We start from the raw sequence: 72,089 nt of genomic DNA, 5'->3' as shown, positions 1-72,089 counted from the left end.
AGCCTGTACCTCCGCGTACAGCGCAGAAATTCATTCGCTGGTCTATTTTCCTCTCGCAGTACCGCTACGATATCTTGTATCGGTCCACTGCTAAGCACGGAAACGCCGATGCGTTGTCCCGTTTGCCTGTTGCGGAGGATAAAGCATTCGATTCTTCCGAACTTGCTTGCATGTTCATTGATTCGGAAACCGATGAAGTGGTCGAATCGTTTCCGATTGATTTTCGTCGTGTCGCTACAGCCACAGCTGCTGACCCTGTCCTTGCTACTGTTTTACGTTTTGTTGCTATGCAATGGCCTTTGTCAAAGTCTCGGATCGAGGATCCGTTGGTTCGCCGATTTTTTGCTCACAAGGAGAGACTTTTTGTTCGACGTGGTGTTTTGTTGTTGCGTTCTGATAATGATCAGTCCAGAGTCGTGGTCCCACGTTCGTTACAGTCCTCTGTTTTACGGCTTCTTCACCAAGGACATTGGGGTATAGTGCGAACGAAACAACTTGCTCGTCAGCACTGTACTTGGTTCGGAATCGATGCTGCGATTACGAATATGTGTTCTTCGTGCCCGGCGAGTGCCGAACAACAGTCCGCACCGCCGCGGAAAGTCTTTGCGTGGCCAAAAGCCACTTCCCCTTGGCAACGCTTGCACATTGATTTTGCTGGTCCATTCTGGAATGCTCGATGGTTGGTTCTGGTCGATGCCTTCAGTAATTTTCCTTTTGTTGTCCGGATGTCTTCCACGACGTCCTCCGCCACCATCCAAGCGTTGTCTGCTATCTTTTGCATTGAAGGTCTTCCGCAGACTATTGTTTCCGACAATGGCCCACAATTCATGTCCGCAGAATTTCAGTCATTCTGCCGGGCCAATGGTATTCAACATCTGACATCCGCGCCGTTTTCGCCTCAGTCCAACGGTGCCGCTGAACGTTTGGTCCGGACTTTCAAGTCCCAGATGTTGAAATTGAAAGAGTCGCATTCTCGGGAGGACGCATTGTTGCTCTTTTTGTCTTCGTATCGCTCTCAGCCCCGAGATGGTCGCTCGCCGGCTGAGTTGCTCCACGGTCGTCCTCATCGCACCTTGATGTCTTTGCTGCATCCGCCGCATCAGGTTCCTGTGCAGCGGCAGACTCCTGCTTTTGCTCCAGGCGACGTTGTATTTTATCGCAACTATCGCGGTTCACGGCGTTGGCTTGCAGGGCGCATTCTTCGCTGCCTCGGCCGCGCGATGTATTTGGTTTTGGGGGCCTCTGGTGAGGTGCGTCGGCATCTCAATCAGCTGCGCCTCTGTCGTCGCTCGGGTTCTGCCGCTCCCCGTCTGCTTTCAGCGACGGTGCCGTCCGGTCAGCGCCCTGGGGACCCATCTACTGGCTCGCCTCATCCCCAGGTGTTACCGACGATGCCTTCCATTTTGCCCGATGGCGACGCGCCGCCGCCGCCGCAGCAGCAGCAGCAGCCGCCGCCGCCGCCGACCGCATTCGACGCTTCGTTGCAGCCGTCAGGCGCCTCCCAGGGTCACGCGCCGCCGATCGCTTCCCGTGACCAGCTGTCCTCCGCCATGGAACTCCAGCCCGCTCCGGACCACATGACGTCATCGCGCGTCGGCTACCCCGACGCCATGGACATAGACCCTTCGGTCCCTCATGTCTTCTCACGGGCGCATACACCGCATGTTGACGTGCACCCTGGACTAGTTTTGCAGGCGTTTCCTAGCTCCCCTCGGACCGGATGGCCGGGTGCGGGTGGCACAGCCTCGCCTGTTGTTAGGCTTCCCACCTCATCGCATACGTCAACATGTGGTCCTCCCCACGGCGGGCGGAAGCCTTATTACACGACCGTTCGCCGATTTGCGGGGGAGGAATGTGGTGTCACCGCCAGACACCACACTTGCTAGGTGGTAGTTTAAATCGGCCGCGGTCCAGGTAGTACATGTCGGACCCGCGTGTCGCCACTGTGATCGCAGACCTAGCGCCACCACCAAGGCAGGTCTCGTGATACGAGAGTGGACTCGACCCCAGTTGTACGAGAGCACTAGCTACCGCCCAGTTGTACGCGAACCTAGCTATCGCCCAGTTGTACGCGAACCTAGCTATCGCCCAGTTGTACGAAGCCTTTCTCTCTCATTAGCCTAGAGACAGAATAGCCATCAGAAGTTAATGGCTACGAACTAGCAAGGAGCCATTTGTATCAGTGCCTATAGCTTACGAGTATTCAAGAGAGATGTATTCCAAGGATAATTAAAAAGTTAAGTAAAAAGCATCTACATACTTTTCTACTCATTCATTCATAAGTTGTCATGTTCCAGACTTCACGCCCGTCTGCGTAATGCCGAGCGTGCACTATCGGCTACCGCGTTAGTCTAGCTTTCTTTTCAGCTAAACTTCACTGTGTCGGTCCAGCTACCGACACTACAATTTATATCTTCAGAATGAAATTTTCACTCTGCAGCGGAGTGTGCGTTGATATAAAACTTTCTGGCAGATTAAAACTTTCTGCCGAGCCGAGACTCGAATTCGGGACCTTTGCCTTTTGCGGCAATTGCTCTACCAACTGAGCTACCGAAGCACGACTCAAGCCAAATCCTCACAGGTTTAATTCCGCCAGTACCTGGTCTCCTACCTTCCAAACTTCGCAGAAACTCTCCTGCATACCTTGTAGAACTAGCACTCCGGGAAGAAAGGATATCGCAGAGACATGGCTTAGCTACTGCATAGGGGATGTTTCCAGAAGTAAATTTTCACTCTACAGCGGAGTGTGCGCTGACATGAAACTTCCTGGCAGATTAGAACTGTGTGCCGGACCGAGTCTCGATCACGGGACCTTTGCGTTTCGCGGGCTAGTGGTAGAGCACTTGCCCGCGAAAGGCAAAGGTCCCGAGTTCGAGTCTCGGCCCGGAACACAGTTTCAATCTGCCAGGAAGTTTCAGTTTATATCTTGTTTGGGAAAATAAATGTTGTTAGTACACTTAACTTTGCCAACATTTTCAATCAACTAAATAGTCCAAACAAGTTACCTTTCATTCTCATTCAAATGGGCTTTTCAGAACCACATTCACCAATTACAAAAGAAAGTGATATTATTTTTATTTATTTCATGTCAGACAGCTGGTGTAGCACACGACATCTCGGTTATAAAGACGGTAGACTCTACCACGATATGTGCAGCGTCAGAGTAAGGACCAGCAACTCAGTTTATTTGTCGTTTATTAAGGGTTTCGTCACAGTTGTATACAATTTTTAATGGTGATTACTTTCGAACGATTGCGTTCTTTTTCATACCATTACCTGCATCTGTAATGTTTGACTGTTATGTAATTCCCACGAAACATTCGAAAGACTCGTCCATGCATTAGGTCAACACAACAAACGTGATTTGACTGTACCGTAATTAAAAATGCCACATTCAAAATCCAGGTCAGCACCCGATGAGCTGGATATAGTTAATTTTCAGATATTAAAATTTAGAACGAGACAGTATAAAACAAAGTAAACTTTTGTAATTAACAACAATCAACTGAAGTCCTGTCATGGCGGCACATATAAGACAAAATCTTTAACGTTAAGCTCTGTGGACACCTTGGTGCCATTCGACAGAACCGTTTTGGTGATCAGTGCAGCAAGACAGGTCAATGTGGAGGCACGAAGGAGTGGCAGGAACGAGGTGTCGCGAATGAGTAGTATACGTATCAACTATCCAGCACACTTAGATCCTGAACTGTCAGTTGGAGGTGGTACAGTGCCAAGAGCATACATGATGTTGGCCAGGTGCAGGAACAGAGCATTAACGGCACAATCCAACAGGGCAGACAGCATGACATTACAGTAATAGCAAACATCAAAAAAATTCAAGATAGCCGAAACTTATAACATGTTCAGAAGTATCCAAAGGGCTTGAATTTTTAAAAAAAATGGGTCAAATGGCTCTATGCACCGAGGGACTTAACATCTGACGTCATCAGTCCCCTACACTTAGAACTATTTAAATCTAACTAACCTAAGAACAGCACACACATCCATGCCCGAGGTAGGATTCGAACCTGCGACCGTAGCAGCAGCGCGGTTCCGGTCTGAAGCGCCTAGAACCGTTCTGCCACCGTAGCCGACTTGAATTTCAAGTCATGTTCTAAAGTATACGAAAAATCTTAATTCTGCACCATGTTCATAGTTATTTCACGGATCTGAGTGTCATATAAATTAGTACCATGTTCAAAAGTTATCTGAAAAATCTGAATTTTGCACCATAATCAAAGGTACAAAGATTAACTGAGTTTTGTGCCTCGTCCAAAAGCATTTCTTACAGTATTCACACCACTGTACTAACGGTATAAAAAAATAAAAAATAAAAAAAATCTGTCAAATACTGCACCGAATATCTCACATGTCTGGAGTTAAAAAAATACATAAGCTTCGTCAGAATTGCATAAAGTGGCGTCATATTCAGAAAGCTATTTCCAATAGTACAGGATTTCCATATCAAAAATTATGTAAGTTCCACCGGAATTATGTACTTTGATGCTATTGTTCACATATCTACACGTTTCTATATCCATCAAATCTGATGACTAAAATTATTACAAAATACACTCTAAGACAATAAAAGTTACGCACCGCGAAGAAATTGTCTCAATGGGACGGAAACTGGAGGATGTAATGTACATGTACAGACAAACGTATGATAACCATTTCAGAAAAGTTGGATGATTTCTTTAAAAGAAAAAGCGTTATAGCTTCAGCAAATCAGTAATGAGTTGATCCAACTCTGGCCCTTATGAAAGCAGCTATTCGGCTTGACACTAACTGATACGATCCTCAGATGTCCTCCTATGGGATATCGTTCCAAATTATGACCAACTGGAGCGTAATATTTTCAAAATCCCGAGCTCGTTGATAGGCCCGGCCCATAATACTCCAACATTCACAGTTCCGGGCCTTGCTGGCCAAGGTAGGGTTTGATAATCTCAAAGGCAAGCAACAGAAACTCTCGCTGTGTGTGGGCAGGCATCAACTTGCTGAAATTAAGCCCAGGATGACCTGTCATGGGGAGCAACAAAATGGGACGTAGACTATCGTCGACGTACTGTTGTGCTGTAAGAGGACCGCGGATGATAGCCAAAGGAGTCCTTCTGTGTAAATAAATGGCAACCCAGACGAACACTCGTTGGTGTTGAAGCATAGAGTGGGCGGTACTGAAGCTGGTATCCCACTGCTGTCCGAATCATCTCCAGATACATCTTTGCTGGTACTGGGGCTCACTTCGCAGCAGGACTCATTACTGAAAACATTTATTTTCTAGTCAATAAGATTCCACGTTATTTGTACCTGATACCACTGCAAACGAGCTTGTTGCTGTAGAGTGGCCAACAGGGGTACTGTGAGTTCAGTCCCCTTTCTGTGAGCCACCTGTTAATGTTCCTTGAGGTCACTGAAGAACCAGTTGCACCTCGGATCGATGATAATGATGATTACAGGGATGTCAGGGCATCTTTGCAGATTGCTCGATCCTCTTGTTCGCTGCCTCTCTAGGTCGACTGCTTCCTTCTTGACACTATGTTCTTCATGGTTCACCCGTTTCTGCCAACATGTTCAGAAAGTGGTATCACTCCTATTCAAATGTCGAGCGATTTGTGATTACTCCAACTCGCTTCTTTGAGCCCCACTAGACGTCCTCTCTGAACTGCTGATAACTGTGTATATTGTTCACACACTTCTAGGAGGTATTTACTATCGTACTCAATACACGAAAAAAAAGGGCCAAGACTTTATGCCCAGAGAAAAGAGAGAACCATGCAATCTCGCGACCGTCAGGTTTTATATCGTGGCGAATATCACAGTGGATACCATCGGAAGGTCTGAATTTTAACCGAATCTGACTCGGTTAGTGTACCAACAAATTTTTATGCAAGGACTCCACCGCGAAAAACTTCGTAACCATTATGTAAATATCTTCGCATCTACAGTGTTCCAAGTCAGAATATTTACACAGTGAATGCCTTGAGAACCGACAGTAAATTACAATAGTTAATTTTAGTATTTCCTCTTTATGATTATCGTTGTATACAAAGGCTGAGGTTGCTCATTAACATCCACTTCTTTTCCTTTATCATAGTGCAGTACAGTCAGATAACGTATTTTATTAGAAAATTTACGATATTTATGTGTGTAAAATGTACTGAAGAGATTCCAAAAACGTAGGACTATTGATTATTTCAAACAAACAGTGAAATTAGATTTTGTGAGTCAGATAGCCATATTTAGACGTCTAGCGAAGCTATTAGTGAACATTTCGGGAAATTAAACTTTAAAAGTTCATTTTCCTGTGCGTTCTGGATAAACGTCGCGCATGTAACCTACAGGCTCTCTGTGCCTACAAACGAGATTTCGTGCCGCACTGGTGGACAGGAGTTCCTCGCCATTCACTGTGCGTGCAGGTAATTGGGCAGCTACTGGCGTGCTTAATAGCGAACTCCGTTCTCTGGCGGCAGATCAAACGCCGCACCAGGCTCTGTGTTTGCTACACATTACGCAGCTTGAGTTAGCTTATTTGCAGGGCCTATTCAGATGTGAACTGCGACATTATTTAGCATCGTTACCTCCGTATGATGTCTACTTTTTCATTATTCTGTAATTGACGAAGAATTTTTCGGTCGATGAAAATTATCTGAGTTTCACTTATTCTTAATGCTACGAATCGCTATAGGTTGATTACACAGTGTAACAATTGTTTATTAAACATTTGTAAATAAAGTATATTTAGGATTCCTACAGTTAGTTAGACATCACCTTAAAATGAATAGACTACCTGGCTAAAAAGGGAAGCACCCGGAAGAAGTGGTAGGTCATCAATGTAACTTTTGTGTACATACACTGAAGCTCCAAAAAAACTGGTACAGGCATGCGCATTCAAATACAGAAATATGTAAACAGGAAGAATACGCCGCTATATAAGACAAGTGTCTGGCGTAGTTGTTAGATCGGTTACTGCTGCTCAATGCCAGGTTATCAAGATCGAAGCGCATTTGAACGTGGTGTTACAGTCTGAGACACAAGCGATGGGACACAGCATCTCCGAAGTAGCGATGAAGTGGGGATTTCGCCGCACGACCATTTCACAAGTGTACCGCGAATATCAGGAATCCGGTAAAACACCAAATCTCCGACATCGGTGAGGCCGGAAAAAGATCCTGCAAGAATGGGACCAACGACGAGGGAAAGGAATCGTTCAACATGACAGAAGCTCAATCCTTCCACAAATTGCTTCAGGCATCAACGCTCGGCAATCAACAAGTGTCGTCGTATGAAATATTCAACGAAACATCATCGACATGGACGTTTGGAGCCGAAGGCCCACTTGTGTGCCCTTGATGACTGCACAACACAAAGCTTTACGTCTTTCCTGGGACATTGGACTGTAATTGACTGGAAACATGTTGCCTTGTCGCACGAGTCTCGCTTGAAATTGTATCGGGCAGATGGACGTGTACGGGTATGGAGACAACCTCATTAATCAAAAAAATGGTTCGAGTGGTTCTAAGCATTATGGGACTTAACACTTGAGGTCATCAGTCCCCTAGACATAGAACTACTTAAACCTAACTAACCTAAGGACATCCCACAAATCCATACACGGGGCAGGATTCGAACCTGCGACTGTAGCAGCAGCGCGGTTCTGGACTGAAGCCCCTAGAACCGCTCGGCCAAAGCGACCAGCCCCTCATGAATCCACGGACGCTGCATGTCAGCAAGGGACTGTTCAAGCTGCTGGAGGCACTGTAATGGTGTGGGTGTATGCAGTTGCAGTGTTATAGGACCCCTGCTACGTCTAGATACGACTCTGATAGGTGACACGTACACAAGCAATCTGTCTGATCACCTGCATCCATTCGTGTGAATTGCGCATTCCGTCATTCTTGGACAATTCCAGTAGGACAATTCAACAGCTCACGCGTCCAGAAATGCTACAGGTTGGCTCCAGGAACACTCTTCCGAGTTTAAACCCTTCCGCTGTCCACCATACTCCCCAGACATGCACATTATTGAGCATTCCTAATATGCCTGTCAACGTGCCCCTAGTACTGTTACAGATTTATGGGCAGCTCTCTTGGATTCAAGGTGTCAATTCCCTCCAGCACTACTTCAGGCATTAGTGGAGTCCATGTCACGTCGTGTTGCGGCATTTATGCGTGCTCACGGCAGCTTTACACAACATTAGGCGACTATACCAGTTTCTAAGGCTCTTCAGTGGACAAACCAACTGCGGGAATTTAAATAATTAGAACTGCAATTCTCAATGACTGGCAGGATGGCCACCAGAATACACTAGTGTTGTTTGTGCTTAGTGTTGCTACCAGACAAGGTAGGGTATAGAGAGTCAGAGTGCAATACCCAGATCCTTTGGGCATTCGAAAGTGACAGCAGCATGGTGATACTTACTGAGTGGGAACGTGACGGAAGGTACACTCGTCGTTTAGGTTCCAGTCGACAACGTGTGATCACCCAAGAGAGGGTCACCATACTGTGCACCAGACAAATCGCAGTGTCTTCAAAGCTGTGCAGCCGGCCGCTGTGGCCGAGCGATTCTAGGCGCTTCAGTCAAGAACCACGCGGCTGCTACGGTCGCAGGTTCGAATCCTGCCTCGGGCATAGATGTGTGTGATGTCCTTAGGTTAGTTAGGTTTCAGTGGTTCTAAGTCTAGGGGACTGATGATCTCAGATGATAAGTCCCATATTGCTCAGAGCCATTTTTATCAAGGCTGAGCCTGTAACATTATGTATCGTCCCTCACCATTGGCCAAAGGCCAGCAGCAGCCAGTCTAGGGCATTACCGTCCCATGTGTAGACTACCGTTAACACCACAACAGAAACGGTTGCACTTGGAGTGGTGCCATGGCCAGAAGTACGAATTACTGACGAATTGTGCCGTCTTGTGTTCAGCGATGATTTACAATTCTTCTCCATGCCAGATGACAAGCGTCGGCGATTATAGAGGCGTTCTGGTGTTGGGTTCCGTACTTCGATTTTTTCGGAGAGGCACAGCGGTGCTTCACCTGGCACCATCATGTGTGAAACCACCCAGTATGACATTAGCACACGGCCGATAGCGACTGAGGGAACTACGACAGCAAATGGTTATGTCACAGGCATCCTGCATCCTCAAGTGTTACCTCTAATTCTGCAGTATCATTGTGCCATCGTTCAACAGAACAATGCTCGTCCAGACATGGCTCATATCTCTAATGAACTATCAACGTGATTTTTAGGTACGCTCGTGTTCAGCAATATCCTCATCTCTATCGTGTGGGGACCAGGTCGAACATTAGCTCCGACCCTGTGTCAGTATACTGGATATTAAGGACCAGTTACAGCAGCTGTGGGTCAGCTTGCCTTAGGAGAGGATGTGACAGCCATATGAGACCAAGTCAGATGTGTGCCACGTAATACTGATAAGAGGGCCCACACTGCCAAGTTCTTTGTAAATTTGACTCGATTTCGTATTCACTGCAAATAACGTGACATATCAAAGCAAACCGTGAAGTTTCACTTCATTTCATCCTCCCCTTCTGAGCATTTAACCTTTTTATTCATTTTTAAGGTATACTTACTCAGCTCCAGCATGAACTTCTTATACATTCAGTATACATGCTCACTTAACAAACAAGATAGTCTAGAAATGTTTAATATAGAAAAATTAGTATATAGAGTTACTGTAACGTGGTGTGTCCATGCGCGCAACTACAACTCAGCAATCCACTCCTGCATCCCAGTAGTGGTTATTTGGTATGGTAGCCATACATGCTCAATCCACGAAGAAGTATTTCGTTTGGTTGGGTTCGAAGATAAGCGTCTCAAAACAGAACATCGAACCACTGGACGTCTATGGAAGTCATTCAAGCAGCTGGAAATCGAGTGGCAAAGGCGCTGAAACTGTTCAAAATGGTCCTTGTAGAATGTTACAGGATGTGGGTGATGTTGTAGAATGTTCCACAATGACACAGAATCTTTCAGAAGGTTCGAGAATGTCCTATGATCCACAACGTTACATAATTTTGCAGAATGATCCAGGAAGTTTCAGGGCTTTCGAGAATGTTCTCGAATATTCAATTATCCTGTTGTGATGGGGGACATTCCAACTTAGAATGGTATATAAAGGCGATTGCAAAACGCGTGTTTCCATACAGTTTTGGAAATCGTTTAGATTGGCTTACGTTGAAGTAAAAGTAGTAGAAATTAAAATTCTTTGTTTTTACTTTTATTTTTGTGGATGTCCGCAGACTCAACGTGTTTTGCGAATGAAAACGTGGTCCAAGTAGGCTCTATCGTTTTTCTTCACGCTGTAGGCCAATTTCAGCCGTGAATGATTTTCAAGCACGTGCTTCAAGATTTTCGCATCCTTTCACATTCTAATGTATCGCTGGTACATGTGGACAGCGATGTATTAGAATATGAAATGCCACGTGGGGTTTAAAACATGTGCTTGAAAATGACACGCGGTTGCTACTGGCCAGTTGCACGGATAAGAAAAAATACAACCTAATTGGAGCATTTTTTCATTCTGAAATTAATTTAACATATTGTGAATTTGCCGGCCGTGGTGGCCGAGCGGTTCTAGGCGCTCCAGTCCGGAACCGCGCTGCTGCTACGGTCGCAGGTTCGAATCCTGCCTCGGGCATGGTTGTTTGTGATGTCCTTAGGTTTAAGTAGTTCTAAGTCTAGGAGACTGATGACTTCAGAACTTGAGTCCCATAGTGCTCAGAGCCATTTGAACAATTTTTATGGTGAATTGTTTAACGTAGCGAACATTGTTTTACGTGTAATTTTAGTGCCTTAAGTGCAACCAACATTTAACAGGATCCTGAACGATGAAAGGGGAGGAGATCTTGTCAGTGCTAAACTGAAAAGAAGTAAACAGAAAGAACACTGAAGAATTGAACACACTAGCAGTGACAAATACGTTTGGCATCATAGTGGAAGAGAACGAAAAAATTCAAAGATTATGTATCACATGAATTTGAACAATGAGATGACATTAGAGAAGATCATAGAGTAAGGCCCTCAGCCAGCGGACGGAAACTAATGATGTAACAAGATTATAAAATTATCTACGTAGGGTCACAATGAGTGAACCAACCTGACTGTGTAACTGGCCTTTTTCGGCTTTCTCAGCAGATATTTCTGAATTTTCATTTTTACAATGTTGTGGAATGTTCCTTAGTGAACCCTAATGTTGTCAGAAAACAGATGAACGTGAAAACCAATTGAAGTGGCAATTTTGTAAATAACTGTGGATCTCTGAAGTGAAGAACTAGTCGAATATGAAGCAGTTGCTCTGATGAAATTCAGTAAATGTCAACTCACAAATTACTAGATTTAAATATAGAAACTAAAGAATTTTTCCGATTCTGTACAGTTTCCGTTAGAAATTATCAAACGTACATGCATTAATTTGTGATGCATTAAGAAAATACCTGTAGTTATCGAGGCAGTACATAATATCCAGTACTTCAAATAGTTTTACTATCATCTGTGCTCCGACCAGAAATTTTCAAGAATTTTTTATCAAACTGCAAATGAGCTGCACGTTTCCTCTCGGCTTATCGCTTATACACTCCTGGAAATGGAAAAAAGAACACATTGACACCGGTGTGTCAGACCCACCATACTTGCTCCGGACACGGCGAGAGGACTGTACAAGCAATGATCACACGCACGGCACAGCGGACACACCAGGAACCGCGGTGTTGGCCGTCGAATGGCGCTAGCTGCGCAGCATTTGTGCACCGCCGCCGTCAGTGTCAGCCAGTTTGCCGTGGCATACGGAGCTCCATCGCAGTCTTTAACACTGGTAGCATGCCGCGACAGCGTGGACGTGAACCGTATGTGCAGTTGACGGACTTTGAGCGAGGGCGTATAGTGGGCATGCGGGAGGCCGGGTGGACGTACCGCCGAATTGCTCAACACGTGGGGCGTGAGGTCTCCACAGTACATCGATGTTGTCGCCAGTGGTCGGCGGAAGGTGCACGTGCCCGTCGACCTGGGACCGGACCGCAGCGACGCACGGATGCACGCCAAGACCGTAGGATCCTACGCAGTGCCGTAGGGGACCGCACCGCCACTTCCCAGCAAATTAGGGACACTGTTGCTCCTGGGGTATCGGCGAGGACCATTCGCAACCGTCTCCATGAAGCTGGGCTACGGTCCCGCACACCGTTAGGCCGTCTTCCGCTCACGCCCCAACATCGTGCAGCCCGCCTCCAGTGGTGTCGCGACAGGCGTGAATGGAGGGACGAATGGAGAAGTGTCGTCTTCAGCGATGAGAGTCGCTTCTGCCTTGGTGCCAATGATGGTCGTATACGTGTTTGGCGCCGTGTAGGTGAGCCCCACAGTCAGGACTGCATACGACAGAGGTACACAGGGCCAACACCCGGCATTATGGTGTGGGGAGCGATCTCCTACACTGGCCGTACACCACTGGTGATCGTCGAGGGGACACTGAATAGTGCACGGTACATCCAAACCGTCATCGAACCCATCGTTCTACCATTCCTAGACCGGCAAGGGAACTTGCTGTTCCAACAGGACAATGCACGTCCGCATGTATCCCGTGCCACCCAACGTGCTCTAGAAGGTGTAAGTCAACTACCCTGGCCAGCAAGATCTCCGGATCTGTCCCCCATTGAGCATGTTTGGGACTGGATGAAGCGTCGTCTCACGCGGTCTGCACGTCCAGCACGAACGCTGGTCCAACTGAGGCACCAGGTGGAAATGGCATGGCAACCCGTTCCACAGGACTACATCCAGCATCTCTACGATCGTCTCCATGGGAGAATAGCAGCCTGCATTGCTGCGAAAGGTGGATATACACTGTACTAGTGCCGACATTGTGCATGCTCTGTTGCCTGTGTCTATGTGCCTGTGGTTCTGTCAGTGTGATCATGTGATGTATCTGACCCCACGAATGTGTCAATAAAGTTTCCCATTCCTGGGACAATGAATTCACGGTGTTCTTATTTCAATTTCCAGGAGTGTAAGTTACATCTGAAGCATCGAACAGCGCTCTACCAACATAGGAGATCACTTCCCTGTCTACCTTTTCCCTATGGGTGCAATATTCTGATTAAATGACTCGCCATATTCATCACTAACTGCTACATAATTTTCAGCGGAGAAGTCGAGGTGGATATGAAGGAAGTGTTTTTAAGAGATATATTACAGTCAAGATTTCAACAACATGGCACCATTTCACCAGGAGGCTACTTAAAATTTTGTGCCCTCTGTGCTATATACACACAGATCAAAAAAAGTTTTGCATCACCCCGGTTCCCAGAAGTGGATATTGTATCACAGACACTGTCCCATTCACTACTCAGAGATGTCACTAAACCCACCCAAAGATGTAAACAACCATGCATGAGCAGGTATGGGGGGGGGGGGGGGGGGGGAGGTCTGACAGACGATCAGATCCAATCATTCCATCATCAGGAAGGAGGTATACTGCCTTTCGCGGGCAAGTGCTCTACAAACTGAACTACCCAAGCACGACCCTCGCCCCGTTCTCCTACCATCCAAACTTCGCAGAAGCCCTCCTGCATACCTTGCAGAACTAGCACTCCTGGAAGAAAGGAGACCTGGAAGGTAGGAGACGAGGAGCTATGAGGACTGGCCGTGAGTCGTGCTTGGGTAGCTCAGATGGTAGTGCACTTGCCCGCGAAAGGCAAAGGTCCCGAGTTCGAGTATCGGTCCAGCACACAGTTTTAATCTGCCAGGTAGTTTTATATCAGCGCACACTCCGCTGCAGGGTGAAAATCGCATTCTGCAAAGTGTTGTTTTTCAGATATGGAGGAGATACAGAGACACAGGAACTGTCGATAACAGGCCTCGCTCGGCCGCCCAAGGGCTACTACTGCAGTGGACGACCGCTTGCTACGGATTATGGCTCGGAGGAACCCTGACAGCAACGCCACCATGTTGAATAATACTTTTAGTGCAGCCACAGGACGTCGTGTTACGATTCAAACTGTGCGCAATAGGCTGCCTGACGCCTTCACTCACGACGCCCATGGCGAGGTCCATCTTTGCAAACACGACACTACGCAGCGCGGTACAGATGGGCCAAACAACATGCCGAATGGACCGTTCAGGATTGGCATCACGTTTTCTTCACCGATGAATGTGGCATATGCCTTCAACCAGTAAATCGTTGGAGACGTCTTTCGAGGCACCCCTATCAGGCTGAATGCCATAGACGAACAGTCCTGCGAGTGCAGCCAGGTGGAGATAATCTGCTGTTTTGGGATGGCGTTATGTGAGGCCGACGTACGCTGCTGCTGATCATGGAAGGTGCCATAACAGCTGTACGATACCTGAATGCCATCCTCCGACTGATAATTCAACCATATCAACGGCATACTGGCGAGGTACTCGTCATCAAGGACGACCATTCGCGCCCCCATCGAGCCCATCTTGTGAATGACTTGTTTCAGGATAACGACATCGCTCGACTAGAGTGGCTAGCATGTTCTCCAGACATGAACCCTGACGAACACGCCGGGGTCACATTGAAAAGGGGTGTTTGTGCATGACGTGTCCCACCAACCACTCTGAGGTATCTACGCCGAATCGCCGTCGAGGAAGTCTGTACCAACAGTGCTTTGATGAACTTGTGGATAGTGTGCCACGATGAATACAGGAATGCATCAATGCAAGAGGACATGCTACTGGGTATTAGAGGTATTGGTGTGTACAGAAATCTGGACCACCACCTCTGAAGGTCTCGCTGTATGGTGGTACAACATGCCATGTTGGGATGTTATGAGCAATAAAAAAGTGTGGAAATGAGCTTAATGTTGATTTCTGTAAAAGTTCCGGAATTCTGGGAACCGAGGTGATGTAAAATTTTTTGGATGTGTGTAAATAAAAATCAGTTGCTGCATATATGAAAGACCATCACCTGAGAAGGGCTTGATCGATTTGGTTGATTTCTTGTTGTTGTTGTGTTCGTTATTGTCAGAACAAGGTTTGTATGAAAGAGAATTTTAGGAAATGCAAAAGAGAAAAATGGAACTTAACATTAATTGGTGCATGTATGAAATGTCTTCAATTAAGAACCACTCGACGCATTTGGTCGTTTTTTGTCTTTGTTTTGTTCGTAATTGTTAGGACACGGCTTACACGTAGGAACATTTTTGGAAAATTCACTGGAAAAGTTGGAGATTAAAATCAAATGTGAAACATCATCACTTGAGGTGTGTGTGTCTGTGTGTGTGTGTGTGTGTGAGAGAGAGAGAGAGAGAGAGAGAGAGAATGTTTGCAGTTGTGGGTGGTAATCGAATTTTAGTATAGAAAAGAAAAAAAATGAAACTTCCTGGCAGATTAAAACTGTGTGCCCGACCGAGAATCGAACTCGGGACCTTTGCGGGCAAGTGCTCTACCATCTGAGCTACCGAAGCACGACTCACGCTCGGTCCTCACAGGTAGGAGACGAGATACTGGCAGAAGTAAAGCTGCGAGGACCGGGCGTGAGTCGCGCTTCGGTAGCTTAGATGGTAGAGCACTTGCCCGCGAAAGGCAAAGGTTTTAATCTGCCAGGAAGTTTCATATCAGCGCACACTCCGCTGTTGAGTGAAAATCTCATCCTGGTAGAAAAAAAATGTTTTCAGTTTGACAGTTCTGCTGTCATGTTTTTTTAACAAAAACATCAGTTTGATATTACATATACAATACGTAAATACTTATGTAATATATATCAAAAATCTCGAAAATATCTTGATGACTTTACTTCAGATTTTTACACAATATTCTACTGAATGGTTCAAATGGCTCTGAGCACTATGGGACTCAACTGCTGAGGTCATTAGTCCCATAGGACTTAGAACTAGTTAAACCTAACTAACCGAAGGACATCACAAACATCCATGCCCGAGGCAGGATTCGAACCTGCGACCGTAGCGGTCTTGCGGTTCCAGACTGCAGCGCCTTTAACCGCACGGCCACTTCGGCCGGCTATTCTACTGAACATTCAGTTGGAAATGGAGAGAGGAGGAGGAGACTGACGAAGAGAGGGAGGAGGAGTTTATGCACAGAGAGATGAGGGGAGGAAGAGATGTACTGAGAGAGATTCAGGATGAGAAGATGTTCAGCGAGGGGAGATCTAGGAATTTGGGATATACGGTATGCATTCCCATACTTACTTAGCATTGCCAGATTCACTAATAAATAAAAAAAAATATTTTTCCTAATTTCAGACACAGCCTCCTGATTTCCGTGTAATATTTCATCAAACTGCTTCTCTTTGAAAATCTGTCCGAACCAGGGGCGAAAAAATATTCCCACTCTGACTTTTCATTCACTTATTGGTGGAAAGTTTTCCATCAAGAGCTTATAGGTCTCACCTTCGTGATTCATTTTCTCCGCAATTTTTTTCATGAGTTATATGAAAAGCGCTTTAAAATAGAACATAAGAATGAATTACAACCACTATCACCTGCAATACTAACTGAAATAAGGTACCCAGCTGAAACGCCTCTAACGTTGAATAATATTTTGTTATATATTTTTCATTAATTACGTATTCGGCAGTTATACATAAACAAACAGTAAATAGAAAAAGAACGTAGATGTGCTTCACTTTTTCTATGTGAAATGAATTGTCAACACAATTAAAGAGATAAGCTTTATCGGTTGCATGTTATTTACATTTTTACTGCTCCCTGGTGTTATTATTATGTCTTCTGGCTGAAGATAGGTCCACACATAGCTATTATCCCATGTGCATTTTCTTCTGTCTCTCCCCTCACTTCAGTATAGCTTCCGCTTCCTTTAATGTCATTCACCACCTTCTGTCTCCTCTTTCCTTTCATTCTCCTCACACACACACACGCACACACACACACACACACACACACACACACACACACACAAACACACACTAATGCTTGCATATATCAACAAAGAGTCTCACTGCAAAATCTTTTTTCTTTTATAACTTCCAACTACCTTCTCATCTTCCCTATTCTTTGAAACACCTCTTCATCAGTACTCTCTGTAGCCAACTAATGCTTTTCATCCTCCTTTATGTTTGCATCCCATAAGCACCCAACTTCCTTTCATTCTCTCTTCTCAGTGCTCGTTTCAGACACATAGAGAGGGTCACAATACCGAAAAAAAACGCTTGGCTGTTCTTTTTCCGAACTGTTTGTCTAGATTTGTACATAATAAGTTAATGTTTCAATTAAAAGCTTCCATAGCAGCCGCAGTTCTGACATTGATCTCCTAATGGCACTCTGGTCCCTCAATCATTACGTTTGCTAGCTATCTGAAAGCTGCCACTTGCCTTTTTCATGGCAAATTAACAAATGGTCCTTTTCATTGCGCCAACTGAAGTATCAGAAAATTGAGCAGTCACATACTAAAATATCCAACAATGATGGTAACATTTAATGCAAACCGTCTCAGATGATCGCACATTTGGTAGTTTTGCCTGTTGTTACACATAATGGATATAGTACATACGCCTCTCTGTTAACAGAGTGACGGCCGGTGTAGCCGAGCGGTACTAGGCGCTTCAGTCCAGAACCGCGCGACCGCTTCGGTCGCAGGTTCGAATCCTGCCTCGGGCATGGGTATGTGTAATGTCCTTAGGTTAGTTAGATTTAAGTAGTTCTAACTTCTAGGGGACTGATAACCTCAGAAGTTGAGTCCCATAGTGCTCAGAGCCATTTGAACCATTTGTTAACAGAATACAATCAGTTTGTCAATTGAAACCAACTACTCAATTTAGAAACAAAATACGAAGAACATCAGAAAGATTTCAGAGTTTGTACTGCGAGTTTTACATGTATAAAATAACAGTACTGACATGCCACAACAATGCGCAAAATTTATTTTGTACTGCGAGTTTTACACGTATAAAATAACAGTACTGACATGCCACAACAATGCCCAAAATTTATTCAGTAAGAAGCAGGTTCTAAGGTTCCGTACCTCAATCTGTAAAAACCGAAACTTTATAGGATCACTTTGTTGTCCGCCTTTCTGTTTACCTGTCTGTTGGTCTGTCCGTCAATCTTTCTGACTATTAAGAAACATTTCCTAAGGAATGGGTTTCAAATTTATGTCATATATTAAATCCTATGGCCCTTGAAGATGTAGAAATTGTAAGATTCTAATTCAATGCAATCAAAAGATACGGACATTTACGTCGCATATTTTGATACTGGAAAACTCATCAAAACCTATAGAGCACTTCCCGTTGAATTGGAATGGTAAAATTTGGTTAGAAGCAAGGTTTCATAGGAAACGCAAAAAACACCCGAAAACTGTTAATTCGTAATTATATGACATGAAAAACTATTTTTTTGACATTTTGTGTACATGTGTCTGTTTGTTCCTTTCTTAAGACCCCTTTTGCACTGGAACAGACTGGCGTATCAAGTTAAGTTTTATGTCACTTACTAACATCCATAGTCTCTCGACTGAAAAATTTAAGCTGCTAACTCAATGCAGTCAAAAGATTCGAACACTTATGTCACATACACACATCAAAAAAAGTTTTGCATCACCTCGGTTCCGAAAGTTCCGGAACCTGTACAGAAAATTGTAAAAGATATCAACAAAAACATCGTTTCTACCCTTTTTATTGCTCATGAAAACCACACACCGCATGTTGAACCACCATACAGCGAGCCCTACAGCGGTGGTGGTCCAGATTGCCGGCACCTCTAGTACCCAGCATTGATGCACGCCTGTATTCGTCAAGGCATACTATCCACAAGGCACTGTTGGTCCAGATTGTCCCACTCCTCAATGGCGATTCGGCGCAGATCCTCAGAGTAGTTGGTAAGCCATGTCGTCCACAAACAGTCCTCTTCAATCTGTCCCCGGCATGTTCGATATGGTTCACGTCTGGAGAACGTGCTGGCCACTCTAGTCGAGCGATGTCGTTGTCCTGAAGCAAGTCATTCACATGAAGTGCGCGATCGGACCGCGAATGGTCGTCCATGAAGCCAATATGCTGCCTATATGGTTGCACTATCGGTCGGAGGATGGCATTCACGTATCGTACAGCCGTTATGGCGCCTTCCATGACGACCAGCGGCGTACGTCGGCACCACACAATGCCACCCCAAGACAACAAGGAACCTTCACCTTGCTGCACCCGCTGGGAGGTGTGTCTAAGGCGTTCGGCCTGATCGGTGTCCTCCAAACACGTCTCCGACGATTGTCTGGTTGAAGGCATATGCGTCACTAATCGATGAAGAGAACGTGATGCCAATCCTGAGCGGTCTATTCGGCATGTTGTTGGGCCCATCTGTACGACGCTGTATGTTGCCGTGGTTGCAAAGATGAACCTAGCCATGGACATCAGGAATAAAATTGCGCGTCAAGCAACCTATTGCGCACAGTTTGAGTCGTAACACGACGTCCCGTGGCTGCATGAAAAGCGTTATTCAACATGGTGGCGTTAATGTCAGGGTTCCTCCGAGCCATAATCCGTTAGTAGCGGTCATCCACTGCAGTAGTAGCACTTGTGCGGCCTGAGTGAAGCATGTTATCGACAGTTCCTGTCTCTCTGTACCTCTTCCATGTCTGAACAACATCGCTTTGGTTCACTGCGAGAGGTCTGGACACTTCCCTTGCTGAGAGCCCTTCCTGACACAAAGTAACAATGCGGACGCAATCGAACCGCGGTATTGGCCGTCTAAGCAATGTTCAACTACAGACAACATGACCGTGTACGTCGTTCCTGGTGGAATGACGAACTGATCAGCTGTAGAACCACCTCCGTCTAGTAGGCGCTGCTCATGCATGGTTGTTTACATCTTTGGGTGGGTTTAGAGTCATCTATGAACAGTGAATGGGACTGTGGTACAATATCCAGAGTCAATGTCTATCTCCAGGAGTTCTGGGGACTTGGGTGATGTGTGTAGTTTGACATTCGCAAATACATACATAGAGGCCTAAAGGTTACTTCTCGTTGACCTAGTATCATGAAAGTAGGCAAGAAGCACGGTTTCACAGTACAAGTAAAGTGAAAAATTCACTTGTGACATGCAAAAGTTTGAAGACGTGACAAGAAGTACTAATACGTCTCACACTTTTTGCATGTCACAAGTGAACAACTGCTTACGACTTTCATTCATCTGACGTAATATAGGTACATTAAATCTTTAGCTTTATGCACTTCCGATACAAAACAAATGCTAAACACTAAATTTTTTTTTTACGTTACTCTAATTGCAATATGTCTAGTAAACGAACTTTAAAGGAGATAAATGCAAGTAACGAATAATTTTTACAGCCACTGTACCATATTTTCCTGTGCTGTACGTAGTAGGCTACTATGAGTATATTACAGCTGTAAAGAAAGGCATTTAACGAATGATTTCGCCATATTGTCTTGTGCTTTTGATTCGGTGAGTGTGTACTCCACTACTCCACTACTGGCCATTCAAAAGTCCCGCCCGCAGTTTGTCAGAAAAATGGCCGCCGTATCGTCCGGTTGGCCACTCTCTCCCTATACAGGCTCTCTAGGTCTCACGGGCCCTACGCTGACGGCTAGCACCATCTATAGGGAAATTCCGGTTTCATACTTCTACAGCTGGTATGTATAGACGTATCTAAGTTTGTACGGAAATCTCAGTGTGTGAGTCCTTTTTTTTACTTGAGTGTTACATTACAGAAAATTTCTCTTACAATGATATTGTACGTTTCTCGGCAAATAAACTACAAATCTCTAATTTTTTTTTTCCTTTATTGAATTTCAATTCCCCCCGAAGGGGGCGGGCTGGCAGCAGCTTAGGACGCCGCTCTGCAGCCTACAGGTTTTCTGACAAAGAGCAGGAGAATAAATAATAATAAAAAACAGGCGATAAAATCGGGGACTCATTGAGTAACAAGGTGAAAAGAAAATGGGGAAATGAAAACAAACAACAGAGGGATGATGAAGCGAATAAAAATACATACGGAGCAGACAGGGGAAACAATAGACAATTAAAAAAAACACGGCGACAGTCTGGATTCTGTTCGCAAAGTATATAAAACGCACACCCAGCGACAGCATGGTTTCTGTTCGCAACACAACACTGAATAGTCACTAGAACACAGCACGAAAAAGTCGGCAAAGGTGACACCACAGTCGAACAAATCTCTATTTACAAAATTAGTTATATGTACTGTACTTCTCTTATAAACAGAGGAGAACTTTTTGATCACCACTGCAAATTTGTAGTTTTAGAATTGCATGCCGACTCTTACAGCTACAACACAAGACTCGTACGGCTTTCCATGTCGAGTAAGTAAAATATATTATACTCAGACATGTGTGAGATGTATTAAATCACAACCCACAACTCATGGCCAGTTCACAAGCTGAATTTGGAGTAAGGAAACCCAGAGCAGAACTGCAAAAAACTTCTGCATTTGAAATGATTTGACGCTTTAAGGGGAGCCGGAGGTGGTCAAATTCAGAAAATTACAATTTTTTTTGCTACCGAAAATTAATTGGAACATTCCTCTTTAATGTAAACTTTGAATTATTGTTCTACTCGCCCTAGAAGTGGAGTTATTACCATTTTCCCCCATGCCTGCAGAGGAAATGGGCGGCCGCTGAATGCATCTAACACCCTCTCGTGACTTTCTGGCGAACTGTTTGGGATTTTCTCGGCCTGTTGCGCATACAGTGCCTTATGTTACGCATACAGCGAGTGTTCAAGGGTTGGCTACATTGTTTTCTGTGACAAATGAAGCGCTAAGAGGGCGGAACATCGTCTCTTTGCTGTTTACCGTTTCGAATTAGTTCAGTGTTGCGCCTGTTGTTGGTAGTATTATACTTCTTGTGTAAAGCGTTGTTCTGGTTACGATGCCACTTTTTAGTAACCGTGTATGTAGTAAGAGGAAGAACGTAGGGAAAAGAAATTTAACACTAATACCAAGTTGCGATACTACAATTACTGAAACAGTGCCTTCTTCTACTAAGCAACACATGGCCGGCCATAGCCCTGTGACATCTTCTAGCAAGAAGCTGACTGGTGGAAGTGACAGATTTCGTGAATATGTTAGTGACAGTGATGATATTAACGAAGTACTGAATATTGGATTATTATCTTCTGTGCTGAAAGAAAGTGTTCTGTGCAAAATGTGTTCAAGTGTAGGAGTGGGACTAGAGATAACAAAGCACTTTGGTTTAGCTTGTGAGATGAAGATAATCTGTGCATGTTGCAAGTATCAAGCGACATTCTACATGCCAGTCTCTTTGGTGAAAATGGACGATCTAGAGTGTTTGACGTGAATGTTCGACTTGTGTATGGTCTTCGATCCATTGGAAAAGGGTCTGCTGCTGGTAAACTGTTTTGTGGTATTATGAACTTGCCATCGCCTCCAAGCAAATTTGGGTACTACTGTGAACTGGTAGGATCCTCTGTTGAAGATGTGGCTTTGAAAACCATGAAGGAAGCAGTGGAGGAATCTGTAGAAATGAACGGTGGTTCTAGGGATTTGGTAGTTGCATTAGATGGTCCCTGGCAAAAGAGGGGTCATAAATCCCTGAATGGGGTTGTAACTGCTACTTGAGGTGATAGTGCAAAAGTGATAGATTTCGCAATATTATCAAAACATTGTAGGTGCAAAATAAAATCAAAGGAGAGCACAGTGGAACTTGTGAGGCAAATTTTAGTGGATCAAGTGGAGCAACGGAAGTGGATGGAGTGAAACCAATTTTTGAGCGTTCAGTTCCCAGATACAACGTTAGGTACAAATACTACCTTGGGGATGGTGACTCCAAAGGTTTCAAGACTACAGAGGAACTGAAACCATATGGAAATGAATTTGTAGTTGAAAAGTTGGAAGGCATTGGGCATGTGCAAAAGCGTATGGGTGCACAGCTTCGAAGGCTCAAACAAACTTTGGGTTCAAGTAAGCTCAGTGATGGAAAGACAATAGGAGGGAGAGGCAGGCTTACGATGAGGTGATTGAACGTCTACAGAGATACTATGGGTATGCTATAAGGCAAAATACTGGTAATGTTAGTGACATGCGATAAGCAGTGTGGGCATTGTTCCTTCATACTGCCTCTTCCAATGAATACCCTCAACACAGCCTGTGCCCAAAAGATTCCTGGTGCAAATATAATGCAAAAAAGGACTATGATCACAAACATGGTTTGCCAGCAGCTGTGATAAATGCAATAAAACCAATTTTTCATGACTTAGCACAGCCAAAATTGTTGCACAAATGTCTACACGGAAAGACGCAGAATCCTAATGAGAGCGTAAACAATTTGATTTGGAAAGTGATTCCTAAAAGGGTGTTTGTAAGCATAAAAACACTGCACTTTGGCATTTATGATGCAATAGCAACCTACAACCAAGGGAACAGTGTGAAGTGTGAAGTTCTGAAGGCATTAGGATTTACAGCTGGGGTGAACACTGTATGAGAACTAAGAAATATTGACAGAGAAAGGATAAGAGGAGCAGAAAGAAGAAAAAGGCATATGAAGTATGATGGAACAACAGGCCAGAAAAGAAAACAGAAGAGGAAGCTTTTGGAGGATGAAGAAGAAGACCCTGATAATCCATCCTATAATGCAGGAATGTATTGAGAAACTTTGATAGCTATTTCCCGGAAATTAGAATTTTTCGAATATAAGGAACATTTTCTCAAAATCCACTCAAGCTAGAGAGATGAAATTTTTATACAGCACTCCTAGTGGTCAAACTTACATTGTAACACAGCCATTTGGCAATATGTTCAGTAGTTTCATTTCAGTTTAATTATAAAGCAATTATTTGTAAAAAATTTGGGTCATTAATAAAAAAAATAATTGGAAGGAAACTAGAAAAGATACTCCAAAATCCCTCTGTCATAACTGCAATACTAAACCAATCTATATGTAAAAAAAATTCAAATTTTTATATTTGGTAGTTTATTCGTAAATGTTCCTCAAACTTAGTGATTTTAATATGGGCAGCATAGGCACCTCCAGCTCCCCTTAAGTGAATAAGTTGCACCATGTTATTTCTAATCACTTATACATTTATTCACAAACAATGGGTGTACTCTTCTTACGATTTGTTATTATACAGGGTGAAGCAGAACTTCACCGACAAACTGTTAGAGGCTTATTTTGGTATGAGGGACTCACGGTCTCCAGTGGCTCATTATACAGTTATTCCATTTCGTTTGGTTTCCTGCCCCAATTAACTTTGTAACTGTATTGCGCAGTGCACAATGCTGCAAATGTCGAAAGTATGTGTTGTGTCTATTTTTTCCATTCGCTCGCCCTACCTGCTATTGACAACAGTAATGACCTCTTGACCTCGCAGCCTTCAACTCTTGTATTCGGTACTGCTCGGTATTGTCTAGGGTTTTGTTCTCTCGTAATGTTGGTTGTGCGTTAACAGCGAAACACAGCATTAGTATGGATAGGTTTACTGATGAAGAACTTGCTGACACCCACCTCGTGTGTGGGTTCACTGAATGTAATAAGAGAGCAGCATAAACATGCTATGCAGAACCGTTCCCGCACCGACGGCAACCACTTCTCAGTACTTTTGCATCTGAGGGGTGTTCCATTATGCTATTTTGCGTGTTTTAGGTTTTAATTTTTGCGAAATTCAGGCTCCTTCACTGTATCGAGCCGTCGGAAACCGTGGAAACTCTGTACCAAAATACTCAGAAGGTATTCCTGGACAACCTCGGAACGTTTTTCAATGGTTCAACAAGTATTGTAAGCGGAAGTGATAAAATTCATGGGATACTGATCCATCCTAATATCGTGTCAGACCTTCTTTTGCTTGGCGTAGTCTAGCAACTGGACATGACATGGGCTTAACAAGTTATTTGAAGTCCACTGCAGAAATATTGAGCCAAACTGCCTCTACTGAGCCAAGCTGCCTCTATAACCGTCCATAGTTGCGAAAGTACTGCCGGTGCAGGGTTTTGTGTACGAGCTGATCTCTCGATTATGTCTCATCAATGTTCAATGGGTGACCAAATCATTCGCTCGCTTTGTCCAGAACGTTCTTCAAACCGATGGTGAACAGTTGTTGCAAGGTGACATGTCCAATTATCAGCAATAAGAATTCCATCGTTGTTTAGGAACATGAAGTCCATGAATGGCTGCAAATAGCCTCTAAGTGGCCGAACATAACCATTTTCAATCAATGATTGGTTCAGCCGAAATGGTTCGAATGGCTCTGAGCGCTATGGGACTTAGCATCTGAGGTCATCAGTCCCCTAGAACTTAGAACTACTTAAACCTAACTAACCTAAGGACATTCCAGACTGAAGTGCCTAGAACCGCTCGACACCGCGCCGGCCGGATGAGAGGACCCCGTCCATTATACTGTACGCGAATTATCACTTAGCATCTGCTAGCGGGTGTCCCGGAAGCATAGAGCGAGCACTATGGCTGCTAAGGGGAGAGGCTGGGTGAGGAGGGGAACAAGCTCCGCCTCCATGTACTACAAGCGCGAGTGCAGGCAACACAAACGTGTTTCTTAAGCTTCCACAAAATCAGGTACGTGTAGCACATACTGAATCGTAAGTTAAATACTGCGTGCTATCGAAATTGAGATCGCTGTTTGTACTGACATATTAACTTGCAACATTAACGCCCTATGTTATCAGTTACCGTATCAAAATAAATGCGGTATTAGAAATAGGTAAAACAACAACTGACGACACTAGGAATGGTAGTTTACCGTTTATTTTTTAAATTTACTGGATGCCACACATTTCAACAAATCTATAATAACATTCAACACAAAGATATAATAAAAAAAAGAATGAAAGGGGCCAATTTTGCTGAAGCTAACAGTTTCAATTTCGCACATAATCGGTTTCTCTGACTCGTCGCTGGTATCTGAAGTGCCGACGTCGACAATGAGGTTGTTAATGGCTATTTCCATCACGCCGTCATGCCTGCTCAAGCTGTTCTACCTTTCTGCAGTAACGTTTCCAGTTTTCCTCAGTAACAGCCCGAAAATAGGCGCTTGCAAGAGTCAACAGATTTGCAGATGACATGTCGCCTGTAATGCTGCGCTCTCGAAAGAGTCATTTTCTTTTTTCTCACGCTATCTCAGTTACATTCAAATTACAATTGTATGGCGGCAAGCGAATTACTTTGTGGCCCCATCTTGTTTCCAGTATGTCAATTGCTTACGACTTCGCTATTCTCCCGAATCCGGCAGTACAGAGCATCCTTTGTCACACTCTCTTCTCATCGATTTTTCTATTCTGCAGCCACTGTATCATAGATACTTTCCAATCGTATTTTGTGGGCGGTTTGTTGAGTTGTCTACTGTGATAAAGTTGCATTGTCCATGATTTTTACAGAGTGTGGAGGAAGATTGGAGTGGCCGTGCGGTTCTAGGCGCTACAGTCTGGAGCCGAGCGACCGCTACGGTCGTAGGTTCGAATCCTGCCTCGGCCATGGATGTGTGTGATGTCCTTAGGTTAGTTATGTTTAATTAGTTCTACGTTCTAGGCGACTAATGACCTCAGAAGTTAAGTCGCATAGTGCTCAGAGCCATTTGAACCATTTGAGGAAGATTTGGGAGTACAAGTTCTTCGAACCATGTTTCGAAATTAGCAGATCTGCCTGTGGCAATCTCCATGGATTGGTTTGGCCCGGAACATTACTCTGCATGCCTAATGATTCCATTTTTACAACCTACAATTCCAACTATTAGTCTTCTGGAGACGCTTCGCCACGCAGTAACACTCACAACACCTTTTTTTGCCAGCATTTGCTGTGCATTAAGTTACTGTCCACCCATGATTCGTCCAAATAAAATTTTTCTGTGCCAGCCTCCCTGATTTTTTCAACTCGACGAGGAACCGGGACAGCCAATGCACAGTCACCGTGTTCCAGTAATAAAGTCCTCTTGTTTTCAACCTTTCTCCACACGAAACCAATGGACCTTAACAATTTTCTTAGAGAGGTGGTACTCCATCACCAACCAATCTTCTGCTCAAGAACTGGTAGAAATTTTCACACAGAGGGCACAACGTTTTGCACACAGCAAAACTCTTCTATTGTGTCCATGATGACTCGTTTGGTGAAGTCATTAACAACTGCTTCAATTCCCCCACTTTTTCTCCTTAGTTGAAGAGAATAAAACGCTTTTCTTACGAATTGAAATTGCATTCGAATATTTTCAGAACCGGGTTAAACTGTACGATTAGTCATTACTTCAAGTATCTGTCATTCTACTGGCTCTGTCAGTGAAAGAGTACACATTTTAAATTAATTAGAACCACATGTGGAGCTATTTGAAATATTCGCTAATAGGATTATAATCGAAACAAGCCTCTTTTTGCCAGGAGTTTCTGGGATACGTCTGGGTGATTCCTGGAAAATTCTCTCACTCTCGTAATACTACGCAAGCTCTTCCCAGTGTACGTCGCAGCTCTCAGGGAAGACCTCGAAATCAGGTGTAACAGTGATTTTTGTTTCTTTACATCATTGCAGCACTTCACTACATTCACCATCATTTCACGACAAGCGCTCCATATAACCGGATTCTTTTTCCGAACTGTAGTCGACGGTAACTGCCGCGATGGACCAGCAACCCATTCATCACTCATTTTCGAAACAGGGAAAACAGTGAAAACACAGCTACTACACACTGAAGCAACAGCACAGCTAAGCGACCGACATGTCAGGCAACAAAGCAGACGACAAATGCAGTCTACGCCGCACAGTTGGCAATATGTACAAATCGCCACGCCACGCCACGAAATCTCCCGACTGTTCCCGATAATTTCCGATCCGGAACTAGGGGGACCGTATGCCAAGTTAAAGTTCCCATACAGCAGAGGCACTTCCACAGTGACTTGTTGACAGCTTGGGGTCTGCGCCACACTAGAACGCTACCGTCAGCTCCTACCAACTGAAATTGGGACTCATCTGACTAGGCCATGGTTTTCCAGTCGTCTAGAGTCCTGCCGATATGGTCACGAGCCTAGGAAAGGCGCTGCAGGCGATCCCCTGCTGTTAGCGAGGGATCTCGCGTCGTTCATCTGTTGCCATAGCCCATTAACGCCAGAGCACTGTCCTAACGGATACGTTCGCCATACGACCCGCATTCCTGGCTGCGGTTATTTCACGCAGTGTTGCTTGTCTCTCAGCACTAACAACTATAAGGAAACGGCGCTGCTCTCGGCCGTTAAGTGAAGCCGTCAGTCTCTGCGTTGTCCGTAGTAAGAGATAATGCCTGACATTTCTTTTTCTTGAGAGACTCTTGACACTGTGTATCTCTGAGTATTCAATGCTCTAACGATTTCTGAAATGGAGTGTCCCATGTGTCAAGCTCCAATTACCACTGCGCGTTCAAAGTCGATTAATTCACGTTGTGCAGCCATAATCACGTCGGAAACCTTTTCACATGATTCGAATGAGTACAAATGACAGCTCCGTTAATGCGCTGCCCTTTTATACCTTGTGTACGTGATACTACCGCCATCTGTTTAAGTGCTTATCGTTATCCCACGACTTTCGTCATCTCAGTTTATTAGTCTGTAACGAGCCGTCGAACACCGTGGGTCCCTTCACCAAAATACTCAGAATGCATCCCTGAAAAACCTCTGAAAGTTTTTCGGTTGAATTCTGGTTCGCCCTGTATAATAATGAATCAGAACTTTTCACCTATTGTTTCACATTTCTTTCCTGTTTTAAAATGTTCACGTTCGAATAGTTGGCAAAAAAGATAGTCGAATTTGGCAAACTTGTTTGCATTAACTAAAATAAATTTCATGTTAACTTTAATACACTCAACCACAATACAAGATACGACAATGATAACATTGTAGAATTTTCTTTCTTGTCTCTAATTTTTTTCGAAAAATTAGTACTGACAGCTGTAGATATCAGCAATTTTCGTAACATGAAATATTACTGCGTGGACATGTGGTCGTGGAGTAAGGAGTACAGATGTAGATGATTCGTTAACGTTAATGTTGAACGTGACCCTGTAACTTTGTTTAATCGTACCGAACGTTTGTAGACTCTTAAAAATAATACTTCCATTACATGGTCTCACTCTTAATTTTTATTCTTTCACGTCTCCGCCCCTCCCCCCCTGCCGTACTCGTACATAATTACAAACAATTAAGCATTTACTTCCAAAACTGTCTCATTCTAACATATTTCTTAAAATTTGTACAGCATAATTGCATTTAGGCATATTTGAAGTTTGTTTTTCCGCTTTCGTTAAACACTTATGTTTCCTTAATTTGCTTGAAGTTGGAAATTGCGTCTTCTCGTGTGTCGATTACTGATACACTCGGTTTCGGAAAACTTGTACACTGAGAATTTGTGTAGCGACGCCATTCATTTGGCTACAGCTGTAACACTGAAATCCCCATTGTTAACTTATATTTACTACCTACAAATATCACTAAGAGGGTCTCATTCACATATGCTGCTATAACACAAAATTACTACAGTCCCATTTTCTAAAAATGCTGCTGACGTGTTTTTTTGAAAGTATCAGCCAAGTGATTTTCGGCGCCATATGCCATAGGGTTTTCGAAACGAAATAATGTTTCTCTGACTCATTTTCGGTCACATCATAATTAACATAGCTCTTGTAAATCCCATAATCGTTTGGATCTATGTACGTAACTGCTCTACGTGTTACAGAACTATGCTAGAAATGTTTATATCCAGTAGTTCCCGATTTCAGAGGTTGGGGGTATGAAAGTCGTGACATGGAAGTAAAGCTCTCCAACGCCTGCAGAATTTACACCGAAGTTTGGTATTTACATTATTTACTAAAGAAAAAGAAATACTGTAGCACGTCTACTGTCTAATTTATATACGTTAAATAATGCCTGATAAATGTTAATGTTTATGCGCAGTGCAGTTTATATATCTGTCAATATCACTGAATATGTCCGCAGCTCGTGGTCTTGGGGTAGTGTTCTCGCTTCCCGCGCACGGGGTCCCGCGTTCGATTCCCGGCGGGGTCAGGGATTTTCCCGGCCTCGAGATGACTGGGTGTTGTTCTGTAGTCCTCATCATCATCATCATTCATCCTCATTACGGTCCTCATTACCTCCGCTAGGATCTTGCCTAGTACGGCGGTGCGGGTCTCCCGCAACGTCCTCTACAGTCCTCAGTGTATGGGACCTCATCATCATCATCATTGAATATGAATGCGTTTATGAATTGAATCTCGATGTAAAGACAATTCTTTAGCGATTCGGGGACGCGCAGCCGTTCTCTTGAAAGGATATATTTTGAAGAACTATGCTACAATTAATGCAATGAAATACAATTCATTGTATTTTCTTAAGATGTGGTTGAGCTGTGTCGGAATGCATAAATCATTTCTGAGATAATTTTGCAGGCAAATGACTTATGGAAATAAGAGAGACGTACACCCCTTCGTTTTGCCTTATCATTTATTATGTCCACTGTTACAGACACCAACACCTACCATACACTGTTACTATGCAGATCTAAGCCGTCTACTGCACATCGATCAGCGCTGACTTGCGTGCAAATGGAAAGAGCGGCCAGCGTCACGAATTCAGGGAGACAGAGTTCAGCGCATTCTGTCAACTGCCCATCGCTGGTAAGCCCCTGTCCAGTCACAGACTTCTACAGAATCGTTACTGAGTAATAGAAAAACGATACTTTGCCTGCGCCCCACGAGTAGTAATGGTGCGTAAAGTACATTCAACCGCCAATTAAACTGGTACAGGCATGCGTATATGAGATATGTAAACAGGCAGAATATGGTGATGCGATCGGCAACGCACATATAATACAACAAGTTTCTGGCGCAGTTGTTAGATCGTTTACTGCTGCTACAATGGCATGTTATCAACATTTACATATGAATGTGATGATATACGGCACGAGTGATGGGACGCATCTTCGAGGCAGCGATGAAGCGGGGATTTTCCCGTGCGACCATTTCACGAGTATACCATGAATATCAGGAATCCAGTAGTACGTTAAATTTCCGACATCGCTGCGCCCGGAAAAAGATTCTGAAGAACGGAACCAACGACGACTGAAGAGAATCTTTCAACGTGACAGAAGTGCGACCCTTCTTCAAACTGCTGCGGATTTCAATGCTGGGCCATCAACAAGTGCCAGCATGCGAACCATTCGACGAAATATCATAGATATGGCTTTCGTAGCCGAAGGTCCACTCGTGCAGCTTTGATAACTGCACGGCACAAAACTTTACGCCCCGCCTGGGTCCGTCAACAACGACATTGGACTGTTGATGACTGGAATCATGTTGGGTGGTCGGAAGAATCTCGATTCAAATTGTATCGAGAGGATGGATGTATACGGGTGTGGAGGCAACGTCATGAACCCATGGACCTCGCATGCCAATAGGGGACTGTTCATGTTGGTGGAAGCTCTATAATGGCGTAGGGCGTGTGCAGTTGGATTGATATGGGACCCCTGATACGACTCTGACAGGTGACACGTACCTAATCATACTGTCTGACCGCCTCATGGCCATTGTGCGAACCGACGGACTTGGGCAATGCCAGCAGGACAATTAGACACCCCACACGTCCACATTTGCTGCATAGTGGCTCCAGGAATACTCTTCCAAGTTCAAACATTTCGGATTGCCACCGAACTCCCCAGACATGAACATTATTGAGCATATCTGGGATGCTTTACGACTTGCTGTTCAGAAGAGATATCCGCCCCTCTCATACAGTTACGTTATGGACAGCTCTGCAGGATTCATGGTGTCAATTCCCTCCAGCACTACGACAGACATTAGTGGAGTCCATGCCATGTCGTGCTGCTGCACTTCTGCGTGTTCGCGGCGGCTCTGCACGATATTAGGCAGATGCAACAGTTTCTTTGGCTCTTCAGTGGAATTGCATGTATGAGGCACAGGAATCCACTTCATAACAAAAAGTTAAGTTATGCTTCTTTTCCTTTTAGAAATAAAGTATCATATTAACTAGAAAGTTTAATATACAAATAATTTTTGTGTCGGTTTCGGTGCTGACTACGACAGTAGCCGAAACAACATTTACTACGTATTGCCTCCCATTTTTGCGCCTAGTTGCAGGAAGTCAAAAAAATTGGTCTACGGCTTCTACGACAAGGGTGATGATTTCCACATTTTACAACGTATTGGTTCACATTATTAAATCACGAATGCCACGCTCATTTAATAATTTCGTTTTTTGAATGGTGCTTTCTTCTAGCCAGATTGTTCGTTTGAGGTTAATTTACATCTTATATCATGTATACAAAATTTGTTTTTCTATGAATAAAAAGCAAGTTGATGTCGGAGCTTTCCGCAGATATGCTCACTTTCCAATACTCATGGGGTAAGGCATCTCTAGCTCTCTTAGACGTTGTGAGTGGGAATGTAAGAACAACATATAAGACAAAAATAGGATGCGAATGACATTGTCGAATGCGCAGTTTTGGACGGGTAGCGTCACTAATGACAGATCTGATGACTAGGTGCAGTTGATAGGGTTGGTGACTGAAAGGGGTGGGTGATGTGTACATATTCCTGGTAACATTATAAGTACTACGTGATTGTTTACGTCTGTCGATACAGCAGCAGATTTTGATGGCGCCATCAATTTCCCCAGGAGAATTCGTAAAAATAGAGTGTAATAACGGCAATAGATGGGACAACCTTGCCAATAAAAGAAGAAGGTGAAACAGTACTTATGTCGTCGATATCGCTCATTCCAACGGATCCCCTTTTCAGTTTTACGGGACTGGAATTTTCAGTGAATGTTACGTCTTCCATTATGATCAATAAATCATAATTGTAGACTGTCAAGCAGCGTGGATCGCTGACATTGCCGTAGTCCTCCGTGAGCTTCTTTGTGTTGCTTGCTCTAAATCGGTTTCACTTAAGAATTTATTTTACACCTGTGGGGGAAAAGTTAAACTTTGTATGTAATCAAGTTTAGTACTACGTTAATATTACATTAAAATTGGATACTGCTCAAGGTACCCTCCGCCACACACCGTCAGGTGGCTTGCGGAGTATAGATGTAGATGTTTTATAGTTTTTATACTGTCTTTATATATTTAAAACAATGTAAATAAAGACGACTCATTTCTGCATTACACACAGATTTCATCCCTTTTCCTGTGAAATTCAGGACTGAAGTCAGTAGCCGGCCAATGTTTAGTAATCAGAGAGTATTTAATGGAAGGGAAATTTGAATGGCATTGTCGGCTGGGAGACCGCCCATGGGCCATTCACTTGCCTAATGGGGAAGACTTCCCTTCCTCGCACACAATAGCTGTACGTGTCAGCTTCTTCAGGCAGCGACGAATTCGAAGAAAAAACCAACTCTATTGGGCTGAGCTATTAATATCGGAAATGACGCAGAGACAAAGGCTATTTTGTCTAGAAAAGTGCTAGGGTAATTTCGTTAGACAGAAATGGCTTTATGTTTACTTACACTTATTTCATTTAATCAAAATAATTTAAGTTTTCTTCAAAGCTTTTTTAAAAGTTTTCGGTAAAATTACTGTAGCATCAGCACATACTTCGCTACAGAGTGATCACTCCTGTTGTATTCTCTGAAACTGTTTGAAACTTGACTGAATAATTTCAGGAAGGGAAGCAAGTTGACCCGATGATATGATGAGATTTCTTCTAATATTTATGGAAATTGCAGCTTCGTCTGTAAGGGAGGAGAAACTTCAACAATAATTGGAACAGTGACACCAAACACTGTAATGCTCCTGATGGAGTTGATTTCAATAAAATTAACATATATTTTAATTTGCGGCTCAATGAGGGGTTCAGAACCAAGAAAACAGGGCTCATGTATATGAAGACAAAAGTGTCATGACATTACACTGTAACGTTCGGCATTATAAAGTCATCTACAGAACTATTAAAAGTATAAGGCAAGAAGTGAATAAGTTTCATACATAACAGGGTGAAAATATCCTTTCTTAGAACAGTGCGTTGTATTTACCTAGTATAACCAGCAGTACATTTACCTGGTGCGTGTTGTACTTAAGTATGCCTCTCCAGTCCTGGTGACTGTGATGACCGGGTGCAGAGTGTGGTCTCCCATTTGTGTCGTTCAGGACAGTGCGAGAGATGACGTGATTCCCAGGGTCGACACACAGTCTACTCACGAACAGCACTAGGAGCACTATCAAGAATAAAGTCAAGATGAGCGTCAGCGATCTCACTCCGTGAGAATTTTAGAGTTGAACTCTGGATACTAGCCTCTGTCCATATTTCTCATACTTTTCATGTTCGGTACGAGGAATCTACAGTAGCAGCACATTGCTTTGAATCATACCGTGTACAAGTCATCAAGCTAATCTAACTATGGTGTAGGTTATTTCATTGAAAATATTTTTTTGTGTTGGTCAATTGTTATCCATTATGACCTACGCCATACCTGTCGTAAAGACGCAAGACACAAACCTAGGCAGGTGGGCTCGGTGTAGTAAAGCAACCTCTTGTGGCAATAGGCTGACCTTGTATTGTGCTATGGTTTTCACCGGGCGTCGCCATCTGCCTACTGATCAGTGTCCAGACAGTTACTGAAACCAGGAAGCACTTCGCTATGCAGCGTACATGACTTTAGCAGCCGCCACACTAGAACAGACCCGCTCTGGTGCCTATACGGACCGTCTGTCAAGGTTGCCCATCAGCCGAATCGGCAACTCATCCCGTCTTCAACTGTTCAGCCGCAAGGCTTCATGGCTCTGCCTCCGTGGTGGCAGGACTTTCTACCAGGATGGACTCATGGCCGAAGTGAGGTCCTCCCAGCGACTGAGCCATTGAGGCTTTCGCCAGCGCCAGTCGCCGCCAGTCAGTCGCAAGCCACATCTGCAGGATTCGCTCCCTGGACGTCTGCACTCGTCACTTGTCACGCCCGGGCGGTTGGTTGGTTGATTTGGGGGAGAGGAGACCAAACTGCGAGGTCATCGGTCTCATCGGATTAGGGAAGGATGGTTCCTTTCAAAGGAACCATCCCGGCATTTACCTGAAGCGATTTAGGGAAATTACGGAAAACCTAAATCAGGATGGCCGGACGCGGGATTGAACCGTCGTCCTCCCGAATGGGAGTCCCGGGCGGTACTTAGCGTACCGCACATGCAGCAAGGACAGCGTGCGGCATCAGTATCTGACATACAGTGGACAAACATATGGAAACACCAAAAACACAACACATTACCAACTGTAACACGTGCAGCAATCCTGTTGTCTTTAAAAAAAAGAATCCAGTCATCTCGATGAGTTTCCAAAAAAATATTTTATGATTTTTACTGCAAAATAGCGGGAAGCTTAAGTAACGATTGCGGTGGTAGATTGCGATCACTCACGCTTATCTCCAAAGTGGGCCACAAAGACCCTGGTGGGCTGTGGTAGCCAAGGGAGATGCGGCAACTAATACTTCTGCTCAAAAAAACCGTCCTGTACGAAGCAAGCTGCGGGAAAAGTGGCCTTGTCGTCTTGGAACACAGCGTCGCTGTTGGGGAGCATACATTGATGGGCCAAAGAAACGCCAGCCGGAGTGGCCGAACGGTTCTAGGTGCTCCAGTCTGGAATTACGCGCGACCGCTACGGTCGCAGGTTCGAATCCTGCCTCCGGCATGGATGTGTGTGATGTCCTTAGGTTAATTAGGTTTAAGTAGTTCTAAGTTCTAGAGGACTGATGACCTCAGCAGTCAAGTCACATAGTGCTCAAAGTCATTTGAACCATTTGAGCCAAAGAAACTGGTAAACGCCAAATATCGTGTAGGGCCCCTGTGGTCACACACAAGTGCCGCAAGACGACGAATAAAGTCTGAAGTAGTGCTGGAGGAAACTGATACCAAGAATCCTGCAGGACTGTCCCTAAATCCGTAGGGGTACGAGGGGATAGAGGTCTCTTCTGAACAGCACGTTGCAAATTATCCCAGATATGCTCAATAATGTTAACGTCTGGAAAGTTTGGTGACTAGCGGAAGTGTTTAAACTCTGAAGAGTGGTTCTGGAGCCCCTCTGTAGCAGTTCCGCATTTCTGGGATGTCGCAGGGTCCTGCTGGAATTGCTCAAGTCCATCGGAAAGCACAATAGACGTGAATGGATGCAGGTGATCAGACAGGATGCTTACGTATGTGTCACCTGTCACAGTCGTATCTAGACGTATCAGGGGTCCCACATCATTCCAATTGCACACACCCCACACCATTACAGAGCCTCCACCAGCTTGAACAGTCCGCTGCTGACATGCAGTGTCATGGATTCGTGAGGTTGTCTTCATATCCGTACAGGTCTATCCACTCGATACAATTTGAAAAGAGTCGCGTCCCACCAGGCAACATGTTTCCAGTCATCAACAGTCTAATGTCGGTGTCGACGGGTCCAGGCGAGGCATAAAGGTTTATGTCGTACAGTCATCAAGGGTACACGATTTGGCTTTGGGCTCCGAAAGCCCATGTCGATTATGTTTCGTTGAATGGTTAGCACGCTGATACTTGTTGATGGCCCAGCATTGAAATCTGCAGAAATCTGCGTAAGGGTTGCATTTCTGTCACTTTGAACGATTCTCGTTAGTCGTCGTTGGTCCCGTTCTTGCAGGGTCTTTTTCGGCCTTAGCCATGTTGGAGATTCGATGTTTTACGTGATTGCTGATATTCACGGTACGTTCGTGAAATCATACGGGAAAATCCCCACTTCATCGCTGATGCTGTGTTCTATCACTCGTGCTCCGACTGTAACCGCGTTCAAACTCACATAAACCTTGGTAACCTGCCACTGTAGTAGCAATAACCGATCTAACCACTGCGCCAGACACTTGTTGTCTTATATAGTCGTTTCCGAGCCATCTTCTGCCTGTTTACTTGTCTCTGTACTCGGATACTCGTGCATGTTCGGTTTCTTTGGCGCTTCAGTGTATATTGCATCTGGGACGCACTTGTTCACCGAAAATCGTAGTAATGCGACCTTTCGGAGTAACCACGGTACCCACGATATCTACGCAAATTATCACCCCGCCATGTTTCACTTTTGGGATGTAAATTCGGCCAGAGGTTGGACATAGTACGAAAAACACTCATCCGATCACAATTTTTTTTCCATTGCTCCATAACCCTCGTTTTATGGCTTCGGTGCTATGTTTTCCTGTTCCGGGCATTTGCATCACTGATGAGCCATTTTGGATGTCCCGCTTACGCAGTAGTTCCCTAATAATTTAGCTCCTTTCGTGTTGTATTGGTGCTGATGCGTTTCGCGAGTGCTACATTTATTTCTGCAGTGACTTGTGCAGCTGCAGACTGAACTGGTGCACCGCTGGCGCCAGTCTCCATCGATTCTCATCACGATCATCTGAGTCGATTTTCGGTGCCTGCTTGGGTTCGTATCTTTGGCGTATGGCTATTTAAGTGCAGCGCGCGCTCTCTCTGGGCCTGCAGTTCGGGTATCAGCTGTGTCAGTGACAGTCACGTCTGGCGTGGTACCTGTATGCAACGTGGCAAGTGGCCGAGTCGGTTCGACGAAGGAGCGTGGACAGCTGCTGCGGCGTGTTTAGCCGTTGGAATGCAGATCCGCTGCCGACAGTGATTGGGGTTTCTTGGATACGTGAAGGACAGATTTCCTTCGTGTCTCTTGCATATGATTCAAAGTCAATGAACTGGAGTCGTCGAAGCGTTCATCAGTGGGTTCTGTTCATGATAACTGAACACCCCTGTGCACTGAAAACTATCTTGGCCGTTCCAGTTACCTTTGATCTTGGTGCCTGATATGTTGACAGCATTTAAGGTAGTGCTAGTGGCGTACGACCAACAGACATGAAGCCGTGTTTAATGCGTACTAAGTAGTGCGTACGTTTGCGCCTGTCTTTCAGAAGCAAGTTGAAATATTTTCCCTAATTGCTTTTCTATTTTATTATTTTATTTGTTGTCTTAGACGTAGTCTAATAAAATCTTAAGACCCACTGTCACGTATGTTAAGTCTGCTTAAGGTTTATTTGTGCCGCGTAGAATTAAAGGTTTATGGGTAACTGGTTGGGTTGATATCCTTGTGTATCTGTTGCGTTAGAATGTTGTCTGCCGCTGATGTGTTTATGTTTCAGATAATTGGCGGTGGTCGACGCGAGTAAGCTCCGATCTGGGTATCACGGTGGAAGAGTGAAAATTAAAGACCTGGATCGGTGCCTATGGTTACGTTGTTAACGTACAGTAATTCCATATAGCCGGTGGAGCGTTGTGGTTTTCCATAAGCTTACTTGTAGATCAAAGTTGAGTATATTTTTATTTCACCTTCTGGTCCGCGCATCTCCTGTATCTGTTAGAACCTTTCGGTTTGCTCGCGTCCATCACCAATTTATCGTAAAGTTGAGGCAGTCCCATATTAAGACGATTTCATATGTTATTATAATATTGAACGTATTACAATCCTGTTAATTTGTCAGAAATTTTAAGACCAATTGTGGAAACATCTGAGCTTATTGGACTTAAGTGGATTAATGTTTTTACCCGGGTCGTGAGTTACATAAAATCCAGCTTCTAAAAAAGTTAGTTGAAGCATGTTTGAGATTTCATTAGTTGTGGTTTTATGAATATTGTTTTAATTAATGAAAGTTGGCTACGCAAATTTTGTAGGATCTGAGTTTGTTGGACTTAATTCATTCTTTAGCTGTTGGAAGTAGTCAGAGTTTTGATGTGAGTCATGTGAAAACAGTTCCATCTAAGTCATGAAGTTTGTGTGATTTAGTTCACTCAATCATATTTGATTAGTGATGCTTTTACGAACATTGTTTTAATTAATGAAATTTGGTTGAGGCAGTTTTGAAAAATATGTGGTTACATAAGGCAAGCCCCTTTCTGTAATCGTTGCTACTGTTAATTTGATAAGATCAATATGTTTGTAATAAAGAATGTGTGCCAACTACAGACTGGTTATGTGTCTAATTTCGATGTGTTGAAAGAGTTCCACACATAACAGACTTTTATTTTTTGTCAAAATCCTCTCCAACGCTGTTTTGTCCGCGTTGTGACTTAGCGGATGCTGTTTTTCCATTTTTTCCTTGTGCGGTATAGGCCTTCAACATGGTTCCTTATGAAACACCCAATACTTTGATTCCATAGGCACCGAACATGGGGGTAGCAACAATTAGGCTACGTTCGAAGTCACATTGATCTGAAATTATGCACTCAAAACTGGAGAGAACAGTGTTCTGATCATAACAGGCGCCTGCAAGTATAGAGGACATCGCGCCGGTGCCGTTCGTCCTCAATTACAACAGCGCAACCTGCAGGCTTGGGTAGCATTTGCATTTTTATTCAAGTATGCATTTCTCGCTGTATTTCCTGGTTTTTCTTTTTTTTCTGCCCAGGAAGCTCACGCTGCCAGAATGCGCCGCAAGCACGAGCTACGCCCAGACCGCATTGAGCGTAAGCATTACCAGTGTCCTACAATAATGCTTTGCTGTCACAAAGTTCCAGCGTCTAGACCTACTTTCTAGCTGCCGCTAAATGAGTGCTTGTATCTGTGATAAATTAGTAAAGCGTCTATAGAGCAACTTCAGACAGAAGCCGACACACCATCCCCCACCAGAGCTTATCCACGCCTATCCGATACATTCATGTCAGTCATGATATTGCCAGCCTCAGTTAAAGTGAAGAATTAAAGGACTTCTTGGATGATTTGAACAATCTAATGTTTACAGGGTATTAACTGAGAGTAAAGAAAGATGCAAGTAATGAGGAGTCACAAAATAAGATTAACGATAAACTTCACATAAAAATTTGAGACCATAAAGTAGAGGAAGTTAAGAAATTATGCTACGTTGAAAGCAAAGATATGACAGGTGAAGAAAGAAGAATGTTAAAAGTAGATTAGCACAGGCAAAGAGAATATTCCTGACTAAAACAAGTCTACAAGTATCAAACCTCTAATTAGAGGAAGGCATTTCTGCAGAAATACGTCTGGAGTCTAGCATTCTACGGTAGTAAACCACGGACTGTGTGAAAACCGGAAAAGAAGCGAATGGAAGCATTTGAGATGTGATCCTATACGCGGATGTTGAAAATTAGATGCACTGACAAGATAAAGAACGAAAAGGATCTCCACAAACTGAGTGAAGAAAGGAACGGATTGGAGAACACAGACAAGAAGAACTGACCGGCAGATAAAACAGGTGTGAGACCATCGGAGAATAATTTACTCGGTACTAGAAGGAGATGCAGAGGAAGAAAACTGTATGGGAAGGCAGAGGTTGGAATATATGCAACAGATAATTCAGGACGTAGAGTGCAATTACTACTCTAAGATGAAGAGGTTGGCACAGGAGAGGAGTCCGTAGCAGACCGCATCAAATCAGTCTAGAAACTAATGGCGTAAGCACGAAGTAAGATCGTCGCCCCAGCAACGGTTGTTTGTTCCCTTAAAACTTTCACTGGGGGCTGAGTACCCATCGCGTGCAGCCAGTAGGAACCACGGACTGACTGTAGCTCTAAGCAGAAGAGCATCGGCTCGAAGCCTTAGCATGGTTGTGACAGAGGATCATTCGCAAACTAACACGTGTTTCCTCCTACCTCCTTTTTGGGCCTATGTCCGAAATGACAACTTTAGATTTATAATGCAATTGCTGCAAACAAACCCGGCCGCACCCAACAGTATCCAGCGCAAAGAAACCACTTCCTGATTGCAAATGAGACACTTAATGTTCCTTTTTAATATCCCTTAAAGATGCCAACACGTTTTCTTACTTACTCAGACTTATTCTGCGCCTACTAAAATTTTCACCATTTTCTGTTAGTACGAAAAGTAAATAAAATGTCTGTACATCATGTCTTTAGAGGTGTTCGTTTCTCAGTTACCACAAACATATTTTGTAAACAGCGATAAGGAAAAATTAGAAGAGCTGAAATTTGTCAGGTGTGCTCTCAGAATTTAATGTTCAACACTTACCATTTTCTTGCGTTTTATTGTCCCAGAATGGAACTACCTCTTGCGATATTCAATGCGTATAGGGAGTCTACTTTAACTGTTCCTCAGTTAAGTGGTACAATGTTTGCATTCGGTTGCGATAACAGAAAGCGCTCAGCGGACTGACCTTTTCCAGGCCCGCACTTTCGGCCCATCGAATAAACGGCCCGCTGTGTTATTTCACGTGACACGGCGTTACGCGCAGACATGCGTGAGGACTGACAGGAATGCCAACATTACAGCGCCCATGCACCGGGCATGTCCTGTTACGCGAGTCGAAAGGGCAGCTACTGTGGCAGGCGAGCCGTCACTGTCCGCGTCTATTGACAGCCCAACCTGAATCAAATATCCAGTAGGCGGGCTGGACAAAACGTAAAGTCCTAGTGTGTTAGGTTCAGTGGGGAGCAGTCCACACAATGATGGAAATGGGTGATTTATTTCATGCTGGTCAAAAAGTAAAGGGTGATCCAAACAAACGGGAAGTTGGGAAGGGCAATATTACTATGAAAACACGTTTCAAATAAATTTATTAATGTCATTTAACAGTAAAAACACGCACGTTAAGAATACAAAATTTATGTCTTGAAGTTGTTAAATTGCAAGTGATGTGCATTTCTGGGCAAAAATTCCTGCATTCTCATAGATAAACTCTTCATGATTATAAGTAGCATTTCAGCAGAAATTTTGGCAACTGCTTCTCGAATATTATGTTTCGATTCTTGTCTTGTACCAGTACGACTACGATTCACTTTGTTTTTTAAGGTGTCCCCACAAGAAGAAATTGCACGCTTGCAAATCTGTGGCCCTGGAAGGACGCAGAATATCAGTGTTTCCCGGCATTATACGGTTGCCAAACAAGTGACGCACAGTAGCCTTCAATATTCGTGTCTTACTGAAATCAGTCGTTGCCAATAGTTTGTGGACATGTCTGTAGTTTTATAGCAAGAAATATTTCCAGTATGATGATGTACAGATCCGATGTGACCGTAGGAGAAATGCCTTTCTCGTTCTAAAAAACTGAGGGCCTGTTACGCTATACGATGTCACAGCACACCAGATGGTGGTTTTTGCTGTGAAATGGACGTCGGGGTAGCTGAGTATAATTTTCTTGTGTCCAATAACGAGATTTTTATTAACAAATCCATGAGGATGAAAGGGCTTTCCGTGTGACGTCCTCAGGTTGTTAAGCTTTCCTTCATCGTTTGTATTATACCTGAGCCAAGGTACCCCTGAGTGCCGGCAACCCATATAACACCACAGAGGACGAGGTTGCCTATGCCCAAGGCGTACCCAAAAGCACCATGGTAAATTCCGGCTATTTACATACAAGATAATGGAAACAGACATTCCGAAGCACTACTTCCTGCAGGGGGAGCTCGAGCCACGGTCTGCAGGATGTATCACTACTCCAAAACCTGATTGGCTGCAGACCACTATTTAGGGACTAGAACCAGGCCCGAAGTTCAGTTCACGCCGGATGCCGACCTACTGTACTGCGACCATTGAAGATTACGTCTTCGTCTGAGAATTGGACGGTTGCTAGCGTGTGAGTGTGTTACAACAAACCTTTGTGGTAATTTAGAAGTGAACTTTTGTTAGGCTCAATTAGGAGACTTTTTTCGTTATTGTTACCTTTCGTTTCTATGATCAGTCATCAACCTTGTCAACTTACATCAATGAAAGCTGTGTCTGCGAAAAATTGCAAATTGTCAGTCACATGCAATCATTCACAGAATTGTCGTCGTATTAGCAGTCGGAGGGCTTTAGTTCCCAGACGATCTGCAACTTGTGTGGACGGTTATGAAAGTCTTGTACCAATATCGTTCGTAAAGTTCGACTATGTATATCTACAAATGATTCGCGGTGGCGTATTGAAAAATGTGGGATTCTTATGACATTAGCTCGGACATTTGACATTGTCGGGAATACGAACGGTTAACACACGATCTGGAGGCTTGTTTTTCATTGCTAGGCCGTTTACCTTAAAATTATGTATCCTCGTATTAACTACATGTCCCGATAGAACTAGAACGTCTTACATTGAGTACATGGTAAAACTTGCAGCCTTCATACTATCATTATATTTGTAAAAAGCTTTGATTGCAAAAGTGCTGCATTCCAAGTATCCAAGTTAATGAAAAGATAAGATGGCGTGGGCAGTGTTCACAGTCACCCAGAGACACAAAAACAAATTTCAAAGTTTCACGCTGTACTTATGACTTCGAATCACCCTTTACTTAGTTGGATTTTAGCCTAGAATCGTGTTTATTATTCAAACATGCAAAGTCTATCAACATGTGAATGGCTGTTCTGCGGGAATACGTAGCATATTTGGCTCTGGATAAGGTGATCAGGAAATCGTCAAATGATACAGAAGATGTAAGTGGTGTCTGAAGACTCCAAAATAAAATTCGCCTTCAGTGTCTGGCATTTGTTGATTACATTGTAGTTCTCTCCAGTGACGGAGCAGAAGGAATCCAGTGTGAACAAAAATACCATGAAATAGTGGTAAAAACTTCATATGAGATGACATGCATGGAAGGGTCCAGGTAAACATTCAGCAAACAACCTATGATCGCAAAGTTCTGCAAAATATTTTAAGTCGACAAATACCATTGTTTCCTAATTGAAGACAGAAAGCCTCAGGACATCGTCATTACTTTTAAAATAATGAACGAAGACAAACATCGTTTGAGTTACTTTCTATCTTTATTTGGGTTGCTTTTTTCAGAACCACATCTAATTACTGCGCATTACTGCAGTCCACAGGACGAGCATTCAGTTTGTGTTTAACTGAATCTTCGGCCTGCTGAACGTGGTTTGACCCCTTTGCGGTGTACGGCGGTCGCAATTTTTGCTATGGTGTACAGGGTGGAACCATCAGTGACCGTTCAATACTACTCGGCAAAATCTGAACGTGATCCGAAGCAACAAAGGGAGTTTACATCATTCCCGCCCTCCTGTGACATGATCACATGATGAGCTCGGGGCGGGGCGGGGCGGCAGGAGCGGGGGCAACGTTGACACATGTGTGAATAAAATGGCAAGGGGTCCCTCGAAGACCCCCCAGTCGGTAACACCCTTCGTGCCACCTGCATACGTTTGTTGAGCACTTGAAAAACGCACCTCTCCAAATACTTCGACACCCATTCAGCTAAGTGTCACTCTGCTGCTGCTCTAGCATCTGCTTGCTGGTTTGTGGAATCAAAGGGATGTCACTGGGGTTGCCCACCCACAGGCACTAGAGCAACATTGGATTGTCACTCAGCTGAATTGGGATCGAAGTCTCTGTACAAGTAAATTTTTAAAGTGCTCAGCTATGGTACACAAGTAGGGCTGAGGGTTTTACCATTTTATGTCGCATTTCCCCCTACCCTGCCCTCTCTCCCCCCATGATCACGCCACAGGTGAGCCATGAAGCAGAGGGGCTTAAACAGTACAAACACTCTTCTCTGCTTCGAATAACGTTCAAGTTTGGACGAATGGTTTTGAACGGTCTCTAGTAGTTCCACACTCTATGCCAGAGAAAAAACAGCGCATGCACACCACTCCAGAGGGCTCAGATCACGTTCGGTGGGATTGGAGGCCCATGACGTCCTTAGAGAAAGGTTGAATTGTCCGACCAGTATTTTAAGTGTCTACCATTGCCAAACACGTCGTCTTGTTGCTCATCACGATGCTAACTGTTGTTTTCGACGAAATATGTGGGAATCAACAGCCCAACGGGACGGGTGTTGTCATGGGCGCACTTTGTACCATCTTGTGAGCCCTTTTCGTGTCGATTCTGAGCGGCGGCAAAATATTTCCCTCGGCCACCCATAACAAAACAGTGAAGTTAATGCTAGGCTTCGCGGTTCTGTCCTTCATCATAAAGGATCAAAAGAAGGGGTGGAATGTTGGTAAGAGGAGTTGTGACGTCTCCCATCGTGTGAAACGTCCACGGCGTCACTGGGCAGAACTGTACTGAAATTTAGTGCCAATCTGACATCATAAACCTTACCTTAAACTTCACATGAACGTGTTGTTTGGAACGTCGGCGAGCCCGAGTGACGTCCCGCAGTGTGCTACACTTTTTCACCATTACAGAAAAAGGGTACAGGTACCTGTGAGGAAGCTTTCAAACTTACGTGTCGCAATGGGAGACCATTGCGGTTTTAATCTCGTTGTGCAGTGCATTAGGTGAATATTTCTAATCTCAGTCTTCCTCTATAAGTTTTACACTCTATACCTCCTCGTAGTACCATACAAGTTTCTCCATGATGCTTTAACACATATGCTGTCATCCTGTCCATCCTCCAGTAGCGTCTTCCACATACTCCTTTCCTCGCCAATTCTGCGGAGAATATCATAAATTTTCATCATATCTGGCCATTCAATTTTCAGGATCCTTCCATAGAATTACACCACAAATGCTTCGACTTTTTATCTTTTCTGACTTTACCACAGTCCATGATAAACTTCCATGCAGGGCATACTCAAGGCAGGGATCCGTAGAATTGTCTTTGCTAAGGGCTAAGTCTGAGACTACTAGACTTCTCTATGGCTTTGCTAGTCTACTTCCTATGTATTTCTTTTGCGTCCAAGGTAACAGAATTCGTTTACTTCCTCTTTCACTTCCCCAATTTTGATATTATGTCTATCACTAATCTCAGTTCTCCTACTGCTCAATACTTACCCTTAGTTCATATTTTGTGCTCGGTGGACTGTTCATTCCACTCAGCAGTTCCCGTACTTCTTCAGCTCTTTGATAAAGCACATCACCGTCAGACCTGAGTTTCTCACGGCGTGTAGAATGTTCAAAAAAAATCACGGGAATGCAGCCGGTCAACTTCGTCGACAACCGCTCACATTTCGGCAGGAGACTATCCTGTTATTTTCAAGGCAACTCGGCAGCAGGAGAGCGTGTGCAATGAAAGTGAGTCAGAACTGCCCCTCAGGAGCCTTTATCTTCCGTGAAGCTAAGCAAATAATCATATAACCCTCCATTTTCTTTTCCATTGTTATTAATATTATTATGTGGCGATACCATATAAAGGGGATATACCTCCTTGACCTGTAGTATCTTCTGGAAATGCCTTTGGAGCCACTCGGAGAGTACGCTTCACGTAGTACCCTTCCTATTGCACGTGAAAAAAAGAATTATGGTGATGACGTCGGTGATCAGGGCCGATTTAAGGCACAAGCGACACAAGCTGCCGCTTGTGGAGCCCAGCTTAGAGGAGCGACCAAATACTGGCGAAAAATAACACTAATGAAAGTGTACGAGGGAAAAAAAGGGAGAGGTGGTGGGGGAAGGACGCCAGATGACAAATCTCACCGGCCCTGGCGATGATATGTCATAGAACAAACCCAGTTCCAAACTTCGTGGCATAAAAGCAGCTTACACGATTATGTAATATGCTTTCGTTTTTCAACGGTGAAATGCTAGATCTTCGCCCACCTCAAACGGGTGCTTTTTGGATAGATGTAACAAATGGCCTCTTAGGTAACTAACTATGTAATAAAATACCCTTCAGAAACGCTACATGAAATGGATCTTGAAAAATCACTGTTCCCATCCCGTATCACACCCATTTATACCTCGTTCAAGCGCCACTCCATTCTTAACAAAAGAGTGTAAGGGGATGATGTGAAAATCTCGGGGCTAAATGGAGATATTGAAAAAATCCCATTTCACCCATACTTTACTTTCAAGGATTCTTTCACATTTGTTTTAATAACATCGTTATTATTATGTTATGTTTAATTATCCCTTACCTTCTAGGAGACCCAGATAATTTTGTACCCGCCAATCCATTATGGAAGGACAAAGCACAAATAAAATATCACTTTTTCAGAAAAGTTTCTTCCATTGCGAAGAATGAGATTTGGCCCAGAGGTACCTAAGACCTTCCTCTGAAATGGTGCAAGAGCGTGACATCCCGCTACATCACCTTCGGGATCGGCGATGCTTCATACAGCAAAGTATCGGCACAACAGAAAAAAAGGTCACAGCTCAGGTCATGTGAAAGAGTAAAGTGCGTTAATAAAGTCACACTGGCAACAAATTACACAACAGTTCTGCCCAACGCCATTGTGAACGTGTCATACGATGGGAAGTTCGTCAAACCACCTCTTACCAACATTTTACCCCTTCTTTTGACGCCACTGCGATGGAGGTCAGAACGGCGACACAAAGCATTGGAATCACGCGGTTTTCTTACGGGCGGCCTAGGAAAACATTTAAGACACTTACACTCAGAATTTTCACGGTAAGCCAGCAGGAGGTGGCACAAAGGACGTCAATGAAAACACCCCTTCCATTGTGGCATTGGTTGACACATACTTCGCGATCGAAAATGACAGTTCAGTGCGATGAGCTCTAGGACGACGTCCTTGTTTATCTTTGACACAGCTGACAGTTCTAGGACGCTTCAGCCCTTCTCTAAGGACATCGTGGAGCCAGAAACCCAACTGGACATAACCGCACCTCCTTGAAATGCAGTGTGATTGCAATTGTTGCTCTGGTATTTATAATGGAGACACTAGGGACTGATCAAAACTGATGCGTGGTGCACACCAACAGGGGAAACAGTGATCAAAGTTTGCAAAAGTTTATTGATCAAAGAAAGAAACGTTTGCTTCGACGAGAATAATAATATTGCAACTACAGTGTCTCACATGTATGAAGCTTTGAAAGTATGGTAATTCCATAATCTGACAAAGTAATGCAATTAGGCTCTTCATAGACAAATTCACTTGTGAGGAAAATAAAAAAGTCCGAAGAAGTTGTCCTGAATAACACTAGCATAAAAACAGAAAAGTCTATCATGAATACAGTCTGATTGCGCCAAGGCATCTAAGATGAATGCTGAATACAGCGGCGTCGATCCGCAAGATGGGCTTCGAGAGCCTCCTAAGACGGTGGGGCGTGCAGCGCCCGCCCGAAGGTTAGGAGAGGCTCTCAAAGCCTGAAGAATTGACTTGTGTAGCTCTGGCGCCGACCTTTATAGCGGCTGGCCACGGTACACTCGCGGCACTATTTTGTGGTCACGTGTGTCGCGGACGCAAATAGGTCCTTTGGAAGTGGCGGCCTCTGCTAGAGCTGCTACCGCCCCCCGATGTCCGTCGGTTATCGCGATAAGGCGAGTCCGCGACGCTGAGGTGTCATGAGACACGTGTGACCCAGGTGCCCGAAGGGTTGCCGATCGCATTTAGAAAGGTCACCAGTATAGAAAAATCTCGACGAAATTTTTAAAAGTGATAAGCAGCAAAGGGTGTTTATGCCTTCTCTCTCCTGTTTCGCTCGCTCCTGTGACGTGACCACAGATAGGTGTTGCACTGATATATATAGGAAGACAATTGCAAAGGTTTTTCTACGACCCCCAATTGCGTCAATCTTGGTGCCACCCAAGCACCTTTGTTGAACACGTTAAAAATGTCCCTGCCAGAGACAGACACCATTTCAGCTTGGAGGTGCTTCGTGGCATGAACACTCTTTACTGCCTCGTATCACGTTCACATTCCGTGGAACTGTTCTGAACGGAACCTAGTCGTACCATTCCGTAAACCAGAGCAAAAATTACGGTCGCACTGCACTCCAAGTTGGTGTGACCATATTCAGTTGGATTGCTGGCTTCAGGATGTCCTTAGAAACAGGTTGAAGCGGAGTAGAGGTGTCAGCAGTGTCAAAGATGATGATGAACGTCTTCCTACTGGTCATCGCACTGCGTACTGTAGTTTTCGACCGTGAAATGTGACAAACAACGCCCAAAGGACAGAGAAGGTATCATTGACGTCCTTTATGCCATGACCTGAGGACCTTTCGTGTCGAATCTGACCGTCGGTGTGTCTGAAACGTTCTCCTCGGCTACCCATAAGAAAACCATGTGATTTCAACGTTGAGTGTCAAGGTTCTGACCTCCTTCGCAGAGGCGTCAAAAGAGGGGGTGAAATATGTGTAGGAGGATTTGTGAGTCTACTCATGGTGTAAAACGTTCGAGGTGGCATTGGGTGGAATTATGGTGAAATTTGTGTCGATTTCACATCATTAACCTACCTCAAACCTCACATGAACTTCTGAGCTCAGACGTTTCTTTCGTATGGTTTGGTGAGAATAGTTCAAAAGAAAAATCCAAGCAGTACATGAAAGAGTCAGCTTTGGGATATCCTTGTCAGAGTAATTTTCATCTAACAACTTCTTGTGAAACAAGAAAAACCATTAAATCTTTGAAAAATAAATCTTCTGTTGGAGTAGATTTCACCTCTCTTACAAGATATGAATATTAAGAGAATGTGTAGCACTTACAGCCGATGTTCTGAGTCACATCTGTAATGCATCACTAACTCAAGGTATTTTCGCAGACATGTTAAAATATTCCATTTTCATGTTTCTCTATAAAAAAGGGGCACCACAGATGTCAATAATTACCGGCCAGTATCCCTGCTTACACCATTTTCAAAAATCGCCGAGAATGTAATGTACTCAATAGTTGATAGCCATCTCAACAGTAATGAGATACTTAGTAAATCACAGTTTGTATTTCAAAAATGTTGTTCTACTGAAACAGCAATACACAGTTTCAATGTCCACATAATAGGGTCTTTAAATAGTAGAATGTCACCAGTAGGATTTTTCTGTGACGTATGCAAAGCATTTGATTGTGTGAAACATGACATTATGTTAGAGAAATTACAATTCAACCGTATAAATAGAACATAACTTGAGTGGTTTAAGTCATATCTACAGAACATGAAGCAGAATGTTTCTTTATATGGTTTAAGAGATTTAAGGAATTTAACCACTTAATCTGGGGTGAAATTACATTAGGTGTTCCGCAACGTTCGATAATGGGTCCTCTTCTGTTCTTGATATACGTGAATGGCCTTCCTTCTTCTCTGAAACAAGAAGCTAAACTGACACTGTTTTCTGATTATACATGCATCATTATTAATCTAGTAAAAGAAACTCCAACAGAGACTGATACAAATAATGTCTTTGGAAAAGTTATTGATTGGTTTTCTGTGAATTGTCTTGCTCTTAACTTTGAAAAAACACAGTACATCCAATTTTCTACTGCAAGAAGTACAGTTCCTTCAATAAAAATAACACATCAAGACAAGTCAGTAGCGAGGGTAGAGCATACAACGTTTTTGAGAGTACATACAGATAAGTCTTAACTGGAAAATTCGTATTTTGGATCTCCTAAAGCAACTAGGTTCAGCAACTTTTGCAATCTGAAAAATTGCTAATTTTGAGGATACAGAAAATTGACAAGTTTACATATTTTGCATACTTTCACTCCCTGATGTCATACGGAATAATATTTTGGGGTAACTCAACACTTACGCAAAAAGTATTCGCTGCTCAAAAGAAACTCGTCAGAATAATGTGTGGGGCTCATTGTCGCACATCTTGTAGGCGTCTGTTTAAAAGGTTAGGAATTCTTACAACAGCCTCACAGTACATTTACACAGTAATGAAATTTGTTCCTAAGAACATGGATCAGTTTAAAAACAACAGTGTCATTTATGGTCATTATACCAAAAGAAAGAAAGACTTACACTGTCCTTTACTTAACCTATCTTTGGCACAGATGGGGGAAAATACGCTGCTGTGAAACCTTTCGATAAATTACCGGATGAAATAAAATATCTGACAAACAGAAGTAATAGTTTCAAAAAAAAATTGAAATCTTATCTCCGGCCGGGAATCGAATCCGCGGCCCGCTTGCATAGGGGGCGAGCAGGTTACCACCCAACTAAGCAGGCGGACTTTGGTATGTTACTTGTGAAGCTGAGAGTGCAAGTAATATTACTGTCCCATTTAAATGGCTGTTTCTAAATTGTGTGAGTTACTACCGAACCATCAGATATATTTTCCTCATGGATAGTTAGTCTTTGCGCAGTTATAGGTATGGTTGGAAATTGTCGTTCCCCCTCATAATTTTTGCGATATATTACAAATGCTTATACTCCTTGAATCTTAAGACTTTTTGGACTAAAGCAGATACAAGTGCAAAAACATTTTGTTCACTGTGTCGTATTTTGAATATTTTTTGGTACAACACACATGATTTACACAGTACATGCTCATTATAAAACAAAGATATGTGAGTGATTAAAGCGAAATTAATACAACAAGCTGAGAAACAGAAAGTAAACAGTAAATAAAATTAAAACATCAAAACGATAATATATTGGTGTGGCTCCAACAAGTATGAGAGATTATTCATTTTCGCTTTCTACAGCCTGTGGATTCTGAATCATGTCACGCTGTGGTATTTCTTGAAGAATTCTGGGCAAAACTCATGATGCTGTACCATTGTGTTGTGCATTTTTCTGTCTTACCCGTCCCATTTTTTTCACAGTCTTCTTCTTTCACCACTGCCTCTTCTTAAACCCATGGTAATTACTGTTGGAAGTGGAATATATTTTATAGAACTTATAATAAAGTGGAGGAATTCCGTTGTTCATCTGAAGATTTGCCATTCCTCAAATTTCATTTCAGACTCATCTTGACTCAAAGGCTGCAGAAGAGGTATTAATGAGGAACCAAGAGTGGACCTCCTAAATTCCGAGTCTGTTAACTCAAGATCACGGCTTACTGAGTACTTGAAGAGCATTGTCAGAGCATTTCCTCTGCTGATCCAGATCCACCGGGCATTCCTACATTGTACCCTCTTTCCTTCTGTGTCTTTAGCAGCTCTAACCTTGGCTATGGCATCCACGACTTTAACTGCAAGAAAAATTTCTGTTTAATTTTCACTACAGAAAAACTGTATGGCTGAATTTCACATGTTTAATCTCATTGGATTGAGCAATAGTATCCTCAGGTTCAAGAGTACTCTATCCAAAATTCTGTTCTGATGACGTTAATCGTGAATTCATCAATTTAAATTCACAAGCTGATAGCTAATGAGAAGCAGCTGTTTGAACGTAACTACTCCTCTGAGGCTTCCCTTCACACTATAACAGTGGACACCACTTAAAATGGTTTCTCCCCAGTCCCTTCAGTGGTTGGAGGCGACGACACAATTTAAAAAAGAAGAATCAGATCTAATAAAATTTAGAACGCAGCTGGATCTTTTAGAACGCACATTGACTGGCTTCGTTCGAGTGAAGATTAGTCGTCCTGACTAGGGTACAGAAGATGGACTGTTAAAAATGTACTCGTTAGTTAGCCTAGGCGCAGTGCTTAACAACTCGCTGATTTTGAGCTTGAGTCCTCACGCTTGCTCACGCTCTTATTCACAAGCAGCCCAGTTGTGACGTGGTGGGGAGTGAGGGAAACGCGCGAGTATGATGTGGTCACGACGGCACGGAAAAAGATCCAGCTGCGAAATAGGGGTCAGTTTTGACAGCGGTCCATCTAAGAACAGCAATGACTAATGACTCGTCGGCATTGTGTAACACCGATAATGTCTTCTCATTTCACTTGGCATTGTGAGGAAATTTTTCTTTTTGCACAAAAAGATGAGAACACGAAATGTTTGGTGTGTCATAATGCACTGGATGCTTTGAGTAAGTACAATATACAAAGGCACTACTTGTCTCACCAAGCCAAGGAATACGAAGACAGAAGTTTCAAAACTTAAAAGGAAGTTCTCTGAAGAGGAGGAAGGAAAATCAAGGGAGTGTGCCATTCAGATGAGATACAAAGCTCTATTACTTTTAATAACATTTTTCATAATGTGGGGCCACAGTCATAATATATTTCTCCAAAGTCAGTATCGCCATTAAACTGTTGTTTAATTACAGTGTCACATTAATACTTCCACAATCATAATTTCGGCTTCAAAGTGCCATTTTCAAGTGTTTTCTGAAAGCAATTTAGACAATAGCAGTGAAATTAATAACAAATGTATAACCGTATAACAATCCGTATTTGTAATGCTTGCTTTACAAGTGTTATAAATTGTTTTAACATGGCATACTGTCGTATTAAAATACACTGTTACAAAAATTGTTTAAGGTTTGATATTTCTGGCAGAGCCTACTGCTCTGTTTCATTACTGAGTACACAGTCGTGACTGAATGACAGTTGGATAAGTGTCGAATTATCTTGGTCAAAGAAATTCCTGTTACAAGCAGGTGAACCCTTTTTTAGTCATCTAAAAAAAAGGTCACCTATTTGTAACAGGAATTTGACACTTGGCCAAGTGTCATTCAGTCAAGATGGTGTACTCAGTAATGAAACAAAGCAGTAGGCTCTGCCAGAAATATCGACTCTTAGACAATGTGTCTAATAGTGTATTTTAATATGACAGTATGCCATCATCAACAATTTATAACACTTGTAAGTAAGCATTACAAATATGGATTGTTATACGGTTATATCACTTGTTATGTATTTCACTGTTATTGTCTAACCTGCTTTCAGAAAACACTTGATAATGGCACTTTGAAGCCGACATCATGATTGTGGAAGTATAAATGTAACACTGGAAATAATCAACAGTGTAATGGTGGTACTGACTTTAAAGAAATCTAATACTTTTAGCAAATTCCTTGCGCCCTTTCACGGATAACTATTTAGTGAAATAATTCTTTGTACAGGGTTATTACAAATGATTGAAGCGATTTCACAGCTCTACAATAACTTTATTATTTGAGATATTTTCACAATGCTTTGCACACACATACAAAAACTCAAAGTTTTTTTTAGGCATTCACAAATATTCGATATGTGCCCCTTTAGTGATTCGGCAGGCACAAAGCCGATAATCAGGTTCCTCCCACACTCGGCGCAGCATGTCCCCATCAATGAGTTCGAAAGCATCGTTGATGCGAGCTCGCAGTTCTGGCACGTTTCTTGGTAGAGGAGGTTTAAACACTGAATCTTTCACATAACTCCACAGAAAGAAATCGCTTGGGGTTAAGTCGGGAGAGCGTGGAGGCCATGACATGAATTGCTGATCATGATCTCCACCACGACCGATCCATCGGTTTTCCAATCTCCTGTTTAAGAAATGCCGAACATCATGATGGAAGTGCGGTGGAGCACCATCCTGTTGAAAGATGAAGTCGGCGCTGTCGGTCTCAAGTTCTGGCATGAGCCAATCTTCCGCGGGCTACGCGTGAAACTTGCCCGCACGCGTTCAACCGTTTCTTCGCTCACTGCAGGCGACCCGTTGATTTCCCCTTACAGAGGCATCCGGAAGCTTTAAACTGCGCATACCATCGCCGAATGGAGTTAGCAGTTGGTGGATCTTTGTTGAACTTCGTCCTGAAGTGTCGTTGCACTGTTATGACTGACTGATGTGAGTGCATTTCAAGCACGACGTACGCTGTCTCGGCTCCTGTCGCCATTTTGTCTCACTGCGCTCTCGAGCGCTCTGACACCAGAAACCTGAAGTGCGGCTTCAGCCGAACAAAACTTTATGAGTTTTCCTACGTATCTGTAGCGTGTCGTGACCATATGTCAATGAATGGAGCTACAGTGAATTTATGAAACCGCTTCAATCATTTGTAATAGCCCTGTAGTTGTACGTCAATATTTATGTCCACTTTAGGTAGAGCAATTTGGCGTTCTGTCGTTATCAAACATCATAATCATGGATCCCCCGCAGGTTATGACAGACGACATTCAGAATCCACAAGCACAATATTGGTAAAGAGTTTGTTGCGTATTCTTTTGCTTATTATGGAGGTGTAGATATCACACGCAGACAGCTTGATGTGACATTCTTAGCAGCGTCGAAGCAAATGTAGAAAATATGGGCTTGTCATGATAATCGCTAACTTATGTCTCTAGAGACGGAGTGCCAGATATGTAGGAAAATAATCATGATGCGTGGCGTTACTTAATGGGAAAATAAAAAAGCTTCCACGACCCAATGAGCGTTGATCTGCAGCTACAAGTAACTGATCTGCTATGCGACATCGAGTATAAAAACAGTTTACATTCCTCCAAGTATTTTTTTCAGAGTCGATTCCTTCGTTTACACAAACCTCCACACGGCTTCCCACCCTGTTCCCAATCACGGTGGAGGCGGTACAGTACTCGCTGATCGCAGGCCTGCGGTAACGATCTGCTCGCGTAGCACGCTGGCTGTGAAGCCTTGGCCTAGGGGACCATCTTTGCTTGTTTTATGTGGCAGACAGATACCTCTGTTCAGCAAGTTTTGAATGGTAAAGGAAGTAGTGCATTCCTCTGGGTGTTAAGCCATGATTTTCGGTACATTAGTTATAACAACCGCTCCGCAATGTGATTAGTGACTCACCTTCACCAAAGCCCCCTACACTCGAGACCTCTCGGCCGAGCCAAGTGACGAACCTATGTCGGAAGTTCAGTGGAGAAACAAAGATAAAATGCGAACGTGAGATCGGACTGTGACGGTGAAAACGACTACCCGCTCGCATCTAAAAGCGATCGGCTAGGTGTGTTCGGTGATGCCACTGACCTGGAAGAAACATCAGTCTTCTCAGTGGAGGTGAGGTCATCGCCCCACAGCCACCGACATACTACTGCACTTGGACTGGCTACTTCCGAGTCCTGCACCGTCGCACAAGCATGCCATACCTAGGCAGAACGCAACTTCAGCCACGAGTTGTGACACATAAGGGCGGTTTCGGTAGGTGAGAACAAGGAACATAGGAAAATTAGGGTTCAGTTTCATTTCAACATCCTGGTCGCTAAAGATGGACTACAAGCACGAATTGTGGATGGGTGAGGAATGAATTGGCGCGTATATTTCTGAGCATTTGTCTTAATTCATTTAGGGAAGCAACATGAACCTTAAATCTTGACAGCTGGACTGGGAACTGAACCTAACTGTAACAAATGAGTCCATTGTTCTAACCAGTACGCCACATTTCTCGATCGTGACGTAAGAAGTAGCTTTCGATCTCATTAATGGCGTAAATTTCTTGCTGACATAAATGCAGGATACTGTAAATAGGTGACACCCTTCTGATCCCACCAGACACAGAGCATTGTCTATTATGAGCTGCTAAAACCTGGTGAAACCGTTAAAACTGATTGCTACCAACACCAAATGATCGATTTAAATCGAGTATTACGTGAAAACAACCGGAACATGGTAAAAGACAACACAGTCATATTGCTCGATGATAACGCCCCGTCACCCACAGCAAAACGGGTCAGGGAAACGGATCGAGGCGACCAGTTGGAAAATACTAGAGTGCGCAGCTTATTGTCCAGACTTGGCTCCTTCGATTTTCATCTTTTTACATCACTGGGACACGCTCTAGCTGAACAACGCTTTAATTCGTATGAAGATGAATGAAAATGGCTCGCTGACTGTTTCGCTTCGAAAGAACAGTTTTTTGGCGTGGCATTCATAACCTTCAGGAGAGATGGGAGAAATGTATAAATAGCAGTGGAGATAATTTTGAATAAAATATTGTTTATCAGTTTCAAACAACAGGCTTGTAATTACCGCAACCAAATTGCTGTTTCATACTTCTATAAATTGTGTGGTGCGGCGCTTATGAATGTAACTGCGGTTCGCAGCTCGTGGTCTTGCGGTAGCGTTTTTGATTTCCGAGCACGGGGTCCCGGGGTTCGATTCCCGCCGGGATCAGGGATTTTCATCTGCCTCGAAGATGACTGAGTGTTGTTGTTTCGTCTTCATGATCATCGTTCATCCCCATTACGGCCGGAGGAAGGCAATGGCAAACCATCTCCACTAGGACCTTGCCTAGTACGGCGTTGCGGGTCTCCCGCATCGTTCCCCTATGCTCTGTCAGGGAGTATGGCGCTTCATCATCATCAATGTAACTGCCCATCTGTTGCTTCTGACAAATACACAGAAGGTCGAATAGTGACATTGATCATAAATACACAGAAGAACCAGAAGCTTAATTACTGCAGTGCAGTGTATATTATTTGACATTTGCTGCAGTGTAGTGTACATTATTTGACATTTGCCTATACGATATTTTGGTAACTGGACGATGGTGAACACAGAGTTCCAGTACAGCTAAAGAGTTCACAATACTAGGTGAGCTTTGTAACAAAGCCTCTGCTAGATATTCCATTTCTCTGATCTTCACATCATGGTCATTTCGTGAGACGATGTGTATAGATGGAATCAGTAAGTCTCCTGACTCTTCTTGGAAAGTGGGCTTTCGAAATTGTAATACTGAACCACTTCGTGTTGCACAACTTATCTTTCACAAAGTCACCCATCGTAGTCTTCTATCACCGTGACGTTCTCACACTTCCTACAAGACACCTGTACCGAAAGTCGCCTGCCATCTTTGTATATTGTCTGTCCCCCCTACTAATCCAACCTTATAAGGGTTCTAGACTGGTAAGCAATAATGAAGAAGCAATCGTAGCAGTATACAGTGTTCTAGACTCTTTCATGAGTGTTGATGGTCTACATGGTCAGTTTTAACCCAAGTTATATTAAAACTTAATGTTTGAAGATTTTGATATATTATGACATACACGTAGTATAAGGCCCGGAGGTGGTCATATACTGCCGAACTCGTTTGCCAAAATAAAAATAAGCATATCTATGTACTCCAAGATACAGATCCTAACCTACTCAAGAACTGGTGGTATTAGGAGTTTTAAGCTACTTCTGTCATGGGTTAATTACATTTCCTTTGGATCTTTCCAACGAATCTCAGCCTGGTATCTGCTTATTCTCCAATTATTTATATGTGGTCGTGTTGTGGTGACGTGGTTCCTTTCGTCCGTTACCTGCACCTACCTGTGAACTCGATGCAGCAGATCGCCGGTAGGAAAGCTGAATAGAAACCTACCGTACTGCAACTCGCACCAGGCTGCATACAATGTAACTATTCCAAGAATCTGGGAAAGGTCTTAATTTTGAATGAAAGGTGGAAATACTGGCAAAACTTCGGCATATTCTGAACCTTGATAATGTACACGTTCACTTCCAAGCCCTTGCTAATCTTAACATAGATATGAACAAATCCTTTCATATAAGTTAGCAATTTATGGTAACATGTTTACCGAAATCTGGACAGATACTAAGCACGGATTGCTCTGAAATGAAAATGCTCGCCATACTATCATGTTTATCGGTGTCTAATGCACTCAGGTTTTTAGTCACCTATCTGCTAAATATGCCACAGCGAATTACTGTCTTTTCTCATACAAAAAAATTCGATTAAAAATCTGCTCTTTGTAAATAAAAAAAACACACAGGAATAAATACCCCTTCACTTTAAAGCACTTTTGAAACATGTAGCACAACTAAAACCGGCAAATTATAACTTCCTTAGAAGCTCATACTCCCTTCTGATTGATCAGTTTTGCTTAAGGCCAATATAAAAATATTATTCTCCCGCGTTAGTCTGTGCTTCTCATGACTAACCAATCAACAAATAACACACACTCGAACTGCACTTTTCCCTGAAATAAATATTTAATTTTCTGATATTTTGTTTATACTTTACGTTATTAATTATTGTCATTTTCACTCGAATTAGCTTTCCTTTTACCACAAACGTACTTAACATATTATGATATGAAATTCCCTGTCGTCTGTATTCACACTGTCTTAAAACTCTCTCACACTAATTCGTACAGCGTTTATCAGTAGAACAATGATCGACATATTTACTTTAGACCACATTCGCGCATCACTCACACTACTAATAGCATATACAAAACTGTACAGACGCAAATAAACAAAAAAGCCTTCAAGAAATAAACAGGACAATTCACAAAACATTCTCTTGACCTGTTTCTTGAATGTCTCTGTCCACTACTGACGTCTAGTAGATGAAAATTAGAACTGCGTACTGGACTGAATCCGCTTCAAACCATCTGCCACTGTGCCCGCATGAGTCATTCTCCCGATACACAAGCTCTAGACAGAAGCGATATAAAGCGCCACTCCTGTGTCCCTTTACGCTCGGGATGCCCACTCGAAGACAATTTATGATAATTTATCGATTATGGGTCATTCACCTATTTATGAGCAATAGGTTTCGTTTCAAATTTTCTGGAGATGTGACTTTCCTGTATGTAACAGCCTCATGCAACTTCCGACGCTGTCCACCAGCTCATTTCCTTTTACATATAACGATGTCGTCCTGTTAAAAAGGAGCTCCTGAATCCACTCAAAAGCTGTTGTCCTAATCCGTAACCTTCTTTTTCATGTTTTTAGTAGATTTGCTATATAAATCATGAATCAAATCATTTGATTTTGTTACTCTGCCTCATCATTACATATGAGTAGCACAGCATACAACAAAGTAGTTGCACTGTACTATCCCCGCAGACTCTTTCAACACAAGTGTCCATTATTCATCTAGTTTCCGTTCGCTACATCTCATTCCACCTATAGTTGCTTCCAAACTCCACATGCTCAGCTACTAATATCTTTTCTCATATGATTTTAGTGACATAACAGGAACTTTTTCCAGTATACTTCTGTTTCTTTATGCTTTGATTATACAGTTACAATTTAGCATGTGACTATACAGTTCCCTAAGCTAGCTGCAGTACTTACACGATTTCTTTGATAAGCTGAAATGATTTATTCAGTCTTATAAAACAAATTCTGAGAACAACGTGTTCCAAAGAGCAACGATTGAATTTCAGCGTAGAAGCAAACTATCTGAAACATTCACAGGAGCTCAAAGCGCCAAGACCCTTTGTAGAGCGAGCCAGCGGGTGAAAGCAATGTCAGTAGCTGGTCTCCGCTGCTTTCACCGCCGCAAGGCGGCGACGCGCCGGAAACTTGTTTGATCTCCGACGCCTTGGGCGGCCGAGCACTTGGGAACGTGTCGATGCCATTACTGGAGCTGATCGGCCGGTTACCGCAGGCCAGCTTGCAAATCGGAGGTTGGCCCTAGATGCTTCCCGCTGGGCCTAGATCCTTTCAACGCTGGTCGTGAATCCTGAAAATTCTAAAGTTCGTAAATAAGCAACAAATTGCGTATGGTGCTTCATTCTGAGATACGGAGCGATCCGTACACTGGTACTATTATCTTTTTTCCAAGAATGAAGGAAGGACGTTTAATGTTGAACATACCGTCCACCATGAGATCATTGAAAATGGAGCGCAGCCTCGGATTACGAAAGGATGCGGAAGGAAATTGGCACTACCGTTTTAAAGGAATCATTCCATCTGCTGTAAGTGATTCACGCAAATCACAGGAAACCTAAATATGGATAACCGCATGGAGATTTCATCAGTCGTCCCTCCAAAACGAGTCCAGTATCTTAGCACTGCGCCACATCGATCAGAATTTCTTTTTTTCAATATGTCAGTGGTCATATTCTTCTTTGAGATTAATATTACTAAATAAACCATTAAGTTTGGCCAAATGCTTCGCGCTATTGTTAAGTCCATACTACTGTCTGTACATTTGTCTTAATCTTTCTGTTACTCTGTCCTTCAGACTTACAATATTTTCGTTTTTTATTATTTTCTGTAATTGTTGAAATCTTGCCAGTTGACATGCTCGTCAAACACGGTTTCACTTACCATGTTTATTTGTTTTCCTTACTTTTACTCAGTAATCGATCATCTGCTCCATAGGTACTAATCGATTCTAGATTTAATAATAATAATATGGGTTTCGAATGCATTTGGTAAAATCAACAAAGAGTTTAGATTGAAGCATACAATTTAACTGCAAAGGTAATTTTACAACAGTTGTGTGTTACCAGTCATTATTTATGACCATCATAAAGTAAAAATCATTCAAAAGCTGCGTGTTGCCCAAAGTGGTGACAGCAGAATCATTCTGCAGTCATCCACAAATGCTGCTTCTCTAAATTTTATCAACCGCATTTTGTGAGAGACACTTATTCTTCCCTTCAGGAATTCCTATTTCGCTTCACTGAGCATAATACTACTTACCGGTAACAAATCTAGCAACATAGCTCTGAATTGCTTCAATGCTTCCTCTTATCACACCTGGTGGGAATCCCAAACACACTACCAGTACTCAAGAATGGGTCACACTAGTGTTCTATATGTAATCTTTGTAGATAAGCTACACTTTCCTGGAATTTCCCCAATAAACCAAAATCCATCTTCGCCTTCCCTTTTACCGACATTTCGTGCTCGTTATATTTCATATTGCTTTGCAATACAATGCTTAGATAATTAATCGACTTGACTGTGTCAAGTAGCATGCAACTAATACTGTGTTCGAACATTGTAGAACTGGTTTTCCTTCTCAGCTGCATTAACTTCCGTTTCTCTTCGCTTAGATCAAATTGCCATTCATTACATCAAATAGAAATTCTGTCTGCCAACCTGTATCCAAACTCACATGCAGAGATAAATGTTGGAAATTGCTAGGAGACTCACGAAAATAAGTAAATAGATAAGAAATAAACTGAAATGGAAGAAGCAATGATGACCTTAATGAAAGTGGAATGAACGCAGGCTGGATATGCGTCAAGTGACTGGAACATAATAGGACCAAGAGATATCAAAATGCTGAAATGACGCTCCATGGAAGTTGGAAAAATTGGAAATTTGTGGTAAGGTCTTATGGGACCAAGCTGCCGATCTTACACACTGCTTAATCTAACTTAAACTAACTTACGCCAAGGACGACACACACACACACCTATGCCCGAGGGAGGACTCGAACCTCCGACGGGGGGAAAGGCACGGACCATGACAAGACACCTCACACCGCGCGGCTATCCCGTGTGGCATGGAAGTTGGATAAATGACATTACATTACATGCACGAGCAAAATGAATGGTATGATAAAATCGTGCTTCAATATTTATCTACAGGAAGCGCTGCTGAAACGATTCAAATACATTCTCAGGTTCTTTGAAAGAAGGACACTAGTTTACAACTTAAAATAAAAATGTAGTCTGAAAACAAAGTTACATTTTTCACACTTTAAGCCACTAAGTAATCATTGGAGACGATAAGGCACAATGCAATAAATTGTCATGGGTGAAGCAGAACATGCTTTTAACTGAGTGACTGAAATACGAGGCGTGTTTTTTAAGTAATGTCCGTTTGAACATAAGTACACAACTAAAGTTTATTTCAAAAAAGTAAATTTATTTTCAGAAAGTACATACTTCACTCTATTTTTCGACATAGTTTCCAAGTTTGTTGAAACACATGCCATACCTCTCATCCAATTTTAAAATACCCTCTTCATAAAAACTTGCCGCCTGCTCCGATGACCAAGGGTTCACTGCCGTTTTCACGTCGTCGTCATTGTAACGGTTGCCACTGAGGTGTTGTTTGAGGTGGAGGAACAGATGGTAATCTCTCGGCGCAAGATGAGGACTGTAGGGTGGGTGGTCTAAAACTTCCCAGCCAAAACTGTCCAGTAAATTGCGGGTCTGAGCTGCAGTGTGAGGTCTTGCATTGTCATGGAGAAGGATAATTCCCTCTGTCAGCATTCCGCGTTTCTTGTTTCGAATCGCTCTTTGTAGCTTCCTCAGGGTTTGGCAGTACGCTTCTGCATTGACAGTGGTTCCTCGTTACATGAAGTCCACCAACAAAACACCATGCCTATCCCAAAACACCGACGCCATGATTTAGCGCTGGGACAGAAGCTGTTTGGCCTTCACCTTTACAGGCGCGTGTCGGTGTCTCGATTCCATGGTCTGTTGCTTCAATTCGGGCGTGATATTCGAAACCCATGTTTCGTCTCCAGTTACGATCTGACTCAAGAAGTCGTCACCTTCTTCGTGATAACGAGTCAAGAACTCCATTGCTCACTCAAATCTTTGATTTTTGTGGTCCTCTGTTAGGAGTTTCGGGACCCAACGGGAGCACAGTTTGTTAAACTTTAGGTGTTCAGATACAATGCTGTAAAGCACTGATCTCGACACGTTAGAAAATTCGTTTGAGAGACCTGTTATTGTGAAGCTCCTGTTCTCACGAATCCTCGCTTCAACTGAAGACAGCAGATCGTCTGCAAACAAAGAAGGGCGACCGGAGCGGTCCTAATCATGGACGTTGTCGTAGCCATATTTGAATTCTCGTACCCATTTACGCACTTTGCTTTCACTCATAACAGTATCACCGCACACTTCGCAAATATTTCGATGAATTTCTGCAGCAGACAGGTTCTTTGCTGACAAAAACCGTTTCACTGAGCGAACGTCACACGCGGCGGGCGAGTTGATAGTCTTAAACATTTTGAAAGCACAGAACAGAACCGTACAGGTTAGCTACAGAGCTGAAACTGAGCGCAGTTGTTTCCGAGGCATGCCGGTACACGACGCACGCGCTCGTTGCTGTATGCACCCGAACTACTAGTGTGTACTACAAAACAGACCTTACTTAAAAACACGCCTCGTATTCAATTATCTCAACTATTACTAGTTACTAATAAGCATTGCCTGACGTAAAAGGTGAAGCACCCAGAATGGGAGGAGGAAACGAAACCAAACTTTCCTGGTTGACAGGGTGTGTGATATTATTTCAGTAATTACAATATTGAGTTAAATGTACAAGTAACCTGGCAGCGTAGGTCCGCTTGCCTGTACATGGTATCCCCTCTGGACTGGACGCATGCACTGTTTAGGATCAGAAGGGTGTCAAAAAGCCGTTGTATTCTCTCCTGAGAGAAACTGGCCCACACTGTTGTAACTGGTCCTTAATATCCCGAATATAGGCACTGGGACAGAGTTGATGTCAGAACTGGTCCTACGGATTTTCAATGGACGACAGATTTGGGGATTTTGCGGGCAACAAGACCACCTTAACATCAGGAAAACAGTTCACAGACACTCCAGACAAGTGTAGGCGGGCACAGCCCTTTTGTAAAATTGCACCCAGATACTGCTATATGAGAAGTAACATACTAGGTCGCAAGATGGCCGTGATGTACCGTTGTGCCGTCAGGGTTCCCACAAACACTACCAGCCGTTACTCGAAACCATAGCGAACGACTCGGCGTGCCATAACGCCAGGAACAACACCAATGTCTCTGTCGATATCACTGGAAGACTGGAACCTCTACCACTGTACTCGCCGACAATGGACATGGGACGTAGTGTATAACAGCGATTCATCACTGAACAGAAAGCGACGCATTCCAGAAGACATCCATGCTTCCCAGTCAGACCCTCACACCCAACGCAGCCAAACACAGCCGTTAGTGTCGAGTTAACTGCAGCCTACGCTCGGTACGGCAATTCCCTACTACTCCTGCCGGAAGTCTCTGATCAGTGGAGAGGGGTCAAACAGAATTTTGCAAGGAGTCCATTACTTCTTCTCGGACGGTAGGCACAAATGTGAAGGGGTTACGACGGTTTAGGCGATCCAGCTTTTGGCGGTCGGAGACGGTCGATCGAAACCTTGACGAAGAGAACGTCTGCGCTCAGATTCCCATACAGTGCAATTTCGGGCCACATCCAAATGCCCTAGAATACTTCGCGTCTCGACCAGCTCGCAAAGTGCAGACCCACAACGAGACATCTTTTACACACTATTCGGTGGTGATAACGGCGTCTCACAAGTGTATGTGACATTTCCACGTCGATCACATGGATCACTCAACATCTAATGCTATTAATACCCTTACATACCCTATTAGGCTTCGTAACAACAAAGAACACGAACAATGCTGATACACTTCTGTGGCCGTTGTCTCTGTCAGAGATAAGTGTAGCTGTAATGTTTTACACACCCGTGGATATCATGTGATGGTATAAAATTATCTTAACAACCGATCTTATTTCCTGGTGCTTCACTTTCTTTCCTCAGGCAGTGTAGGTTGTATCCTTACAAAAGTCTCATTCGCGTTTCCATTGCTGACAATACACACTCACCTACAGTTCTGTATGCGTCCTGCGTAGCATGTCCCGCAAGAAACAGCTCTTCCGTACCTGGCCACAGCGCTTCTTGGCCACAATACATACTTGACTCTAGTATGCAAGCCAAATTATTTAGTTAACTGGATCCCCGGAAAAGCATATCCAATACTCGTCTGCATGTCCATTTATCCTATGAAGCCACATTCCTTTTGTACAGGGCGGCAGCGAGTCAAGCAATATTTTAGGGGAACTGATTAAAACATTTATTTCGAAGGCACAATGAAATCTTTACAAGTTTTCTCCCAGAGTAACTTACGCTGTATCTACGTGACACAAGTCGCCTGTCTTGCAAAACCGAGGCAGTTCTGTCCAGTTAAAGCTACTGACAAGAGAACAAGAGACACCCTGAGCCCTCTGCTGAAACTGCTAGTGAATTCACGCCAGTGGTTTTAACCAATAGCGTGCACGGGATACCTATCACATGTGTGGACGCTGGAGTGTTCTGCGGTGCAGGACACAGTTGCCTCTCGAGCAGAACAGACGTCTTTTTGGAAGACGGAGCCTCTGGCTCCGCTTTTCACGACCGGCCACCAACGCAAGTTAACATGAACCGCTTCCTCTTCCGTTGCCCATTTCAATTAATTGTTCGACCCCCTAGACTGGCCTAAACCTGTCCGACCCTAGGCGCGCCCCTTGTACACCGTACATTGAAATATATCCTCTTTATTGTACCTAATTTCCTATTTTGTCATCTAACGGCAACGCTGGATGCCCAGTCTCAAATCCTGACTGCTCGACCTCCCGCACACAGTCGTCAAGAGGCATATGTAACAACTTTCTGCTCCCTTCATCCGCCCCGTATACATTAACACTTTCCTTGGTACAAAACCGCCTGATCAATATCTATTCCTTTTCGTGCCATTTCTCTATGCGTTCCCTAGTTAGAAGTCCTTTCATTGAACATTTGGTGTATCAAACGAAAACTTGGGACATACTTTATCATAATCGGACAGCTTTTATTTTCTGTAATTAGATTCATAAATTCCATACCTTGCAATATTTAGACGAGCAATAGGTTATAGACCTACAGAACCGTAGCTGGAGGCTGTTATCGTCGCTGGAGAGAGCTTCAGTGAGTTCCTACCATACTGTTCTATAGTTTGGCGGTGCTCATCATTTGATTTCTTACATGTGCGCTACCGATGATATGACTTAGTGCTTCCCATTGCTTTCATAATAGTATTGTTAACAGATAAACAAGCCATACTAAACTTCTCTCGATCATGTTCTGCAATGCTGGACTTGCCATCATATGGCGAGAGTTGGGAACACGTAATACACCCAGGAACATTGTCGAGCATGATCGTTTTGGCGGTCCATGTGTTATGCTGTGGAAAGGCACAATGCCACTTGGGCACATTAGCCTCCAATACTTTGAAGACGGTACACTCAACAGTTAAGGTTATTGTGGCACCGTACCCATGTATGTCTTTTCTTAGGTGCAATTAATTTTTATGTAAACCTAACTAACCTAAGGACAGCTCACACATCCATGCCCGAGGCAGGATTCGAACCTGCGACCGCAGCGATCGCGCGGTTCCATACTGAAGCGCCTAGAACCGCTCGGTCACTCCGGCCGGCCTAAACAGAACTGCCCGCCCTTACTTGGTTTAGGTGCAACCAGTACTCGTGCTGACAGCGATTACAGTATGGACCTTCAACACCTTTTTATGGACCCACAAAATGGGGTGACACCTTCCCGATCCCTTTCCCAGAAGGTTCTTACTACCAAAGCCTCTCACGTAGACCATACATCCAACCTCAATGTTGCCCAGACGTCGACTTGCACCGGGCCACTTCCCTTTTGTGCACACTCTCGATAACAGCTTTAGCCCTGCGCCAATTATCATTGATCATCTCAAGACTAATCTCATTGAATAGCAAATCGTGGGTCGACGAGATGTTCGACAAGGGTGATCTGAGGGAACACATGAACATGAAGCATGCCAGGGTCGCCTTATGAGGCTCGTGTTTCGCATTATTAAAGGCTAAGTTTAGCGACGACAAGGAACGGTTCTATTTAGTTTGTGCCTCAGCCTGAATTAAAATGAGGATGTATTTTAAGTTCAGTTTCATCCATTCAGAAAAGGAGGGTTGGGGTAGTAAGGAGTCGTTGTGACGTGATTCAACCCCCATTGGAAGAAGAACTTTCAGAACCCCAAAGATACAAAGGCTACGGCAATATCACTGACGATCACTCTCGAAACAAACAAGAAAAATATCTTGGTGAGATATTTTATGCTTTGCCTGGCCGTTGCCCCCTGCCCCCCCCCCCCCCTGCCCACACACACACTGGAAAATCCAGAAAACTCGTTCACTACCACAAAAATATACCGCTGGCCATGTTGGGTACGCAGCAGTGGACCCACATAGTCAATGAACAGACGTTCGATCAGTCTAACCGCCCGTGTTCTTTGGAGTAAACCCCTTCGAACGTCAGAGTTTGGCTTGGCCATCTTACACTCTTGATATTGGTTTACGATTTTCTGGAGATCACGATTCGATGCAGGCCAGGTCAGGGATTCCCAGATCTTATGGTTGATTTAATATACAGACTGAAACGAAATTCGGGCACTCGGGCTTCGCAGTGCGACACCTCGCATGCCAACGATAATGTCTCTCCCAAGATTTCGTCTGGTGGGTACATCCGGCAGAAAAAGGACGTTAAAGAGTGACAATCTGGCAACACTGTAACCACATGTATGGTGACTACCTCAGACAGCACATGTTGCCTGTACTCTGTAGATGGTGCAATGTGTAAAGTTTTGGGTTAGAATACAGGAGGACGAGGGTTCGATCCTGGCTTGAGGCATACATTTTTTATTTGGTAAATGTAGTCTAGGTGGTACGCTATCCAGCATTTTAATCGTCAACAGCTATTGCAGTGGGTCCTCTAGAAAACATTTGCACTTACATACCACAATCCTAGAAATGGAAGACTTGTCAACTTTGGAAGAAGCCCTTTCCACATCGTGGGCGTGAATTTACACGCACCACATCATCTACTAGATGCTAAACCTGTTTTCTTCGTACATTCCTCCAATGGTCTCATAGATTAGTACCAACTATTATTCTCGCCTCGTTGAGGTCCATTACAGTTCGTTAGGACCTCACGTTACCAGTAGCACTAGCAACGTGCTTTGTGAATAATGTCCAAACTCGGTAACTATTTGTATGTGTAATCACCATGGTCCCACTAATTATGTCTTTCAACATTGAGTCTGGTAACCGCATGCTGTTTAGTACGTATCTCAATGCATTATTAATAACATTATTCTATCGTTAGGATAGTGGAAACATCACGTCTATTACCGTTAGGGAAACAGTGTAACTCTAAACGGAACATTTCACATTAGCGGTGTCGGGATGAATCATACAGAATAATATCTGTCAGAAGGATAATTTGCATTATGTGGAAAAGCGCACATGACTAACGGCATGTTTACACTGTATTCGCTGTCTACCAAATGGTTCAAAATGGTTCAAATGGCTCTGAGCACAATGGGACATAACATCTGTGGTCATCAGTCCCCTTGAACTTAGAACTACTTAAACCTAACTAACCTAAGGACATCACACAGATTCATGCCCGAGGCAGGATTCGAACCTGCGACCGTAGCAGTAGCGCGGCTCCGGACTGAGCGCCTAGAACCGCGAGACCACCGCGGCCGGCTTGTCCACCAGACAAGGACTAGTTGCGAGCGGAGTAACGCACCCGTAACAGACTCCAGTGTACCTGCGTACACGTACCGAATTTACTAATTGTAAATCTCTGAATCAGTGTGGCAGACATATGGCATAGACAAACGATGGATATGTGGATATGCTTCTGGTCCTTGGTGCATCTGACAAACGGGTGGTGTTGCCGCTCGTGAATATGCTGCTAGACATCCCCGTCGACGCCATCCTGAAAAACTGTGTTTTCCCATCTGGACCTATGCCTTCGGTAGTCAGATTCTCTCCTTGAGTGACAGCGGTCGTCCACGGACTCGCAGTACCCCAGCTACTGAGGAAGATATTCTGGATGTCATACACAAAGAACGTTGACGAAATAAATTTCCGGTGAACTGCCTGGTATGAGTGTGCATAAGACACAATATTTCGGCAATCGACCACGTTGCAATTATCAGCAGACCTGATGGGTTTGTGACACCAGCAGCGACATGTGAGCATGTTTCAACTAGAAATAATATGACGAAGACTTCAATGCTGACTGGGAACCGAACCCCACACACATCGTTGTTGACTACACGCAAAGAGACTTCAGCTACGGAATTTCTCTCCACCAGCAGCTCGGAATAACATCCTTGAACTTACAGCGATCTCGCAAATAGTTCTGTCTCTCACTAGGAGTCAAAACCGTCAGATATCGTTAGTGTTGAAAATGGATGAAAATACATTAAAGATCAAAATTAAGATCCACCGGCAGATAGGTGTTCTCATTCTAGAGCTTGATAATACATAATGAAAACTTTAGCTCCAGGCCAGGATTCGAACCCATTCAAGCGCAATATATGGATATGTTGAGGAATCTGCAGTTTTGAACAAACAACAAATTGTAGTCTAGCTGTATTGTCACGAAGGGATCAGATTTCGCGTTAAGGGAGGTCTGAGTTGCGTTCCCAGTTTAGAACCAATTTTATCGACATACGTGAAATAAGTGGAGTGTGACCATACATAGCGTTTGTTTCATCACCAGCAATAAAGAACTAGTATAAGAAAGGTTTCTGGTTATAGAGTTTCTACATGTCACCACTCCTGACTTTATTGTAGTTCAACCTAACGTCTACTTGGTAGAGAAGGAATATCATGTTTAATGTGAATTTCAGATCACAATGCCATTATACTTTCTTCACTTCAGGTAGCCAGAAGAGAATAGAATCTGTCTCTCCATATTAAAAATCATACACAGAAGCTGTAATCGAACCCAGACCATAAGAATATAAACCTATCATCATGCCAAGAGACCACCTTATCATATTCTCTGCGATTCACTTTTTTGTCATAACGCCGTTGCACCACACTGGATGAGATTTCTGACACACAGGATCCCTGTAGTGGTTTACAGCATGTTCAGTACATTCATTTACTTGGTTGACCGAATCACCATGAACTAGCTGCCTCGGCTAACCAGTCCATACAGTCCAGTCTATTTTGTAATCACCTACACAGGACTGCCAACAGTGTATGATGTAGAAATTTAAACAGGAAGTGCTCCTTTCCACTTGGGCTACTCTATTGCACTATCTACGTTGTGCAGTGCAAAAGAAAAGCTATAACTGTCTGTCTCTCAGAAGTCAGTATCCGGCCATATGCATTATCTCACAGCACTGTGGAACGCGGAAGTTCTGGAGGAATTGTTGTCGACTTCTGGAGCTGCTGGAGCTATGTGTCAGACGGTAGTGTAACATTAAGCGAATTCGATTGTATTCATTGCTACATTTTTAACGCAATTCTGGTGGCTGCTGTAGTTATCAATCTAATGGAACTTTGAGCATAATTCCCTTCACTTCTCAACCCAAAATAATGGCTTGTTGAAAAAGGGCTATCTTATGCGACATTTTGTTCTTTTCAGGTTCAATAGACGGCAAGGCAGCAGATGTATCTCGAAACTCTTGTATTATATATGGGGAGAACACATCGTGCCAAAATACGTCAGAAAGTTATTTTCTGCATTAGCTGCCTGGTGGTGGCATTTTACTCTTCTTCAAACTTTGTTTGACAGCTTTAACTCAGAACATGTTTTCTACATGCATGAAATCAATAAACTGCATGTGCAGTGTCAGACTGTTATAGATAACCTCAGAGAATTTGCATATATCGTTGATGAATAATTTCTCTCTCATGTTTATAAAAATGGTAGAAATGGCTCTGAGCACTATGGGACTTAACTTCTAAGGTCATCAGACCCCTAGAACTTAGAACTACTTAAACTTAACCAACCTAAGGACATCACACACATCCATGACTGAGGCAGGATTCGATCCTGCGACCGTTGAGGTCGCGCGGTTCCATATTGTATCGCCTAGAACCGCTCAGCAACCCCGGCCGGCTCTCATGTTTACTTCTGTTTTAACAACACTAAGAGAAACCCTACTAAAATTTTGCACTGTATTATAATAAATGAAATAAAACTACGCACGATAACCTTATGACGAAAGTCTGTTGAACTGAGTATCTGTGCAGAAGCGTGCCTCTATCGGCACGAATTAGTAAAATACTAGTCATTTAGATATCGATCGGGTCTGTGTTTAACTGGTATGTTGTGTCATACTGAAGAGGTATGCAAATGTGGCATTTCATAAATAAAATTATGTATTCCTAGAAACACAAAAGTTGCTTGTCAGTAGCGGGAAGAGGCGTTACTTGTTGTGCAGCATTATAAGTTTTTCACCATTGCGCTATGAGCCGGAAGTATTTTCCTGCGATTTCCTTATCGATGTTTGATCTGATTGCTTGTAGCTCTTTCACAGAGGGGATAAAAACCGTACTGTCAGAGAGACTGGGACTGCGAACCATTAGACACTTTTTCATAGGTCGGCACATTACCACAGAGCTAGCAAAGATGTACGTGCCATAGTTTCCACTTACAAGGTCAATAGTGGCTAGAACTAGTAAACCGCTATTTAAAGGACGTGATTAGTTGCTATTTCCTCGTGCAAAGACTTTCCTGTGCTGAAAACCGCAAATTTACAATCTTTTGTTACATCTCAAGCGGTAATAGATTATTCAATGGAAATGACAGGTAAAATCAAGAGAACTTTGAGGCTTAATTCCGTGCACACCAGGAAGTAACTAGTCGATCACAGAGTTGCCAAACATACCTTGGCGTGGTGCCAAATCTCAGTTACAGTACCAGCGGGAAGAAGACGGACCGATTTGATCTTACAGCGGGCTGGGAAGTGACCATAGCTGGCGTCTCAAACACTCGGCTGCTACGGCCTGGAATACGTAATCCGTCCGTTTCACATTTCTGTAACTGGGTTTAGGGACTGGAGCATAGTTACTAATAATACTCAGAACTGACTGCAAACTAAGCATCATAAATCAGTATCTCTCATAGTTGTTTTTATACTTCTTTCGTAAGTGTACTTAAAACAAAGAAACTCTTTTTCTTACCAGCTGCATGGTGTTTGAATCTAAAACCACTACGAGGATCCAGTGTTTCAGAAATCTCATCCAGTGTGGCGCAACGGCGTTATGATAAAAAAGTGAATCGCAGAGAATATGATAAGGTGGTCTCTTGGCATGATGATAGGTTTATATGCTTATGGTCTGGGTTCGATTACAGCTTCTGTGTATGATTTTTAATATGGAGAGACTGATTCTATTCTCTTCTGGCAACCCGAAGTGAAGAAAGTATAATGGCATTGTGGTCTGAAATTCGCAGTAAACATGATATTCCTCCTCTACCAAGTAGACGTTAGATTGAACTACAA

The sequence above is a fragment of the Schistocerca piceifrons genome, chromosome 3 (assembly GCF_021461385.2).
Source record: "Schistocerca piceifrons isolate TAMUIC-IGC-003096 chromosome 3, iqSchPice1.1, whole genome shotgun sequence".
Classification (NCBI taxonomy): Eukaryota; Metazoa; Arthropoda; class Insecta; order Orthoptera; family Acrididae; genus Schistocerca; species Schistocerca piceifrons.
This window is presented reverse-complemented; position numbering follows the sequence as displayed.